Genomic DNA, 72089 nt, shown 5'->3' with positions numbered 1-72089 from the left:
ACCTAAGAACAGTGCTTGGGATATTTTGCAGACCTTGAGCTTGATGGATCAGCTGGCACCACTGAGATGGATAAATTGGCTCATCTGATCTTGTGGCCCCCACCCAGGAACGGACTCAGGGCAAGGTGACAGCTTCTCTGACCTAACCAATCAGCACTGCCAACTCACTGCCTCCCTCCCACCCGTGCCCCACCAAATTATACCTAAAAACCCTGATCCCCGAATGCTCAAATGCTCAGGGAGACTAATTTGAGTAATAATAAAACTCCAGTCTCCCACGAAGTTGGTTCTGTGTGAATAACTCTTTCTTTATTGCAATTCCTCTGTCTTGATAAATTGGCTCTGTCTAGGTAGTGGGCAAGGAGAACCTGTCAGGCAGTTACATTACGGCATACTACATTAGCAATTCTAAGATTGTCCGCGAGCAATTTCAGTCATACTCAGGAAGACCTAAAAACAAGGAAAATAGATTTGGTGTCATTCATCCTACATGGTTTCTTTCTTTCTTTCTTTTTTTTTTTTTTGTGATGGAGTCTCACTCTGTCACCCAGACTGGAGTGCAGTGGCATGATCTCCGCTCACTTCAACCTCCGCTTCCCGGGTTCAAGGGATTCTCCTGCCTTAGCCTCCTGAGTAGCTGGAATTACAGGCGTGCACCACCACATTCAGCTAATTTTTGTATTTTTAGCAGAGACAAGATTTCACCATGTTGGCCAGGCTGGTCTTAAACTCCTGACCTCAGGTGATCCACCCACTTCAGCTTCTCAAAGTGTTGGGATTACAGGCATGAGCCACCATGCCCAGCCCTCCATGGTTTCTAAGGATAATCATATTGTATTCTGCAAATCCTGACTCAGGAAATACATCTCCAGATAAGCTTTGAACCATTTCTAGCCTGTGCAAAGAGGTGGCCCAGGTCTACACAGGGCCAATGTATAATCCTAAAGCTCTTGAAGATATGAATCTGCATGCCTGTTTGGAGGTAGGTGGAGGAAAGGGTATCCAAATCAACTTCAAGGATCAAGGGTAGGTGACATTGGTCATTGTCCGAGTTTCTGTTCTCACTGCTCAAGTTTGTGTCCTCAACAGTCAAAGTACTTGCAAATGTATCTCACGAATTGCTGTGATATTTTTCCTGTCAGTCTTTTTCATTGCCCTCACATTTATCTACGTCACTGGCTCTAGATATGTTGGTTTTTCAGTGTCAATATATTTGGATTAAGGAGGATGATTTAAAGAACAAAGTAATATGGGATTTTTAAAGAAAAATATTTGGAACTAAATTTGGGGGAACATTTCTGGTTTCACTGTTTATAACATAGAAAAAATGTCTTATATTAGCAAGTCATTTAAAACTATTTGGTTGAAAATGTTTTTAAAATGTTCTAATATTAGCTTGAATATTCTGTATAACTATGCTGTCTTTTTTTTTTTTTTTTTTTTTTTGAGATGGAGTTTCACTCTGTCGCCCAGGCTGGAGTGCAGTGGCGTGATCTCGGCTCACTGCAACCTCTGCCTCCCGGGTTCAAGTGATCCTCTTGCCTCAGCCTTCTGAGTAGCTGGGATTACAGGTGCGTGCCTCCAAGCCCAGCTAATTTTTGTATTTTTAGTAGAGACGGGGTTTCACCATGTTGGTCCGGCTGGTCTCGAACTCCTCACCTCGTGATCTGCCCGCCTCGGCCTCCCAAAGTGCTGGGATTACAGGCATGAGCCATTGCACCCAGCCTACACTGTCTTAAATTATAATCTATTTGGAACTCTTACTTTGAAATACAGTCATTTTCTCTCGCAAATCATCTGAAGGGGACTAAATCAAGCCAGCTTTCCACTGAGTTACAGTCTCAGACTCTAATTATACAGTCTGCATCTCAAGTTGTGTTGTAATTCATTAAAATTCTTTTTGCCCTTTTTCAGTTGGATGCATTTCAGCATTCTAAATTTTAGTCTCTTCCGGGTTCAGAAAAAATGTAGACAGTTAATAGAGTATATTTGTTTCTCATTTGTTTGTTAATTTGATTTTGTAATGATCTCTTTGTCCCTTCATTTCTGTAACCCATGGTGGCACCTATCATAACCAGTCAATATGCAAATTTTCCTAGAGGCTGGCCCATCCAGTCCCATAGCAAAAGAATTCTGATCCTGCAAAATGATTTGCATTTGGATGAAGGATTCCCACCACATGTATGAATTTGCACCTGGATGCAAATCCAGGAAGAGTGGGCTTAGAGGTGGGCGCTGGGGAGAGGGAGTTGGAGTCTTTGGGGTGAAGGAAGGAGGTGTTACACTATGTGAAGACTGCAACTTTGTGCTCAGAACAGGAGTGAGAGTGAAGCATTGATTTTTGCCCTTCTGGAAGGTCTGCATAGGTGCGTAGCCATTAGATGTCGGCAGGTCAACTGCATATTGTCAGGGCAGTCGAATTTATGTCAGTAGTCTGGCCTTTGGCTTTCACAGATCTCTCTGGGCGGCCTGACTAGGAGAGGTTATCAGGTCCCCTGCCTGCTTGGTGGGGGTCAGTATTTAACTTCTTTAAACTCTGCTTGGGAATGTGTATCTTTCTTGCTTGTGGACCACATCGTTTTTGTTACTAGGCACCTGGGGAAGCCTTGGAGTATTCCTACTAGGGATGTGTATCCTTGGAGTTGCCCATGTGACGTTTATCTTTGCTTTCCTGGTGTTTGCTATCTGGAGAGGATTATCCAGGGAGTAGTTTGGCTTAGGTGTGAGGCTGATCCTCTCATTTCTTCTCACCCAGTGAAAACATTACAAACCAAATATAATCCCATGGGGAAGAGTAGACTCCAATGAGAAAATACAAGCAGTCAAGGACCAACAGTTGAGGATTAGTGGAAATGAGATACAGTATATTTTTCCCCCCAATTTTTTTGGAGAAGAAAGGACTGTAATTTAGACTGTAATTTACCCTAGAATTTTACATTGTGTTTTAAGATGTGAACTGGAGACTCTTTTAGGAACTATTGCTTGCCCAAATTCAAAAGGGGAAATAAAGCTAGAAATAACTTTGAATATACATCCAATTATAAGAATATGATTTTACAGGTCTAGATAGAGAAAACATGATTTTAAAATTATAGATGATAGTGCAATATGTGTTAATAATCTCATATAGAAATTAAATTAGATTGCTTATCATATTTTTTGCATTTTACTTAATGTAGTTTTACTAAATAGGGATTTTCAAATGTAGTTCACTATTGCTAATGCAGTGATTATACTAAGGGTTACTCACTTAAAATAAAAATTTTGAGCTGATTAGGAATTTTATCCAATTACGTTGGTCCATTAAAAAATACAATATCCATAGGTTGGCTAAACAGCAGATGCCTAAGTGCTGAAATTATTGCTAGAAATTTAAAAGCTATCTCCCTAGATTTCTCATTTGTCCTTTGGAACATGGTGTATCAAAGGATCTTATTCTGCAAGTTTTTGTAAGATTTTAACAGCTCTCCCTTTAAATCCTTTCTAAAAGAGTCATTTTTTCTTTCAAAGGGTGACTGATTTGGGCCTTGAATCCCTGGGAACCCTCTGGGTTACATTAAGGGGTCCTGGAATCTACATATCAAGTATTATGAAGGACAGAATAACGTATTGCAATATGTGTACTGCTCTTTTTCATGTGTAAGTAGCTTTGTAATGACGACTAAATACAAAATGTGCGGCTTTCGTGGTAACTTTTGGTGTTCTTAATCAACAGAGATGAAAACAAAACTACTATTTTTGGGTAAAAAACAGGCTCTCCTACTTGAAAAGCTTGGAAACTCCTAGAAACTATGAGTAGAAAGTGCCACCAGTATGACAAGCTTCCGTTTCAACTACAGTGCCTTGTGTGCCTCTGAACTCCAAGTGGTCAAAGGAGTCATTCAGTTCTAAGAGTGAATCATGCTTATGTAACATACTGGTAGCAAAAGTGTACAGCATTAGGGTTTGTGAAAAAAGGGAGCACATTCAAGTCATCTACTAACATGGAGTCTTTGAGTTTTTGCATTTTTTTCTGTTTTGCTCTCAAATTACCACATTGGAGCTAAGCAGATGACAGCTGACTATAGAGGTCTATAAACTCATTTTCGTCTTGTGTTGAGCCAGCCAGGACCGACTGAATCATGATTAAGGAGAGAACTCAATGAAATGCCCCCAACTCCGCCCCATTTCCCAAGCTGAGCTGCATTTCTCCCACTTGAGATCATTGCTGGGTCAGAAAAACAGGAGCAAGGGGAAGAGAGGCCAGCTAGTGGCAGACGTACCACAAAGTACCAAGGCAAAGTTACTAAGAGAAGGAGTCTTAGTTTGCAAAGGTTAGAATCACTAAGTAGCAGACAGCATACAATAGATATGAAGAGTCTGCCCCCATCACTCTGATACAAACAAGACCTAGAGTCTCACATTCAAATACAAGGGGTAGAGGAGGCATTTCTAATCATAGCCCCAAAGATGTCGACAACCAGGAAAATGTCTACTTGCATTCTGAGTAGGGAAATAAACCCATTCATTTTATATGCTCCATAGGAGTTTTTATTGTTTATAAATAATTACAGCTCTCTTTCATGTTGCAGCATTCTGGGTGGAAGAAGAGAAGGGAATTGGGCCTGTTAACCTTCGCATGTAACCAAGGAGCCGTTTATGACTGGCCAGGTGCAAATGCCATATCTAATCTTTCCCTGCGTCTGCTGTGCAGCAGCTGCAGCAGTTGGAGGGAGTTGGGGAGTTATTAAATATCAAGGAAATGTTTATGCCAGGACTGTCCTACTTCTGGGTGGTAAGAGAAATGTACAAACTGTTTTCCATTTAGAAAGAGTGACAAATGTTAACAGGGAAAAAGTTATTCTTAGTGAGATCCCAACAATGGGGTTGAGGGCAAAGTGACCCATCTGAGTCCAGAGGAAAATTTGGGCCCCTTTACCAGTCTGTTGCCCCTATAGTTGCAAAAGCTTTTAAGTGTATTTTCTTTACTCCCTCTGGATCTCTGATTATGAGCAGGGCACTCAGATACTCAAAGCCAAAGTATATTCCCCTGAGAAACAAAAAACTTTCTTTAATTCCTATTAATGCCCAAGGACATTTGAAAGGTTAATAATATAATTTGGGTAAAGTAAAATGAGATCTTGAAGAGAAGGTATAATATAAAAGGGAGGTTTGTATGAGTTATTCTAATGATATGGTGTACTACAATTAACACTGGCTGTGAGAATATGAGTGTGAGCCTCAGCTCTAGGACTTTTTTTTTTTTTTTTTTTTTTCTGAGACAGAGTCTCCCTCTGTCACTGTCACCCAGGCTGGAGCACAGTGGCACAATCTCACCTCACTGCAAACTCCACCTCCCAGGTTCAAGTGATTCTTCTGCCTCAGCCTCCTGAGTATCTGGGACTACAGGCGTGCGCCACCACGCCTGGCTAATTTTTGTATTTTTAGTACAGATGGCTTTTCGCCATGTTGGCCAGGCTGGCCTTGAACTCCTGACCTCAGGTGATCCACCCACCTCGGCCTCTCAAAGTGCTGGGATTATAGGCATGAGCCCATGGATATATTATGTAGTGGCGAAGACTAGGCTTTCAGTGTATCTGTCATCTGAATAGTGTGCACTGTACCTAGTAGGTAGTATTTCATCCCTCACCCCCACCCCGCCATATATTTTGATAAGACTGTAGATGGCATCTGCAACAGGTGGTAATTGGATTAGCTAAATGTGACAGAAACCTAGTGACAGAGGCTTCATCAAATAGGAGTTGTTGTTGTCACATCTCCAGGAGTTATATGACTGGAGGTGCACAACACAGGGCTGACGCTACAGCCCCACAGTGGCATCGTGCCCTGGACTACTTGTTTTTCCCTCTCCATCATTCTTTGAATTTGGTTTTCATTCTCATGGGTCTGGCCTCTTCAATAAACTGATCTGGAAGCCTACTCAGTGACTCTGCTTTCATCTCATTGGCCAGAACTGTATCACATGACCACCACTAGTTGCAAGGGATGCTGGGAGTTAAAGCACCTAAATTGGGTCCATTGCTACAATCCAACTAAGTCAGGGATGTGTAAGGAAGAAAGTGAAAATGGATATCAGATATGTGATTAGCAGTGTCTGTCACAGGGCTCTTAAGAGATTCACAGATTACACAGGCTGGAGAGGACAACAAGTACGTGGAATGATAGAGTCAGCACTATAAATGATCTTAGGAGAGTGAAATAATAAAATGAATTTAACATGCAGAATTCAATAGGGTTAAATTAAAGTCTTATCCCAAGTCTAAAATGGTAACTGGACACACACAGAATGGGGGAAATGTTTCTCAACAGCACCCTATAAAAATACTTATTCATTTTAATTTGCCACAAGAGTAATATCAACAAAGTAATATTTAACATTTCTTGCCTGGTGTGGTGGCTCATGCCTGTAATCCCAGCACTCTGGGAGGCCAAGGAGTGTGGATCACTTGAGGTTAGGAGTTCAAGACCAGCCTGGCCAACATAGTGAAATCCCATCTTTACTAAAAATACAAAAATTAGCTGGGCGCAGTGGCGTTCGCCTGTAGTCCCAGTTACTTGGGAGGCTGAGGTGGGAGAATTGCTTGAACCCAGGAGGCGGAGGTTGCAGTGAGCCGAGATTGTGCCACTGCACTTTAGCCTGGGCAACACAGCGAGACTGTCTAAAAAAAAAATTTCCTGAATGTTTACTGTTAGTTATTTCATGTAATTCTCCCAGTAATTCTCTGAGGTAGATATATTATTATTATCCCCATTTTTTTAGAAAACTGAAAATTATAAGTAGCTTGATCAAAGTCCTCCAGCTAGAAAGCGGTTTGAACCTAATGGCAGAGTCCTTGCTATTTACCTCTATATTATGTTGTTTCCCAAGGAAAGGTGATCTATTGTCTAAAAAAGCTGAGTTAATCTTGGACTGCACTAATAGTATTATGACATCAATGTCCAGAAAGATGGTAGTCTCTCTTTTCTGGTCAGAATATCTGTGCAACATTGCTCTTTACTCTGGAGCCCATACTCAGACAGGAACCACTGTCTTCTTCCTACATCCACACGTCCCTTGCCTTAGTCTCAGAGGATAAGAAGGACGCTCAAAGCCAACTCTCTCAACCTGCTCTTGGCCCCATCTCATGTTTCCTCAGGAACTCCATCAACTGACCCTTCAAGCTCCCATATCTTCAACTTATCACATTCTGCCTATTCTTTTTTCCTCAGCAATTAAATTTTTTTTTCTTTTTCTTTTCTTTTTTTTTTTTTTTTTGAGACAGACTTTCGCTCTGTCGCCCAGGCTGGAGTGCAGTGGTGCGATCTCGGCTCACTGCAAGCTCTGCCTCCCAGGTTCACGCCATTCTTCTGCCTCAGCCTCCTGAGTAGCTGGGACTACAGGCGCCCGCCACTACGCCTGGCTAAGTTTTTGTATTTTTAGTAGAGATGGGGTTTCACCGTGTTAGCCAGGATGGTCTCGATCTCCTGACCTCGTGATCCAGGAGGCCGCCTTGGCCTCCCAAAGTGCTAGGATTACAGGCGTGAGCCACCGCACCCAGCCAGCAATTAAATTTATTCAGAAAGTTTCCACCCCAATAAATAACCCCCACAAAACTTCATTTGTGGAAATGTGCACTTTGTAAACTACTGCTTCTAATGAGTCCTTGTTAATCACACTTCTTGAAAGACTATTTAACCTAGGCTGTCTCCACCTCCTTACTTCCCATCCACACCTTCAGCTTCCAGGACAGGTGGCCTTGGGCTCTCTCCTGCCCCTTTACTTACGTGATGCTGTAGCATGACTCAACCATTTTGAGCTTCAATTTCCTTCCTCAACTGCAAAACAAGAAAGTTGAAAGAATCAATTGTTTTCATTTACTTTTTTTTTCAAGGCACCTGAGGAACGGTTTATGTTATGTGAATTAATCAGGGAAAGCTTACATAGTATTTTTTTTTTTTTTTTTTTTTTTGAGACAGAGACTCGCTCTGTCGCCCAGGCTGGAGTACAGTGGCGCAATCTCGCTCGCTGCAACCTCTGCCTCCCAGGTTCAAGCGATTCTCTTGCCTCAGCTTCCCGAGTAGCTGGGATATAGATGTGCGCCACCACGCCCGGCTAATTTTTGTATTTTTAGTAGAGATGGGGTGTCACTATGTTGGCCAGCTGTTCACGAACTCCTGACCTCCTGTATTTCCCAGCATCTGCAAAATACAAGCCCCTCCTCAGTGGCAGCTATCTTTAAAAGTCAAAGAAGTTTACAGATTGTATTATTGTATTTTAAGGGCTGCTCATTTATCTGACATGGATCTAGAAAGCATTCATAAATCTGTTAAGTCTAGTTTTCACAAATGTGCTCTCCTACTACTAAATCAAGATAATTTTTAATTCCCAATGACACTGCGAACCTAAACTCTGTATAGTTTTATTGGCTTTCTACTGGTTTTCTCATTACGTTAGTCTTAACACAAGAAGGCTGACTGCTTCTGCTTTTTGATACTTAGGAAACAGTTTTGGTGGCTATAACAGTATTTAACTTATCATGGAAACAGTGGTGTGTTGAGTGATAAAATGAATGAAAAGTGGCTGGTTCCATTTTGAATTATCAGCATATTCAAGTCCAACAGAACTTAAAGGAAAAAAAAATTATCAGCATAGTAAGCACTACTGACAGGAAGGATCCAAGGAAAGAAAATCCACTGTCAGTCTGCATCTACCCTGGGATTGTCATTCTCCAGCACCACATCCGCTGAGAACGGGAAAAAAATCTGACTCACTTTGGCAAAACACTTTAGAAGCAAATAATTTCACAAAGGCATGGAAAGCCTTAAGCATCTATTGCAAATGTAATATAATTATATTTCTAAACTTCATCATCTAGAAGATATTAAGAACACTAGTGGTGTTGGAAAGTTCTGATACTTGGTAATTTTAACTCTTAGGCCACTTCTGTATGCAGTCATTGAAGCAAGCAATATTCTTCAAGGAAAAATCCTCAAATTTCTTAAAGGTAGAAGCGAAACAGTAATTAACTTAGTATCATGTTATGGCACAAAGGATAATTTCTTCACCAGATACTTATTTGACTTTTTGCAGCTTTTGGCTCCTGACCATTTACAGAACATGATTAGAATAAAAAATCACTAAAGAGAGGAGAGGAATGGAATGAGAGGTGGGGTCCAGGAGCCGTGGGGATGGAGAGTGAGTAGCACTATGCAACTACATCGTTTTAGATCAATAGAATTACTCCAAATGTTAGAGAATTCAATTACATTTGTGGGTGTATTTTTAAATAGCACTTCAAACTTTTAAAAAGCACATTCACATGCATTATGCCTTTGTGTGCAGTACTCACAAAATGTTTACATTCCCAGCTTAAAACTATAAGATAGGAAAGGTAACTGCTTTGCCCAATGTCTACTAATTCCTAGCGCAAAGATCTCTTCCCCATGCCACATACACACACTTACTTAGTTTTATCTCTGACCTACATTAGTTTCTATTCCTGAAGTGAGGAGAGAGAGAGCGCAAGAATGGGAGAGAGAAAAAGAAAGACATGCAATTGAACTTGCTATTAAAATTAAATGGAATAGGCCAGATGCGGTGACTCACACCTGTAATCCCAGCACTTTGGGAGGCCGAGGAGGGTGAATCACTTGAGGTCAGGAGTTCGAGACCAGCCTGGCCAACATGGCGAAACCCTGTTTTTACTAAAAATACAAAAATTAGCTGGATGCGGTGGTGCGTGCTTGTAATCCCAGCTGCTTGGGAGGCTGAGGCAGGAGAATCGCTTGAACCTGGGAGGCAGAGGTTGCAGTGAGCCAAGATCATGCCACTGTACTCCAGCCTGGGCAACAGAGTGAGGCTCTGTCTCAAAAATAAAAATAAAAATAAATAAATAAAATAACATGGAATAAGAAGTTAGCAACACTTGGACTTGGAAAACACTTTGGAAGCACATCCAGATGCTAGAAAGAGCCCTAAGTTAAGCAAATAAAAACTCTGCATCACTGTGTTTTTCCAAAAATAGACTGCATTTGATATCAACTTCGAAAAGCTTATAGTGTTTACATAATGTAGAAAAAAACCCAAGCTTCATACTTAGCTTTTTAATGTACACTTAGAGCCTACACTTTTTGTATTTTACCAAATATTCTTCAAAGGAGTTATAGCTTAGGATTAAACAGAATTTTTTTTTTTTTTTTTTTTTTTTTTTTTTTGGAAGAACAACCTTAAAGTGTGCCATAGGTAAAAGAACCACTTTAGGGGAATATTCTATTAAACATGTTTTCATGGAGGGATCATATAGCATGCAATTATTTTGCAGTTACCTTTCAGCCCCTTGCTATGTAATTATTCATTTAGTTATATGTGCTTTACAAATTCGCAGCCCCAAAGAGCTAAAAAAAAAAAAAATTACACAGAAAATGGTGATTATCCTTAGAGTTACATGGTTTCTCAAAGTATTTAATTTGCCATTTAATTTGTTAGGTCTGAATTCATATCATGACCTCATGGTAATCATGTGCTTACAGAGGGACTTCCATGGATGTTGGGGCCTCAAAATATTGTGGGAAAGCACTTAGGAACAGGTGCAAATCCAAAATGGTGAGTGCTATGTGTTCATACACACTCCTGGCTTATACAGGGATAGCAGTAAATATTGTTGGATGCATGCATGTGTATTCACATGCACACATAAACATACACCTGCAGGTGCCTTAGGTCTCCTAAAGACTGGTCCACTTCCCAAGGGTGAGGAAACCTTTTACCCAGTCAATCAAAGGCCACTCCACTTACAAAGCCACCCACATGTGTTAGATTTATTTGATGGTCAAGGGAAGAGAAACATAAACATCTCAACTTCCTTTTAAAATCAAGAACAACAAACTAAAAATATTGCCATTAAATACAAGAAGTAAAAGCACCCAGTTTGGGAGGGACAGCAGGAAGCACACAGAGGACTACCTCAGATCTTTAAACACCAGAGGACTCTGCCTTTAATCTGCCTTGAATGTATAGGTATTATAAAAGGATACGGACGGCTTCTAGAGCAGGGCAGAATAATCTGCTACTCGAGTCCAAATTGTGGTGTCTTGAAGCCAGCTCCTACTGGCTTATGAGAGCTAATTGTTAAATACCCAGCAATTTTGCAGACAGGTTGTTAAGCTGTTGCAATCTTGAAATCAGCCATGATGGGAGTGTTTACACCACAGATATTGGCAAACACTGCAAGTCAGGTCTCCCTCCAACCCCCACCCCAGAGACCCAATTTACCAGCACACCAATGAATTCAAATATTATTAAGGAACACTTTAATGAAAAAGCCCAATTTTCTGATAATTCTTATGGGACAGAGTCTCTCTACTCACCAACTCTTAGACTTTAAACCTTCCTCTGAGTGACTCCAAGTCTAATTTCTATTTTTTCCTTCTTTCTTTAGGCTCTTCCAATCCCCTTGGAGCCTATCACAACTAAACACTAATTTGAAAGATGCCCATATTTGAATATTAATGGTTAAGAGGGCAAGATTTGAATTTGAATCTAGATTAGACACGTCCGGGTTTGAATCCAGCAGCCTGCATTCACCAGATGTGTAATTTAAACAGCATGCACTCCACGTGCTTTTTTTTTTTTTTTTTTTTTTTTTCTGAAAAGGGCATCATAATACTACCTACTGGAGTTCTTGTGGGAATAATAGTAATATTTCCTTTACAGGGTTGTTGTAGGGATTAGACGAGTTATTACATGTAATGCACTTGGAACTCTGGCTACAGAAAGCTATATGAATGGTAACTATGTGATGTGATAGACATGTTAATTAGCTTGATTGTGGCAATCATTTTACAAGTATATGTATATAAAAACATCATGGACTGGGTGCGGTGGCTCATGCCTGTAATCCTAGCACTTTGGGAGGCTGAGGCCGGTGGATCACCTGAGATAAGGAGTTCAAGACCAGCCTAGCCAACATGGTGAAACCCCATCTCTACTAAAAATACAAAACTTAGCTGGGAGTGGTGGCGGGCACCCGTAATCCCAGCTACTTGGGAAGCTGAGGCAGGAGAATCGCTTGAACCCAGGAAGCGGAAGTTGCGGTGATCCAAGATCGCACCATTGCACTCCAGCCTGAACGACAAGAGTGAAACTCCATCTCAAAAAGCCAAAACAAAACAAAACATCATGTCATATACCTTAAATATACAAAAGTTTTATTTGTCAATCGTATCTTAATAACTTTGGGAAAAAGGAGAAAATCCAATCCATGTACTTACAATTGAATGTATTAATATGATTGGCAAGATTAAGATACCATGTGTACCTAGGACATTGTAGACACTCAGCAAATGGTAATTGTTTCTATTCCTCTTCTTGCAGTTCTCTGTTATACAGAATTAATATTTGGGCTCAAACACATTTTCTGCAGGAGCTGGAAGGCTGATGTCTCCTGGGCCATAGCCCGGCCATTTGTCACACCTGATGCCATTTTTGGAAGTAGACCTTTTGCTCTGAAAATGAACAAGCCCAAAGTGGCTGGGCCAGGAGACCCACACTGCAGAAGGAGATAGGGCAAGGAGAGCAGCATGCTCTTCCCTTTCTTTGAACTTACAGAACTTATTGCCTGGAACTCTGGGTCTGTAATAACTGTTTCTGACTTTACTCTGTATTCTCTTTTACAGGGGATTGTATTTGAACCTTGGGTACCACGGTGATAACGTTATTCTCTTTTTGTGCTTTTGTGGCTGGGCTGGGATGGGTGGAAGTTAGAGGGCTTCTGCACCACCTCTCCTCAGCTGCTTCACTTCCCTCTCCCTGGGGTAGTGGTCTTGCTTTCCATAACACTCTGGCGGCAGAGAATCTGTGGGACCCATTCCGTGGGCAAGCCAAGGCCAACAGCAAAAGCAAAGGGGAGATGTCTCCCTGGCTCGTGGCCCACTGACAGGGCCGATATGACATTCCAACTCCTTGGCCTTTGTGGACTGAGTCCTCTGGGGACTTTAGGCAAAGCCTCTTCCCCCAAAGCTTAATCTCATTAACAGAGGAGCTCTTAGCTCTGAAAAAGACAGTATGTCTCAGCAGGTGTACAGATTGACGTTAGGTTCTGCAAGTAAAAACATAGTCAAGAATAAAGCTATGTTACCTGTAAGGGTAAGAGGCTTGATTGTACATTTTGGATACAGCGACCCTTAATACAGTACATGGTTTTAATCTGGTTTCTCTAAAATCTCTAAAATCATGCTGAAACTATGCCTATCGATAATAACCCTGTTGAATTGTGATGCTATGATTACAGAATTTATACAGAAATAGCACTAGCCCTTTAAATATCCATGCACCATAAGAGGCAGGAACAACAGGATAAATCTCCATTCTCTAGAATCCCACGTTGGTCGTATATGGTGTTTTTGTGTGTTTGTTTGTTTGTTGTTCATAATCTCTTTAAAATGCCTTTTTTCAATATCAGTCCAAATAATGTCAACCTACCGTGATGAACAATTGAAAAGGAGAAAGAAGAAGGAGGAGAAACAAGAGGAAAATAACCATAGCTAACAGCCAGGAGAGGCGTGCCTGTGTGAGGATCCATGCTATTAAGTGGTTTAAATGCGCCACTTCGTGTAGTGTACATAACTATCTAAGAAGCACACATTATCAGCCCTGTGTGACACAAGAGGAAGATGAGTCCCAGAGAAGGGGATCAACTTGTCCAAGGTCACGCAGATAATCAGTGGTATAGGCAGGACTCAAACATAGGCCAACTGACCCAAGAGCTTTAGGCTTAACCATTGGGATTTTTATTTTTAAGCATTTTGGATTTGGGGATTGAAATAAATGAACACATGAAACAAACTGGCATAATTAAATATATTAGAACATATAAACCAATGTTCTTTTCTTTCTGCTTTTTGTTTTTTTGTTTTGTTTTAGAGACAAGGTCTTGCTCTGTCATCCAGGATGAAGTGCAGTAGGTGCCATCATGGCTCATTGCAGCCTGCAGCTTCAAACTGCTGGATCGAGAGATACAGCTTCAGCCTCCCAAGTAGCTGTGACTACAGGCATATGCCACCATACTTTGCTAATTAAAAAAAAATTTTAATATCTTTGTATATTTTTCTGTTCACTTTTTTTTTTTTTTTTTGAGACTGAGTCTCACTCTATTGCCCAGGCTGCAGTGCAGTGGCGGAATCTCAGCTCGTTGCCACCTCGGCCCCCCGGGTTTAAGTGATTCTCCTGCCTCAGCCTCCCAAGTAGCTGGGACTACAGGCGTACACCACCATGCCTGGCTAATTTTTGTATTTTTAGTAGAGACGGGGTCTCACCATGTTGGCCAGGCTACTCTTGAACTCCTGACCTCGGGTGATCCACTTGCCTTGGCCTCCCAAAGTGCTGGGATTACAGGCATGAACCCCTGCACCCAGCCTACTTTGGATATCTTTCTATACAGTCTCACTAGGTTGCCCAGGCTGGTCTTGAATCCCTGGACTCAAGTGATCCTCCTGCCTTGGCCACTCAAAAGTGCTAGAATTACAGGCATGAACCACTGCTCCTGGCCCAGCTGTTTTAAAAAGCAACAATCTTGAATTGTAATGTTTGCCAATTTTTGTGGTGCAAATACTCCCTCTATGGTTGATTTCAAGCTGCCAATGGTTTAGTACCCAGCTTGCAAAATTCCTGAATATTTAAAAATTGTCTCTCTCACCACCTGGCTCCAGCACACCCCTGTCTGTTAATATGTAATGGAGAGAGTCTAATGTAGGTTTAGGACACAGGGCCTTGGGCTTTTCTGCCTCTTATATGACGCTGTAGCATGACTCAACTATTTTGAGCTTCAGTTTCCTTCCTCAACTGCAAAACAAGAAAGTTGAAAGAATCAATTGCTTTTACTTAATTTTTTTTTCAAGGCACCTGAGGAAGGGTTTATGTCATGTGAATTAATCAGGGAAAGCCAACATAGTATTTTTTTTTCTTCTTTTTGAGATGGAGACTCTCTCTGTCGCCCATGCTGCAGTGCAGTGGCACGATCTTGGCTCACTGCAACCTCCACCTCCTGGGTTCAAGCGATTCTCCAGCCTCTGCCTCCCAAGTAGCTGGGATTATAGGCGTGAGCCACCATGCCTGGTTAATTTTCATATTTTTAGTAGTGACAGCGTTTCACCATGTTGGCCAGGCTGGTCATGAACTCCTGATCTCAAATGATCCACCCACCTTGGCCTCCCAAAGTGCTGGGATTACAGGTGTGAGCCACCATGGTGGGCCCATAGTATTTCTTTTTAAATGTGAAGTTGGGGAATCTGCTAGTAACTAAAAAGGTTACTTTTAAGAAGAAACATTCAATCTTAAGTTTAATGAAATTCATTACATACAGTTATCTATTCCCCTTCCCACCCCCTAATCTTGTCTAGGCTTTTCTTTAACTTGCTTCCTTATTGGGTAATAGTTGGAACAGAGACAATCAAAGTCACTTTGTGATTTCACTTTGGAAGTATTTTGATTTTCTAAGGCAAAGGTGAGGGTATTTAATATAATTAGTTTCCTGTGTAATCCTATTTATTGTATTGCATATGCATATAAAAGTATTATTGAAAAGTAATCCACAGACTTCTCAAGAGTGCTAGAGAGTGTATGGCAAAAAAAAAAAAAAAAAAAATCTTTAGGAAGAGAATGTTTTCCTTCCTCGGTACTGAAGAGGGGAGATTTCTAGCAAAGCAATTAAGAGCCACTCTCCTCATTGGACTCTCTCTCAAAGTGCAAAAGGAAAAGAAAATGTTTACCTTTTTCTTCTGAATAAATATCTAAAATTAACGGAAATTTATTAGGGATATAGAGTTTTGATTGACTTTCTTTCACAAAGCATGTTATCCATTTTTCCACCTCCCTCCTTTTTTTAAAAAATTATTTGCTATATAGTCTTTAGGTCAATGTTTATAGTTGAAAAATAACATTCTCTCCCTTATGGGGAAGCATGTGATTTCAAGATAATCTACAATGAAAGAAAAACTTTTATGTTCTCATGTTGGAGAGTTGGATGTCTCTAAACTTTCTTGTCTAACAGGAAGATGACTTTAGTAGAGACGGGTTTTCTCCATGTTGGTCAGGCTGGTTTCCAACTCCTGACCTCAGGTGATCTGCCTGCCTCGGCCTCCCAAAGTGCTGGGATTATAGGCATGAGCCACTGCGTCCGCAGGAAGGTGACTTTACATTGCCTCATTCCTGTAATGAATACTGTGGAGACCTGCCACTTGCCAGGCCGGCTGAAGGCACTGGGGCCAGTGAGATAAATGTCATACCCCATCTTCAAAGAACTCCCAAATTCACAGAGGAGGACACGAGGTGAACAAAACATTATGACACAGGCAGGCAGTGAGTGCTGTAAGACAAGAAGAAGCTGTGGGAGAGTGTACCTACTACATGTGGCTAGACTGTCCCCACATATGGGTCAATCACAGCTATATAGGTTTTCTCTATTAAAATTATTTTCTTTTTATTGATTAGTACAGAATTTTATTTTATTTTATTTTATTTTATTTTATTTCTTTTGAGATGGAGTTTTACTCTTGTCGCCCAGGCTGAAGCGCAATGGCATGATCTTGGCTCATGGCAACTTTTACCTCCCTGGATCAAGCGATTCTCCTGCCTCAGCCTCCCAAGTAGCTGGGATTACAGGAGCCCACCACCACGCCTGGCTAATTTTTGTATTTTTAGTAAAGAAGGGGTTTCGCCATGTTAGCCAGGCTGGTCTTGAACTCCTGACCTCAGGTGATCCACCCGTCTCGGCCTCCCAAAGTGCTGGGATTACAGGCGTGAGCCACTGTGCCAGATCATTGATTAGTAAAGAATTTTAACAGTAAAGAATAGATAAATTTAAGGGCTCATTTTCATTTCTTCATCCTCATGCTATAACATACAAGTGTATTTGAATTTCCAAGCACAAATTCACAGGTGCAAAAAAATAACACATGACATTATTTCATCAGTGGTTCTTAATCTTGGGTATATGGTAGAATATGGCACCTGGGAGAGTTTTCAAAAAATACCAAAGCTTGAGCTACTTCTTGGTGAGCAAGGACCTTAGAAAACTCTCGAGCAAAAATGGGATGCCCTCGAGGAGGGTGAGACGCTGTTGGAGTCTCTCCTGCCCCAAGGACCCAGACTGATCACCAACGTTCATGGCACAAATTGGCTATAGGGGCTTCCCAGCTGAATACTCCCTATGAGCATTGGGAGATGGGCACCGAGCCTGCCATATGATGAAGCAGAAGTGGCCTCCCTAGAAAAGCTCCTCACCCCTCAGAAATGATTTTCTACCTTGAGAATTGATACTTGAAATTTCACAGTTAGATGGCCACACCTTTTCCAGAAGCTTTATTTTCTTCAAAAATAGAAGTGCCTCTAAGGAGTTACAGTAAAACTTACTGGTGATTTGTATCATTTGGGGCTCATCTCCTCATAGCAGGTTTTGAAAGGGGTTAGAAAGGTAAGTTTATGAGACTATTGGATTCTACTATTGAGTGTAGGAAAAGGTGCAAGAAGAGAAGCCTGTATTTGGCACTTCTGAGCATGGGTCTGCAGCTCACCCTAAAAGTGGAGTTGGTCCCTTATTTGAATATCACTTAATACTCTTTGTAATGCTGTCATTATAGGGATGATGCTCTTTCTTCTAGTTTTAACCTCTCTGCTGTCTAGAAACTTTTTCATGTCAAAGTTCACATTGTCATTCATATCAAAAGAACCAAATGAGATACAATCAGAAAAATACAATCTATATGGCAGAAGTGGGAAAAATCATGGAAATCCCTTACAAAGTGAGTAGCACAGGTCAGGGTGGCGTTCCTCGTACGCTTTCATACAAGATGGTGTATATCATTCTTGCTTAGAAACATAAGCACCTGTCCTCAGAGAGGCTGGTCACGGATGGTTCTGTAGAGCACTTAGCACATTCTGAGTTCTCCGTAAATGTTGAGGCTATGAGGTAATCTTCTGAGGGTGTCTCCTCAGAGGAAGGTGCTATGCAAATACTGGTATTGTTATTCTTTTTAGCACAAATTTATAATTGACTTTCTGTTAAACATCGCAGCAAGTTAAATTAATTCAGTATGATTACAGTCATTAAACAAATGTCTGGTAATGACTGCCTTCTTATTTTAGCAATTCCTCAAACCACTGGGGTAATACCATATAAGGCTTTTGCTCCATTGTCAGAGTAATTGGGTTGTACAACCTGCGTTTCACGATAGAGCATGCACACTGCCTTACAGCAACTGGACCATGATTTAAGGCTAGTGCTGAACTAATTTACCTTCAAGTTTTCCTTCTTGCTCTTGCCATTCCGTTAGGTACAATTGACTAGTTCATTACAGCATACAAGTAGCTTAAGGCCATTTCTACCTGTTAAAAAAGAAGTGTGTTTTTCAAACCAAAATGTGGGCAGGAATTCTCCCGCAATCATTCTCACAACGCTGAAACCAGCCAAAGTGAGAGGGGCAGCGATGGCTTTAACTTATGCTCACATTGGGGTGATCACCCTAAGAATTACCTGCCATCTTAGCAAGCAGGACAGAAATAGTTAAGTCCTAAAGGCTATGAGTTAAAAACTCTGCTTGAGAGAAAAGCAATGTAAGATGTCCCTGCCAGGTGTGGATGGAGAAAAACTGCACTCCTTAAGCCTCTCTTTCTATTGAAGGTCATCTGTCTGGTGCCACCTTAGAAACTGGTCTGATTCTGCAGAGGACATTGAATGATAACACCCCACAAGTCAGCTGACTGCTGTGTCAGAGCTGCTGCTTTCTGCATTATCGCAACTGCCAGCTCCAGCTCCTGCAGTTTCCCAGTCGCAATGCAGCAAAGCAGAAGCAGACAACTAGGCACAAAGCAACAGAGTTTTAAAGTTTTCTTCTCCTGCTACTACTTAGCATGTCTTACATGAGGAGTATTTACCTTTGTTTAGCCAGGAGCAGAGATGCATTCTGAATGTACACGATGGCTTCTAACTTGGCAGCGTGAATTTTCAGCTGAGCAGGTACTGCTCGGAGACTTGTAACCAAACCGCCTCTGATGGAGCACGGCTGGTCTCCCACCATGTGTGTGAATAGTTTGGAGGCTTCTTATGCCACGCTGCTCTACCTGCAGGAATAAAGGCTAGGACAAAGGAGAGGATGCTTGCCATGGTTTGTCTGGCTGGGGCCTGTGCGAGCGACTCACCGCACTGATGCTGTGTGACTCCCCAGCTCACATTTAAGGCTGGTCACGGGGCTGGCGCAGATCCCCACTCCTCAGTTAGAGCACGGTGTAAAGGAGAAACCAGACTCCCTGACCTAAATCACTCCCAGTCCTCTCTGGATGCGGGACAGCTGTCGACTAGCAGTGACACAACCAGCCATCAAGTGGAGAATCGTTGCGACTGCAGTCTGTGTGCAGGTGGAGCCCGGGAGAATGACAGTCTAATTTCGGTCATCCAACGGCTTTTTCTTATTTTCCTAAATAATCGTGCTCGCTAAGTATACAGTTGTCTGGATTAGCCTGCCTGCCATGCAGTCCTCATCAACTCTGGCTGGAAATCAGGGTGCCAGGCAAGCCGCCTTTAGCCCTGGCTCCTTTCTGCGTGATGCTATGCAGCTAGGATGGGTCATGCTGACAACAAAGAAGGAAGCAGAAAGCATCACTTTCTCTTCTCTTGTGATGTTAGCGGAACATAACTCTTCTTCGCAGTGATGCCCTTGTGTGTGTGTGTGTGTGTGTGTGTGTGTGTGTGTGTGTGTGTATGTGTGTGTTTTAATTCATCTAATCGAAGAGCCTAACAAATATCATCATGGATGTGATTTTTAATGATTTGGAAAAAACAAAAAAAGACAGCCTGTGGAGACAGCGATTCGAAACAGCGGCACATTTAGGTTATTGCCAATTTGAAATACTTGGTTTGTGAAGCTGAGCCCTAAGGGACAAGCTCGGTAACTGAGGAAGAGATCGTAGATAAAGAAATAAAAATGACAAGCGTAATGGAGGCTCTGCGAAGGGACTGTCAGAGCATCAGTTCATGGATGGCAATTTCACCAGGCTGAGATTGAATAATTCATAGATTGAAATTACCCTGCTTTCACCTTTCCATTTAAGCCGGCATGATCTGAATCTCTAATAAATTTTCAAGATAAAGTAAAATGCCAATTTGAATCTGAAGAGCTTTTAAAACCAGATGCTGCATCCCTGAATCTTTCGGTATCTTTCACAATTATCCTATGAGAACAGCACTTCATCACGAAGCACCATTACCAGGGAAAATTACTGTGATTACAATAGCAACAATAGAATACCATCAAATGATCTCTAATTTACCTAATTTGCTAAGACTGACTGTGTGGTTTTGATATCCATTGTATGTCACCATGCCCGGCACCCGTGAAGCTATCTCGCACTGGAACAAAAGTGGCATCGTGTGTGTGTGTGTGTGTATGTGTGTATGTGCACGCACACCCTGCTACCTTAACTGTGAATGCCTAGCAAAGAACATTCTCCTAGGTTACAACATTTCTTTCCTTTGGTTCACATTTTTGCTTTTTTCCAATGCCTCTACCCCAAATGTGTTTGGGGAAATGGAGAGCCTGTCATGGGTTGGGAGACTGTTTTTTGATACAGAAGAGCATTGACTTGTTAATTTATATACCCTCTTTATTTTAATGTATACAAGCCTGTGTTTACTAAAAGGGAGGGAGGATGCTGTTCTGGGAGAGTCATTTTAAAATGCAGCCGAGATGTAGCATATGTGTTTGTTTCTTCTTTGAAACCCCTGTCTGTCTCTTTCAGGTTAGAAATCCTTTCAGGGAAGTTTAGTCCTGGTGTGATGTGTCAAAAACCTCTCAGATTGCAAAGAAGCTCAGGAGATACAATCAGTAATAACTCTGTACAGCTTTTATTAAAAGCATGCATGTTCAATTCAGTGATTAAATGAAGCTTCGGTACAACTTCGGCTATGTTTGTGTCTGGTCACTCTGGAGTAGAAGTCCGTACTAAAGAGAACTTTTTGGGACAGGCTGCACGGTTCATCTCAGGGTAATTGTGCCATCCTGAGAAGGTGGCATGGATCATCAATCCTCCCTGGAGAACAGACTGTAATCATTAATAGGCACAATGGCTTCTGGAATTTTACTTTCAATAGTGTGAAGGTAGTATGTGGGTTTCTGCTAGTCAAGTGATTTAAGTGTGATTATCGAAGGTAGGGCTTCAGAGGTATGACCACCATCTGGGAGGAAGGTAGGTTTTGAAACACACCTTTCTAACGTTCTGGGGTTTTTGCTTGAGATTCTTAGCTCTGATATGTTCCTCAATCCATTATCACAGCTTTACCCCTTCCCTTATCCTGTGACCCAACAAATACCTTTGTCAGAGCAGGTAAGTTGTGTTTCTCATCATTTGTATAATTGAATATGTTTTTCATTGTGTGCTTTCAGCAAGAACGTGCTATTTTATGTTATCTTTTCTTTCTGCTTATTGTTACTTTCTGCTTATTGTTATTCTCACTACCCTTGAGATAACTCCCAACTTTTTTCCTTTGTGTTTTTCTAAGTACAAATGAAAACGTGGTATTTTTAAAAGTGATTTAAATATAGTTTTTGTTCCCTTTATCTAACTAAATACACTCAAGGTTTTAATGCTTTTCAAAAAGAAGGGAAAAACAGTTTTACTTAGTGAATAATTTGTTTAAAAATAGTAAGCAATTCAGTATATATCAATTATGTTACTATATTGTTTTCTTTAGATAGCTCAGCTTTCTAATACTGAACCCATTATTTTTATCTTTCAGGAAAGAGGCTTGACTTAGTGACAAAGGACTTTTCAAAAGCCCACACTGCCTATGTGCTAGCGTGTTATTATTATTATTATTATTAAAACATAGTCTGGATATTCTGCAAAGGGTTTTTAATTTCTAGCATTTTAAAGCTGTTTAGTAGTTGAAGTTTGAACAGAGTAATCATTGTTTAAGCAGATCGGTTTACATGTCTGATGTTTAAGTAATACAGGAATCCTAAGATCATCTAAGAATACTTTCAAATCAGACTTTTGTCACTTTCTTGGGTCTCATTAGAAACTAATTATATTCACTTGATAAAAATGGGTAATTTGAAGCTTATCGTTTGATCATTCAGGTATTTATACTTTACAGTCTTGGAAAATGTCTTGTTTCTTTAGGATGCAAGTGCCAGACTATTAGTCTTTTATATAAAATATGAGCAAGAGTTTACTATTGCATGTTATACTTTATATTGAAATTCACTTGTTTTGCCATAAAAAAGATAAGATCCATTATATAGAGCTGCTAACTTTAAAAATCCTAACTCCATTGTTTCTTTGCAATCAGTTTTTCTTTTCAACTTTATTGAGTAATTGAACATAAATAAACATAACACTTTAAAATACATTCATCAGATAAGTTTTAATGCATTACTGGCAATGTTTTTGCTATTTATAGATATATCTTACTTATAATGCTCTGGATAAGCATGACATAGGTGAAAAAGACATAGAGTCACTTTACATTTGTAGGTAATTTGAAAATAAAGAATCAACTATGAAAGTATGAGTTAATTTAGGTGAAATCTTAGACAATCATGGGTTAACAGTATTTTGCAAGGTTTTTTATTTTATTTTATTTTTTGGTGGGAATGAGAAAAATAGGTTAAAAATTATCTCCTCCTCTTTACTTCTGAAAACTCTCAATCACTCCAGAACATCAGCTGCAGTTACAAAGAGTGATTTAAAATTTAAACACACAGGAACATATGCATAGGGTCCACACAAATGTGTTATGCTTTAAGATAGAATGAGTAACAGTGCCACCTAACAAGTGCAGTCACTTCTGGATATTAGTGTATTTTCTATTTTACCTCATTGCTAGCAGGGAACGAAAATCTAAACTAAACTAAAATTCTTCATAGACAATATATTAATATTTCATGGCTATTTATTAACTAGTTAACAAATGCTGTAGTGAAAAAATGCATTTTTACATATAACCAAACAGGATATTCCTAGTTGACAATCACAGTTGGATTTCTCTAGTTAACATATTCCACAAGAACAACAGCATAGTATATTTTCCCCTAAGTTTTAAGCGTAGTAATAAAACACGCCTTTACCAAGTACCAATATTTGTGTTATGCTAGTCTGCCAAGAGAAAAAGGCAGGCAAGACAAAAGAAATAGGTAAAGATAAAAGAAAGCACTCTGTATTCAGTGAAGCTTTTTATTTTTAATGGCATAATCAAAAAAGGTCGGTTATGTTGTGTCTGGGTGCCGTCTTTTTAAATAACCTCTTATCTCTAGTAAGATTTTTTCCCAACATTTTATTATACATTTTTGTGAACATACAAAAAAGCTAAAAAATTGTGAGCACCCATACACAAACCACCTCGACTCTATGAATAACAGTGTACTGTGCTTGTTTTGTCACGTATCTATCCAACTATCCACCCCTCTATTCACCCATCACTCCATCTTATTGTTTTGATGCACTTATAAGTAAGTTGCAGGCATCAGCACACTTCACCCCTAAGGATGTGCCTGCTGAAGTGTTTCACTAGAATTCAACATTTGTTTACAGTGCTTATCTTTACGTAAGATTTGTATGTGTATGATGATGACCTGATTTTGGAAAAATGCACTGTTGTATTTTATATGACATAAACTATCTCTTTAACATGATGAATAGCTGGATGCAAACTCTCATGATTCTATATTTTAACTTGAAATCCTCATTTGTGACAAAGGGAAACCGCTATGGTAGGGATAAATGGGCCTTCCCCATCTTCAGTTGCTATGTGTCCCCCACTTCAGCCTTCACCCACCATGCCCAGGGACCACTGGTAAGTCACCATCAGTTTTGGGATGGAGGAGGTGTCCAGGCATACAAAAGTAATTCCCAGCGTCTATTTTTGTTCTTGGACCACCTTTTCTTTCTCTCTCCTGCAGGTGCATGAGAAGTAACCCATTGGCCTCTTGACCAATCACCAGCTTTCCTTCTACTTGGATTATTCTCTGCCTCTTGTCTTTCCTCCCCAACTCTTCCCGTTTAGCTTTCTCTTTTCCACTTTCTCCCTACTCCTACCTTTTCTTTTCAGAAACAAAGGAACAAATCTCTTTATTTTTCAAGTCATTCTCCTGCACTCAATTTCATGGATGCAAAGATGAGGGATTTAAATAATCACAAGAACTCTTAAAGGGATTAGTTTCTCTTGGTCTTAATTAAAACATAAATGAGTTGAGAATTGTCCTCTCAAGACCGCTTCAGTAATTCATCTCTTGGATCCAGTCATGTGAATGAGATTTACTCATTCATCTTTTTTTTTTTGAGACTGAGTCGCGCTCTGTCACCAGGCTGGAGTGCAATGGCATGATCTCGGCCCACTGCAGCCTCTGCCTCCTGGGTTCAGGCGATCCTCCTGCCTCAGCCTCCTGAGTACCTGAGAGTACAGGCGTGCGCCACCACGCCCAGCTAATTTTTGTATTTTTAGTAGAACTAGGGTTTCACCATGTTGGCCAGGATTGTCCCAATCTCTTAACCTTGTGATCTGCCTGCCTCGGCCTCTCAAAGTGTTGGGATTATAGGCGTAAGCCACCGCGCCTGGCCGTACTCATTGATCTTTTAACTGAACCCTACACCAAACTTCTCTAAGATTTGAGTTTGTTTAGCTCCGAAGAATGGGGGCATTTGCTATGCTTCCAAAATCTACTAAGTTTCATAGACTGCAGCTTCCTGTCATTAGCCATGTTCCGTGGTGCTTCCATTCAGGAGCATCACAAGGCCTTCTGCCCTTGGTCCTCGGCCCCCAGGGTGCAGAAATTTCCAAAGCCTTCTTCCCTAGGTTTTGGTCCACTTACACAAGGCAGTCGCCTTCCAGGTGGCTCCTCTCTCAGGCCATTTTTCTTTATTCGGTTCACCACGCCTAAAGTTTTCACTGGATAGATAACAGTGAGTCTAACCTTAGCTGGAATTCTACCAGTTTGCCTATTTTTATAAAGTAGTAATTGGATATGACAGACTGGTTAAGAGTTTAAGCTCTGTAGTAAGACAAACCTGAATTGTAGTCTCAGTTTTGCAACTTAACTAGTAGCATTACTCCAGGCAAGTCACGGAATCAAATTTTAAGCTTCACTTCTTCAGAAGGTTGTTATGAGTATTAGATGACACACACACACACACACACACACACATATATATGAATATATGACCAAGTTTTGGAAAAATGCACTATTCTGTGTGTTTGTATGTGTGTGTGTATATATATGTATATATACAGTATACTAATATGTAACAAGTATATATATATATATATATATATATATATATATATATATATATATATATATCACAGTATCTAGCACCTGATTGGTACTTGTTATGTATTAGTGTCATTAAAAATAATAATAATCATCATCATCTCAACAGAAGGTGCCATCATCCCAGAGCTCAGTTGGCTCTCCATCAATTAGGGTCATCTCATAGATCCTGGCAGACTACGCTCTCTTTCTATGTCCAAATTTGCTTATCCTAACGGACCTCCCATTAAAGTTCACATTTTTCAAGGTCTGAAAATATCCCCAGCTTTCAGCTAATTGTGGGGTCCAGTGAGTGACTACATTTGATAATTTTCTCAATTAGATTTCCAAATGAAAATTCAGGAGACAAAAAGATAAAGAGATTTTAGAAGTACAGGGAAGTAGTATGGCTGGGACTGTCCAGGTGTTTTACACACAATAAATTATTGACGTGTAAATGTCATTTAGTCCAGCATAACATAATATGGAGGTCAATATAATGGAATCTGAAGCCAGACAGTCGGTATTCTAATCCTGATTTTGTTACTTACTATCTGTGTGACCTTGGATGAATTTTTGACCCTTCTTTGTTTCTCAGTTTTCTTATACATATACAGTAAGGATAATGAATGATACCTTTCCCATAGGATAGTACTGAGGATTAACTAGTTAATATCTGCAAAACACCTAGAAGAGTGTCTGGCACATAGTGGTGCAATGGAAGCATTTGTTAAATAACAAAGTAAAAATGAAAGATGGACAAAGTAATCTTTGAGTAAAGATTACTTGAGTAAAGTCATCCAGAGAGGTTATCAACTTGTTCTTAATCACACAGCAAATTAGTAAAAGATCCATCATTCAGGCCGGGCACGGTGGCTCATGCCTGCAATCCCAGAAGTTTAGTAGGCCAAGGTGGGCGAATCACCTGAGGTCAGGAGTTCAAGACCAGCCTGGCCAACATGGTGAAACTCCGTCTCTATGAAAAAATATTTAAAAATTAGCCAGGTGTGGTGGTGGGCGCCTGTAATCCCAGCTACTCAGGAGGCTGAGCAGGGAGGATTGCTTGAACCCGGGAGGTGGAAGTTGCAGTGAGCCGAGATCACGCCACTGCACTCCAGGCTGGGCGACACAGCGAGACTCTGTCTCGGAAAAGAAAAAGATCCACCATTCAACACAGATATCCAAACATTAGGCCTATTACTGAAAATTACACATTGCTCAAAAGCTAATTTTGGCCAAAACAAAATATATATTTGTATCATTGATTATATCACTAAAGGAGAAACAAAAAGTATTTTAAAAATACTACAGTACTGTTATCCTGATAAATATTTAAGTTTTTGTCTTATACTTTCTGTATGTTGTATTTTTCTTTCCACGTTGTTATTTTATTCTCTTTTCAAGTTAATTTCTTATTCCCAACCAAAGTCTGTTGGGACAGGTCGGTACTTCATTTACATGAGGTAAGCACTCCAAGAAAAGGACCAATGCCACACACACACACACACGCACACACGCACACACAAGCATCATTGTACTTACTGTGCCAGGGAGTATTATTACAAAAGTAATTCAAGTATACGAAGAAATCGGGAAAGTTGGAAAAGTGCACAGAGGCATAATAAGGAAAATAAACCTCAATCATAATCCCTCTACTCTTGAGACAAGCACTGATTGTCTGTGACAGAGTATTGTGTGTGTGTGTGTAAATAAATTCTGAGATTGGTCTTAAATTGCATACCCTGCTTTGCAACCTACTTTTAAAACATGAGAATATCAAGATCCGGTTTTCAAATCACTAAAATTGTTGTTTTTTAAAAAAATTGAGCCCTTTAGTCGCTGTATATTATTCCAGTGTATAATCTCCTCAATAGGACATTTAAGGTTTTTCTAGATTTATCATGAATGTAATCAAACGATTTATTAAAAATTGAATGCAGCAGAATACATTGAGAATAAACTGTGCCTGCTTTCTAGGCTGTAGCTGCATTATAAAAACAAGAGAACTCTTTCTTTCCTTCCCTAGAGCCCAGTGGTGGGGCTTTGGGTTACAGCCATCTGGGTTTCTCTTAGTCCTACGGGCAAGTTAACGGTTCCTTGTTTTCAAAATTGTGCTCAAGAAGGTGAGTCCACTGGAAGTCCAATATACTGGGGAGTCCTACCTAGACAGGAAAGGCCTGGGGGCTGTGAACTTCTAGAAGTAAAGGGCACAGTATTTCAAGACCGGGAAAGAAGGCTGGATTCCTAAGAGGCTGGCGGTGGCATCCTGAAGCTGGCAGAACCCTGGAAGAGCAACTGTGGAGATGGTGGGAACTACCCTGTGTCTCTGTGGCTGATTTATTTTCTTTCTTTCTTCTTTCTTTCTCTCTTTCCTTTCTCTCTTTCCTCTCTATCTTTCTTTCTCTCTTTATTTCTTTCTTTCCTTCCTTCCTTCTTTCTTTTTCCTTCTTTCCTTCCTTCCTTCCTCTCTCTCTCTCTCTTTCTTTTTTTTTTTTAATAGACAAGGTCTCTCTCTCGCCCAGGCTGGAGTGCGGTGGTGCCATCATAGCCCACTACAGTCTCGAACTCCTGGGCACAAGTCAGCCTCTTCCCTGAGCTTCTTGAGTAGCTGGAACTACAGGCATGCACCACCATACCTGGCTAATTTTTAAAACTTTTTTTGCCCAGGCTGGTCTCAAACGTCTGGCCTCAAGCTATCCTCCTATGTCAGTCTCCCAAATATCTGGGATTATAGGCATGAGCTGTAGCACCCAGCCTTTGTGGTTGACTTCTACCTAAGGGTCGTGACGTCATCAGCAGCGGTGCTGGCCATCACCATATGCATGGAAGCCTCATTAGGGAAACTAGGAACCACCTTTTCTAAATTCCAGTACTGTACATGCTCAAGGATTCTCCACAATTCCAAAGGATGGATAAAAGAGGAAAACTAGAACTAAAAAAAAAAGAAAAAAGAAAAAAAAAAGATTGAGCTTCCCACCAATGCTGGCTGATGGTCACAAACCAGAATTGATTTGTTTAGAAAGGTTATATGGTATCAAAGCATCAGGAGGAATTCATGCCTGTTACCTAAATAACACTCTTCTTGAATGTGTAACTTAGTGTACCTGATTATGTAGTTAAGATGAGTTTATTTTAATTCCTGGAACTAAAGTGAACTAAAAAAGAGTCTGAATAGTTTAAGGCTTTTTGGTATATATTGCTATATATTGTGTCTTATTTATAAGCTTTTGTATTTTTCAAGTCCACTGATTGTTCTATTTATCCCTGACAAAAGGTTATTACAGAAAAGAGGAAAGCAAAATTAGCTAAGCTAATTGATCATTAAATATAATCAACCATTAAGTATAAATTTCCGTTTATAATCTAACCCATTCCAGAAGACTTCAATTACTGGATTGCTTCATTGATAAGCCCAAGAGATAATCATTAAGTATTTCAACAAACAATATAAATTTCCACATGAGAAAGTGACATACACCTTATTAGTTACGCAGGCTGCCAAGAAATTATCTAAAAGCCTAGAAACAGAGAGGCACCAGAATAAGAAAAAGTCAATCTGATCAGGCTTCTCTAAACCTGCTTAACATCTCTTAGTTGCTTCTCAATAGTTTTAGGGCAAAACCCAACTCCTTGGCAAACTTCCCAGCTGTGTGACCTTGGGTAAGTTACTGGACTTCTCTGCGCTTCCATTTCCTCTTCTGTAAGCAGCAATAATAGGACATACTTCATGGGGTTGCTGGGAGAATTAAGGGAGTTAATACATGGAATGTACTAGAACAACACCTGGTACCCCTTGCAGTATATACAAATCACAAGCACGCAGCATGGCATCCAACATGAGCCTCCCGCCTGACTCTCCAGAGTCACACCTCCCTGGCCTCCTTACCTTAGGCCCCATTAGAATGAAATAAATACTTGCCATACTTTAAACTTCCCATACTCTCATTTTTTCCTGCCTTTGTACATGCTGCTTTTCTTTTTTAATTTTTCTTTCCTTTTCTTTTTTTTTTTTTTTTTGAGACAGAGTCTCTCTGTGTCACCTAGGCTGGAGTGAAGTGGTGGAATCTAGGCTCACTGCAACCTCCATCTCCTGGGTTCAAGTGATTCTTGTGCCTCAGTCTCCCAAGTAGCTGGGATTACAGGCGGCTGCCACCATGCCTGGCTAATTTTTTTTTTTTTTTTTTCAATGGAGATGAGGTTTCACCATGTTGGCCAGGCTGGTCTCAAACTCCTGACTTCAGGTGATCCGCCTGCCTCAGCTTCCCAAAGTGCTGGGATTACAAGCGTGAGCCACCATGCCCGACCAGTACATGCTGCTTTTCTGATTGGAATGACCTTTACCGCCTTCTCTTCTTGGCGAATTCTCCTATTCTCTGACCAGAGAATGCTGTGTTGTTAGCCCTCTCCCTGCAAAACGCTTCAGTCCAAGTTGGGCACCCCTCCTGGGTTCACTTATGAGATTGAGCTGAGTTTATTTTTAATTGCTCATTACACTGCTGTCCCCCCACCCCCAGGTGAGCTCCGTAAGGTCAGGGAACATGCCATATTTATTGCTGTATCTCCAGGGCCCAGCCCAGTGTGGCCCATCAGAGGCACTCAATAATCATTTACTGAATGACAGTATTTGTCATAGGATAAGTGAGGGGAAAACAGGACCTTTTAGATTTGTAGAGTGTTTCCAAGCATTTCTATCCACATCTCACTTGATTTATATGGAACGAACAAGCAGGGATTGTTACCAGTTTTCCAGATGTGGAAACTGTGGCTCAGGGAGGTGAAAGGCTTTGCCCAAGATGCTGTAACATGCAAAAGGCAGAGGTAAGACAGAAGCCTTGACATCCCTCCTGGCAGGGAGTGCTTTTTTTTTTTTTTTTTGCATTACCCAGCTCCGTCTTTGTAAACCAGTCTTTGGAAGACACTATGCATGCTTTTGACAAAGGGCTCATCACTCCCAGTAGGAGTTACAAAGTTAGAGATGGCAGTGTAAAACCTGGAAACAAAGGAGCTGGTTGGAAACGGGCAGTAGGCTGGTGAGGGAAAGGAGGAAAGGAGACCAGGGCTTTGGAGAAGTTATTTGAGGAGGTAGAAAATGGGCTTCAGGTGATGCGCCTTCCCCCTGGGGTTCAGTACATCAGAGACGCACCACCCTTTTTTACAGAGGGCTTTAGACCAGCACAAGTGTTCCTCGTTTTCTTTCCTTTGTACCTGTGTCTTTATTTATTTATTTATTTATTTATTTATTTATTTATTTATTTATTTTTGAGACAAGATCTTGCTCCCAGGCTGGAGTGCAGTGGTGTGATCTCAGCTCACTGCAGCCTTGACCTCTCGCGCTCAAGAAATCCTCCTGCCTCAGCCTCCAAAGTAGCTGGGACTATAGGTACATGCCCCCACACCTGGTTAATTGTACATTTTTGTGTGTAGAGGTGGGGCTTCACCACGTTGGCCAGGCTGGTCTTGAACTCCTGAGCTCAAGTGATCTGCCTGCCTTGGCCTCCCAAGGTGCTGGGACTATAGGCTTGAGCTACTGTGCCCAGCCATGACTGCCTCTTTAGACACATCAAAATCCGCCTCTGTGATTTTTGCTTATGGCCATATAGAGGCAATGTGAGGTTCACCAACCACAAGGGAAGTAGCTCCCTGCCTTCATGAGGCTCTGATACACTATAAACCTTCCATTCAGAACCTGTGATGGAGTCGAGTGTGTAGCCCCAGCTACTTGGGAGGTCAAGGGAGGAGGATCACTTGAGCCCAGGAGTTTGAGACCAGCTTGAGCAATGCGGTGAGACCCCATCTCTAAAAAAGAAGAAGCTGTGATGGATATTCCACTAGATATCTTTCTTTGCTAAATCATCATATTTGGCTTTTAGAAGATTGATGGAACAGAGACGGCCCACTTTTGACCACAGTTGTGTTTATGCTCAAGAAGAATGAACGCTCTTTAGAATTTCATGCCCCAGATACCAGTGAGAGAGGGGCTGTGACAGAAGATGCTTCATTTCATTATCCTTCCTTGGAGTCTCATAATTGAATAATCTTTTATTAAAAGTTTTGTAAGGCCAGGCGTGGTGGCTCATGCCTGTAATGCCAGCACTTTGGGAGGCCGAGGCAGGAGGATCACCTAAGGTCAGGAGTTTGAGACCAGCCTGGTCAACATGGTGAAACCCCATCTCTACTAAAAATACAAAAATTAGCCTGGGGTGCTGGTGAGCTCCTGTAATCCCAGCTACTCGGGAGGCTGAGGCAGGAGAATTGCTCAAACTTGGGAGGCAGAGGTTGCAGTGAGCTGAGATTGCACCAATGTACTCCAGCCTGGGTGACAGAGCAAGACGCTGTCTCAAAAAAAAAAAAAAAAGTTTTGTAAAGTTGAGCTGAAGGGTTCTCCAACTCCACCTTTAACGTTCAGTCCCTTCTGTATTGCAAACTAGGATCATCATCTTTTTAAAATATATTACCTTCCAATTGTCAAGCTGCTGTTACATGTGTTATCTCATTTGTTTCTCACAACCCTGAACTTGGACCATACAGAGCTAAACCACTACGAGCTGTCCTGATGGTGAGCAAGTAGATCAGACACGCAGGGCCTCCTGACTGCAGATGGGTGTTTTTCCTCACCTCTCTGAGGATATTCCTGCCAGGATGTGTTGAATTCCCAATCTGAGGCTAGTCCGCCAAGGTGATTAACAGAAGCATGGATTAGCTATCCCTAGAACTAAAGTCTTCTGAAATCATATTCTGAAGATGAGCTGTTGAGGAAGGAGAGGGACTGAGTGAATGAAATTTTATACCAGCCTCACTGAAAGGCAAGGTCCTGCTTTGAATTTTTGTACCAGGAGTGTCACCTGTTTTGGCAGAGTAACCTTAAATGTTCATGAATTGGGCCTGGTGCAGTGGCTTTTGCCTATAATCCCAGCACTTTGGGAGGCCGAGGTGGGCGGATCACCTGAGATCAGGAGTTTGAGACCAGCCTGGCCAACATGGTGAAACCCCATCTCTACTAAAAATACAAAAAAAAAAAAAAAAAAAAAAAAAATTAGCCAGGCATGGTGGTGCATGCCTGTAATCCCAGCTACTTGGGAGGCTGAGACAAGAGAATCGCTTGAACCTGGGAGGCAGAGGTTGCAGTAAGCCGAGATTGAGGCACTGCACTCCAGCCTGGGCGATAGAGTGACTGTGTCTCAAAAAAAAAAAAAAAAAGTTCATGAATTGTAGTCTCAAAATGCTGGGCCTTTGTGATAAAGTCGGTTGACAGGAAGAAGGCAGCAGTGAGACACTGGGTAAGGCGCATGGAATATGGAGTGGAACAGAGCCGACAGTCAGCTCCTAGCTTTGCCGCAGACTTGCTGTGTGACCTGGAGAGTTGTTTATTCTCCCTGGAGCTTAGTTTTTTACATTTTTAAAATGTAGCTAATCACAACTCCCTTGTAATGTTGTGAGGGTTAGCAATAGCATGTATTTCCAACACAGAACACCAGCTCATAAGTAGATGCTCAATAAAAATCTGTTGAATGGAGCTGGGTGTGGTGTCTCACACCTGTCTTCCTCCTTGGGAGGCCAAGGAGGAAGACTCACTTGAGGCCAGGTGTTAGAGACCAGCCTAGGGAACATAGTAAGAGCCCATCTCTAAAAAATTTAAAAGAAAAATAGCCGGGCTTGGTGGCAGGTACCTGTAGTTTTAGCTACTCAGGAGGCTGAGATGGGAGGATCGATTCAACCCAAGAGTTTACGGTTACAGTGAGCTGTGATTACACCACTACACTCCGGCCTGGGTGACACAGGGAGACCCTGCCTCAAAAAAAAAAAAAAAAAAATTCTGTTGAATGGATGAAATGAATTAGGGATAACTTATGGTGCACTTCACATAGAGCCTGGTGCAAGGTGAAAACAAGAGCTTTTACTTACCAAAACTCTACAGAGGCAATAGACGCTAATAGGATTCCCTAAACGATTGTGGGAATGTAATAAAAATAAGTATAAGTGAGGGCCGGGCGCGGTGGCTCGCACCTGTAATCCCAGCACTTTGGGAGGCCAAGGCGGGCGGATCACGAGGTCAGGAGTTCGAGACCAGCCTGGCCAACATGGTGAAACCCTGAGACTCCGTCTCAAAAAAAAAAAAAAAAAAAAAAAAAAAAAAAGTATGTGTGAAAGAGATCATTTGTTTGGCTATTGTGAAACCAATCCCAGTGCTCATTCTAGTGGTTAAAAGGTCTAGAAGGTAAGAAAGTCTTTTAGATCTTCTTTAAACGTGGTGAAGAAAAGGGATTTTTACCAGTCTTTCTCATGCTTTCTGGCTACCAAGTCCAGGCTGGCTGGACTCTTTGGTGGGTTTGTAAAGTTCAGGCCACTAGTACACCAAAATTGCACCACATTTGCAAACCTTGTGTGAGTTCACAATGCGGTATTGTCTTTCCTCCCCTGGGGCATGAAGGATTATCTGGAAAAGGTTAGCTGTTGCCATTAGGGAACCTGGTGTAGCCAAAACCGAGGTGAAGCAGAAAGAAACCATGGGCTCTCAACAGGTTTGCCAAGTGATTTGCAAGTGTATTTACTTAAAAATAAGCAGAACACACAACCTTTTATAATATTATGGCTAGAGAAGTTTTGTGACTCTCCTGTAAAATGCTCCCATCATATTCAAGTCATTGATCAATGTTTGGCTTTATCCAAATGCATTTCAGTAAACTAAACAAATCTTGATTTCCTGATGTTTTACTTAAACTTCATTTTTCGAGTACTTTATTTTTTCATGACATACTTGAAACCAATTTTGAATAAGAGAAACAGCATTATGCTTAGAACCACTAAACCAAAGTGCCTTTGGAAGTTTTCCAATGAAGCGGATAGAGGGGGAGAGGGGCTGAAGGATGGAGGCGCGGCCATCTTGTATTTTTTGGTATTTCACAGTGCTTTGAGAGGTCGGGAACATATTGCTTTGAAGTAGTGAATCAAATGATTATAGATCTAATGAAATCATCTGGTCAGTCTTCAGGATTCAGGAAACCGAATGTCTAAATCTTCTAAAATCTATTCTTTCACAACTGGAAGCTCTTCAAAGATAGAGGCATCACTGTCTACACTGTCTGCCACAGTAGGCTGACCTCAGGGTAAATACTTTTTTTCTTGTGTCCAACTGAAACTTCTCTTGTCTTCCAAATGAGATATGAAAAATAAATGATCCGTCTTCTTGTGGCAGACAAATAGACTGATGGACCCAAAATCCATTCCTAATTGCTTTTTTCTTTCATGCCTCTACTATAGAAACTGGGAAAGTTAAGTCCTCACTTTCCCAGGCTTCACTGTAGCAGGAAGTGATCATGTGAGACCTTAGACTGACGTTCAGTGGATGACTACCTACTGGGAGGGGTAGTGAGGAAGGGCCTGAATAAGCCTTTTGTTTTCCTGATGAAACAGGACCAATATGTCTGGCAATGCTGCTCTTCCTTTCCTCCTGTCTCAAATGCAGACATGGTACCTGAAGCTACAGCAACATCTTGGAATCATGAGAGAAAGGCCAAGGGAATCAGAGACATTGGCCTTTATCTTTCAGCTACTGAACCACTGCCAGCAACCAGTGACCTCCAACCTTCTAAGACAAATCTACCCTTATTCCTTTAGGCCACTATCTTCTGATTTTCTATTATTTGCAGTTGACCTCAATCACATCTGAAGTACATCACCTAAAGATTTCACGTGACTGGAGAGACATAAATCCATTCAACTTCCCAAGGCAGGCTGTGTTCTCTCACTGTACATTTATAAATTCCTCTTAGCCCCAATCAAATCAGGCTCATGAAGGGATTGGTTGCTTTGTTGCTTTTCTCCATTTATCCCTGGTCAGCTTCCCCTCAGCCTCCCATTCCTAAGTCTGCTCCATTCTTTTTTTTTGAGACAGAGTCTCTGACTCCAGAAGCTCCTTTATAACCACATCTTCATTTATACAGAAGTTTTATGGGTTGTGTGTGTGTGTGTGTGTGTGTGTGTGTGTGTGTTTGAGACAGGGTCTCACTCTGTCACCCAGGCTGGAGTGCAATGGCATGATCGCGGCTCACTGCAGCCTCGACCTGGTAAAAATGCCCAGCTAATTTCTTAAATTTTTTGTAGAGATGGGGTCCCACTGTGTTGCCCAGGCTGGTCTCAAACTCCTGGACTCAAGCAATCTTCCCACCTCAGCCTCCCAAGGTGTTGGGATTACAGGTGTGAGCCACTGTGCCTGGCCAACAAATTTTTTTTTTAAAATGAGACTCAATTTATCTTCAATCAGAATAAGCAAAATTATCCCTAGAAATTAAGTAGTTCCTAAATAAAATGATTGAATTAAATTATCTTTAAGGTACCTTCTAGCTTCAAATGTATTATAATGAACGTTTCAGACTTCTGCTTGATGAAAGCACATCTCTCCAAATGATCAAGTGGGCTGCGTGTGGTGGCTCACACCTGTAATCCTAGCACTTTGGGAAGCTGAGGCGGGCAGATTGTTTGAGTCCAGGAGTTTGAGACCAGCCTGAGCAACATGGCAAAACCCTATCTCTTTGAAAAATTTAAAAATTAGCCTAGTGTGGTGGTGCACATATGTAGTCCCAGTTACGTGGGAGACTTAGGTGGGAGGACCACTTGAGCCCAAGAGTTCAAGGCTGCAGTGAGCTATGATGGCACCACTGCACCCCAGCCTGGGTGACAGGGCAAGACTCTGTTTCTAAAAAAAAAAAAGAAAAAGAAAAAGAAAAAAGAAAGAAGAAAAGAAAGGGAAAAACAGTACGTTGGCAGTGGGGAAGCCTGGCACACATTATCTTAAGCAGTTGAACTGAACACCACCTGTAACAGGGCACATTGGAGGGGCATTCTATCAAGTCAGCCTCTGGTACACTTGAAAAGTGTGTCGGCTCATGGAAGCCAAGAAAAGGTTGAGGAACAGTTTCTAACAAAAGAAAAGTGAAGAGCTGTGATCGCTAAATGCAATGTGTAATTCTGGACTGCATCCTTTTGCTATAGGGCATGTTATAACCACAACTGGAGAAACTTGAATAGGCTCTGAGGATTCGAGGGTAACACAATCAATGTTAATGTTCTGACTTGGATGGTTGTATTGTGGTCTAGTAGGAGAATGTTCCTTCACAGGAGGAAAAATCTACACTAAAGTATTCTGGGTGATGGGATATCTGGTCGCCAGCATATCCTCAAACGGTTCAAAAAAGTACTTTGTACTGTAGCTCATTACTTTGAAAGTTAAAGATGAAGCATTGTTTATAATGAGTCTGAAACCAAACCCAATAAATCCTAAGAGCAAAACCAACTTTTTCCCATTATCAAAAAGCTGACAGCAAAATATTGGTTGTAGAGTTTGTACAAGTATAATCTCAGCTTTGTTACCGGATACAAGTATATACATAGCCTACTTGACAGACACTTACTAGACATCTAGTTAGTGCAAGACAAGGTACGAAAAGGATTTTTAAAAAATGAGTCACGGCCGGGTACAGTGGCTCATGCCTATAATCCCAGCACTTTGGGAGGCTGAGGCAGTAAGATCGCTTGAGGCCAAGAGTCCAAGGCTGTAGTAAGCTATGATCGTGCCACTGCACACCAGCCTGGCTGACTGCAAAGAGCTCGCAACCTGGTTACCTATGCATGACCTTGACCATAATCCCTCCATGTGATTCTAGTGGACAAAGAATTTGTTTAAACTTTTCCCTAAAACAACCAACTACAGGAAGGAAAGGAAATTCACTCAGGGTCCAGAGTTGCCTTAATAGTTCAAAGGAGAGCAGACACATTCATAGCAAATTGTAGATTCCTAGAACTTGATTTTCGTGGCATACATCCGTATATGCATGATATATCTTACATCTTTATAATATCTACCATATTGGGGTGTGTGTGTGTGTGTGTGTGTGTGCGTGTGTGTGTGGAGAGAGAGAGAGACTTGATAAAATCCCTCTGGTGACTCTTATCTCTTACCTTCACTGTGGAATGATGATACATACATTGGAATTAGACTTTGCTAAATCAGGAACTGTTTATTTTATTTTATTCTATTTTTTTGAAACAGGGTCTCACTCTGTTGCCCCCGCTGGAGTACAGTGGCGTGATCTTGGCTCACTGAAACCTTCACCTCCCGGGTTCAAGCAATTCTTGTGCCTCAACCTCCCAGGTAGCTGGAACCACAGGTGTGCGCCATCATGCCCAGCTAATTTTTGTATTTTTAGTAGAGAGGAAATTTCACCATGTTGACCAGGCTGGTCTCAGACTCCTGGTCTCAAGTGATCCACCTACCTTGGCCTCTAGTACACCAAATAACAGGCGTGAGCCACTGCACCCAGCCAGAACTGTTTATCTTTAATAGCAATGGTCACTTCAAAAACTCCAGCTGTCCAACGGTGCCATTGAGCCAGGTGAATTACACTTCAAAGAAGAATATGGGCTTCCTCAAATAGCGTCTTGCTACTTAGCAACTCGGCAAGGCACGTCCATTGCTCATTCAACTGAGCTTTTGTTTACACTTGTGAAAGCCAAGTCCAGATGCTAGCAGATCCCTAATCAAAAATGTCCAAAAGCCCCATGTACATTTCTTCCCTCACCAAAGTCATATATTAGGCATAGCAATATAATTCTTATTAATATTAAATTAGTGTACATAAAACAGAAACCCCCTAAGGAGGTTTTCAGCTTAAATATGCAGGAAGAAATCATTTTTCATTTTTGAGTTTAGACTTTAATAAGACCTGTATGTAACTTAGTTATGGTTGCATAACCCAGATCTTGAGGGACAATCATTCATGTGATTGGCTAAAGCAAGTCTTCCTTTCATTTTGGTAAAACCACATTCTTATTTGTGTGTTTATTTTGTACTCTATGTCAGTGGTCATGAGTTCTTTAACTTTATTTATTTGTTTAACAAATGTCTCTAAGGGCTTACTGCCTGGCGTTAAATGAGGCACTGAGATCCATCAGTTGATACGATTGCCAGGGTCCCTACCCTGAAAGAGCATCCCTCTGTCCTGCATATAATAACCTTGATGTTGGACTGCAAGACCATATGCAAATATGGGGAAACTTGGGAGTTTCCCCAAAACAAATTATGGTATGAAATAGTGAAAATTTTATTGAAGATCATTGAAGTTAAGACTGATAAACACTTGCCCTGGGTGGGTTACAACCATCTTTTCTTTTCTTTTCTTTTTTTTTGATGAAGTCTTGCTCTGTTGCCAGGCTGGAATGCAGTGGCGTAATCTCGGCTCACTGCAACCTCCGCCTCGCAGGTTCAAGTGATTCTCTTGCCTCAGCCTCCTGAGTAGCTGGGATTACAGGCACGTGCCACCACACCCAGCTAATTTTTTGTATTTTAGCAGAGACAGGGTTTCACCATGTTGGCCAGGCTGGTCTCGATCTCCTGAGCTCATAATCTGCCCGACTCGGCCTCCCAAAGCGTTGGGATTACAGGCGTGAGCCAACGCACCTGGCCCATCTTTTCTAGAAAAACAGAGTGGGTAGCCTTTTGAGAGCTTTTGAAATTCTGTTTTGTTGTTGTTGTTAAATGTACATGCGACATAAAAATTTTGCCTGTGCTTCACGCATAACGATCACCCTTGTTGACCAATTATCTGGTTTGTTTTCTCCAGAAGTTGGGGTGGATTTTCCCCATTCCATCCACATTCTTCCATTTGGTTTCCTTGACACTGAAGGGAAATGTCTATCAGACACTTGATTCAGACAGAATTCAAGTGAGACTGAGGTTAGAGAGCATAGTAAGAAAGGGAAATGAATTACCTGGTCCATGTGGTGGGGTTTGGCTTCATGTGAATATGTACAAACTAATAGAACCAGGAGGGAACCATCTATATCAGTTCTGGGAGGCAGCAAATTTAAGGGAGAGAACCTAGGATTTGCCATCACACTGGCCAATTACACGTGGTCTTGGGCAAGTTAGTGGAACTCTGTGAATCTTACCTGTGAAATGTGGGTAGTGCTACCTATCATATAGTGTTGATATGAGAATTAAAATGAGAGGCTGGGTGTGGTGGCTCATACCTGTAATCTCAGCACTTTGGGAGGCCAAGGCAGGTGGACCACTTGGGGTCAGGGGTTCGAGACCAGCCTGGTCAACATGGTGAAACCCTGTCTCTACTAAAAATACAAAAATTAGCTGGGTGTGATGGTAGGTGCCTGTAATCCCAGCTACTTGAAAGGCTGAGGCAGGAGAATCGCTTGAACCCAGGAGGCGGAGGTTGCAGTGAGCCAAGATCGTGCTACTGTACTCCAGCCTAGGAGATAGAGTGAGACTCCATCTCAAAAAAAAAAAAAAGAGGTAACTTGAATTAGTGCTGCAGGTTTGTGTATAAAGGGCCTTACCAAGCACAGAATAACTTGAGATGACTTCTATGTGTCAGTCTACCCAAGGTGGGAGTGTTCTGAATTACTCCATTTTCTTACATGTTAACATAGTTAATAATGGTTATTCAGTTGTTGCATTAGTAAGGACAACCTAGGTTATACTGCAGTAACAAGCAGCCCCTAAATTTCAGTGGCTTTCCAAGAAACAAACAAAAAAATTCACAGTTATTATTATTTTTTTAGTTAAGCAAAGTCCATAGCAGCCCCACATGATTCTTCAAGGAAGCTCTCCTCCTTAGGATGGTTCAGCAAAGCCCTTCTTTATCAAAAAAGGCTTCCATGATGCTGAGGCAGAAGAGAGGGTTGTGTAACTGAGCACTGCAATTAGGTGTTTGACTCGGATATGAAATGCCATTTCCACTCACATTTCACTGGTAAAAGCAAAACATATGGCTGGGCCTAAACTCAGGGAGCTGACGAAATGTAATCCCTTGTGTTTCCAAAAACAGAACTGGAAATATCGACAAACAGCACTGAAGGCTCCTGGTCTACCACAGTAGGTGATCTCTAGTGAAGAAGGTGAGGCAAGGACTAAAAGTTATTAGAATTCTAAAATTTTCAAGCTGCATAAATACTTTAGTGATCACTCCAGTTATTTCTGAAACTGATACTCTGTTTTAAAATTACAAAGTTCCTCCTTATATATTACAACTAGTATCCTTTCTATGCCATTTTTCATCTTTTCTGCACTTTTGTGACTCAGAAAAGTGGCAATGAATTGCACCAAGCACATAGTAAGTGCTTACAACTCATTTGCTGGTTGATTAACACCATCACAAAGAGCCCACATTTGTAAAGGCAACTGACTGATACATTGTGTTTCATGTCCAAAGTCACAAGGCAGTAAGAGAGCCAGAAAGAGACTTTCATGCTTACTGCCATTAGCCACAAGAGTACTTTTATTACTTCCTTGAGAAAAGTTGGCCCCAGAAGAGTTATTCATGTTTGTTGGCAGTTTCCAAAGGTGATTACCGCTTTTAGCCTTGGACTATACTCATGCACAGAATATGAGAGGCAGTAATGGTGCAAAACACTGTCAGACACCATTAAAGAAAATATCCCAACTGCAGGACACTTCACAGTGTCTGCCCAAAGAGAGAAAGCACAAAGCTGCCACTCATCTTTCAAAACTCAGCTCACATGTTACCTTCTCTGTAAAGTTATTGCTAATCCCCAATGACAATTAATGGTTTCTATAGCTTTATGTTCTTGTGCTTAATAGTCAAATTTATATTAATAACATGTCTATCTTCTTTACTGGATTTTGATTTCCCTGAAGATGCAGATCTGGTATTATGCAGACTTCTTACCCCTAACACCTAACTGAGAGACTTCTTAGGGAAAAGGACAAAATAAATCTTTGCTGAATTGAATAGAAGCCCTGCATTCACTTTAAAAACTCAAACTATAGTATTTGTCTCACCTCTTTGCTGTGTTTTAAAATTACAAACCAATATCTGTATGCAAAGAAGGAAGATGGACAGGCTGTGTTTGTAGTCTCAGTCCAATGCACGTATCCTGCCAAAAGAGAAAATTTGATTCCATTTTGGAGCTGAGGCCTCAGGTCCAATTTAATTTGATCCCCATATGACCAGGCTGATTAATTGTCAGGTCTAGCCTTTCTTCACAGTAAACCTCAATCCCTCGTAATTTGCCATGAAACTGGTGGGAGTTGGCTGTTTCAGGCATGAATAGCGTAGGTCTTGTTCAAACCTCCCCAGGCCTTATTTAGGCAAGGTGGGAACCGGCTGGCTGCCCTGCAGAGGAGCAGGTGTAATGAGGATTAGGTCACATGGTGGGAAGGGGGCTCAGTGGGCAGGCAGCTGGTGAAATCCCAGGTGTGTGTGAGTTGGCAGGGGCACAAAGAGAGGAGAGCTGCAAACAGCTCAAAGTCCCTGGGCTGTGCAGCTGCTTGTTTGGCACTTGCCTAGGACCCACCTGTAGTGTTGATGGGCACAACCCACTCCTAGGAGCAAGGAAACATGAAAGATCTTCTGTAAGCTGCAGGGGCCCCACCCCTTCCAGGGAAGGCTGGAGGGCCCAAGCATGCCCACGGGCTACTGGGCAACCAGCTCCCTGCACTTTGCAATGCTTAAGACAGGGCAGGGCTGGTTATTCTTTTTCACAAGACAGTCCTTGGAGGACTAAGACAAAAATACATATTATCTTTCTATTCAGAGGCCTATTCCCAAGTATACCTAGAAAATAAGTGAAAAAACAAAAACAAAACCCTGAGCTGGAGAGTATGTCAACAGGCAGAGATACTCAGGGAAAAAACAAAAAACAGGCTCAAGGCCAAGAGGCAAAAATAAATGATGATCCCTTCTCCTGGGCGGTGGGTGGGGAGCTCGTGTAAACAAACTCAGCATAACAAGCCCTTCTTAATCTGTTTCTGTCCCTCTGCTAATCACTTCTGTGGTTTTTGCAAGACAGAATCTAGTCTCAGTGCTGGGGCTAGTGTTACAGATTTAGTGGCTGTGAATTATGGAACTTCTCCTGATCTCCAAGGACAAAAGGAAACTGCTGGCCACAAATCCAAACAACTGTTGTTCATGCAGGTGAAACAGCAATCTCCTTCAAGTGTACAGGCTGGAAAAGAGTCCAGATCTCTTATCTTCACACTAAGGCCAACCTCCAGAAAAATTATGAAGCAGGTTAAAGCCACTCCTGACTATTTACTGCTCTAATGTGGCTTCTCCCATCTCTGCTTTTAAGTACAAATAGAACCTGCTGATTTGCTTACACGTGGCATCAATCCCCCTGTTCTTCCTACTAACAGAGTCCCAGTCTGGGGGCAAGAGAACAATGACAATGTGCACAGTTAACACATCCTCACCTATCCAGACTCTGTGCATCTGGGCATGGCTATGTGACTTTTACTCTCAGGGAGACATAAGCAGAGGATTCTGGGAAAGATTTCTTGATATAGGCACCACCCTGGATTTTCCCTTTTTTTTCTAGCTGGAATGCAGATGAGGTATCTAAAATACATCTTCCAGCCGACCATGGTGGCTCACGCCTGTACTCCCAGCACTTTGGGAGGCCGAGGTGGGCGGATCACCTGAGGTCAGGAGTTTGAGACCAGCCTGGCCAACATGGTGAAACCCTGTCTCTACTAAAAATACAAAAATTAGCCGGGCGTGGTGGCACGCTTCTGCAATCCCAGCTACTCGGGAGGCTGAGGCAGGAGAATCGCTTGAACCCGGGAGACAGAGGTTGCAGTGAGCTGAGATCAGGCCACTGCATGCCAGCCTGGGTGGCACAGCAAGACTCCTTCTTAAAAAACAAACAAATAAAATAAAATAAAATAAAATAAAATACATCTTGCTTCCAGAGATGAAAGCCGTATGCTCAAGATGGCAAAGCAGGGGAGCATAAAGAGCCTGGATGCTCATTGGCATTGCTGGTACTATGGTGCCAGCCCTGACTGCCTAACCCTGGATCTTTTGCTATGGAGGATAACCCTGTAGCTCTCAAACCCGAGTAGGCACATGGATCACCTGGGGGTCTCATAAAAACACAGATTCATGGGCCCTTCCTGAGAGTGTCTGATTCCGAAGGTCTGGGGTGGGGTCCTGAGCCTTGTATTCCTAACAAATTTCCAGAGGACGCTGCTGCCACTGGTTGGAGACCACGCTTTGGGAACCACTTGCATAACTGAATAGCCATTTGTTGAAGCCACTGTTACTTGGGTTTTCATACACTCACAGTGGAATTCTGTTCCAAAGGATACACTGCCCTCTAAACCCTCAAGAGCTATACACCCCCAGAAAGGGGCTGAAAACTCATTTAACCACAAGGCATAAATACGCAATGAGGCTTACAATCTATTTGGATTCTGATCAGAAAGGAATCATTAAGTCAAAGAAAAGAATTTCTGCTTTTAACTTGGAGGCATCGTTGGAGCCGAATGGAGAAGACACGCAGAGCAGGGAAGCTTAGCTGGAACATCTTTTTTTTTTTTTTTTGAGACGGAGTCTTGCTCTGTCGCCCAGGCTGGAGTGCAGTGGCGTGATCTTGGCTCACTGCAAGTTTCGCCTCCCGGGTTCACGCCATTCTCCTGCCTCAGCCTCCCGAGTAGCTGGGACCACAGGCGCCTGTCACCACGGCCGGCTAATTTTTTGTATTTTTAGTAGAGACAGGGTTTCGCCGTGTTAGCCAGGATAGGATGGTTTCAACCTCCTAACCTCGTGATCCGCCCGCCTCGGCCTCCCAAAGTGCTGGGATTACAGGTGTGAGCCACCGCACCCGGCCACTTTAGCCGGAACTTCTGATCTCATACCAGAGACGCATCACCTCTTCAACAACTAACGAGGGGATTTCTCCTGGCTCTCTTTCCCTCTTCCTAACAATGGAACCTGGGGCAAATACTTTAACCCCTCTGAACCTCAGTTTTCTCATTTGTAAAATTGGAATGATAAGACTTATCACACGGGCTTGCTGTAAGGCATAAGGGATGTCAGGGAGTGAGGCAACTTAAGCATCCATCACTGGGAGAGTAAAATGCGTGGGTGAATGTCACAGAGTGTTACTTAGTGATCAGCTGCAAAAGTGTAGATGCACAAATAGCAACACGGATGGAAGCTAAAAACACAGTGCTTATTGAAAAAAGATGTAGAATCGATCATTTTATGAAATAATTAAAAAATGGATGCATACCAAAAAAAGTACAGTACGCACAATATTCACAAAGATATATTAAAATACAGTAGAATGGTTATCTATGAGGCAAAGAGAATGAAAGCAGGGTATGGATATATACCTTTTTTTAAAAAAAAAAATGAATGAGTGTCCATCAGATTGACAAAAATCAAAGTGTCTGACAACATCAAATTTAAATGAAAACATGGAGGAGAAGGAGCTGCCGTATTCTGTTGATAAGAGAGTAATTTGGTACAAGCCTGTGTTACAGACCACCAATGTTCCCACTACCCAATTCCCTTCTTCTAGAAAGTGAAGCCCTGATTCTTTAACTGGCCACATGGCTGCTTGATATGAGCACCATTCTGGATTGGAATAACTCCAATTCCCAGCCTCCTCTGAAGCTAGGTGTGGGCATGTGAATATGCCACTTGTGGCCATTCACAAGTGAATATGCCACATGTGAATATGCCAACTTGTGGCCAATGGTCTATGATTAGAAGTGTCATTTGAAATTTCCAGGGAGTATCCTTAAATGGAGGGATCTCAGTAAATGGCTGGGAGCAAAGGTGGATGTCAGAGAGAAATGGAAATGATCCACAATGTCTAAAATCTCCCCTTTAGCTGACCCATCCCAAAATAGGGCAGCAAGTGACCCAAAATGTTTACACTTTCCTTAAAGAAAGAAAAATGACAGCCCTGGAATACATAAAATGATCACACAGTATATAACTTGGCATTAGAATCAATACACCCTAAGAGGAGAAAACTGTCCAAAGGGGACAGCCATAAACAAATTTAAAGTGGAGAGATCTGAAGCTTAAGCATGGTGGTAAAAGAGGTTGTTATAATTACTTCCTAAACCTCAGCTTTAGCCTGGAGATATGTTATAGCCTGGAGTGGGTGATCACTTAAAAAGATTATGGGCCGTGCATGGTGGCTTATGCTTGTAATCCCAGTACTTTGGAAGGCCGAGGCAGGTGGATCACCTGAGGTCAGGAGTTCGAGACCAGCCTGGCCAACGTGGTGAAACTGTCTCTACTAAAAACAGAAAAATTTGCCAGGCATGGTGGCAGGTGCCTGTAATCCCAGCTACTCAGGAGGCTGAGGCAGGGGAATCACTTGAACCCGGGAGGCGGAGGTTGTGGTGAGCCGAGATTGCGCCATTGCCCTCCAACCTGGGCAACAAGAGCAAAACTCCCTCTCAAACAAACAAACAAACAAACAAACAAAAAAGAAAAAGATTATGAATTCAATCTGTTAATATTTTTCTTTCCTAAAAAAGAAGATATTATGGTTTTTAGTCAGCTGACTTGTTTCAATAACAGTCTGTCTACCACTAAAAACCAGAGCCCCACATCTGTTCCTAATAAAAATCTATAATCAGCAATGCCCATTGCCTTTCAAAACTTATTTTCTTCATCCCTAAACTATGCACAGACCTGGCCAAAGCTTGTTTCTGTTGTCACCAAGATATAATGGCATTGCATTTATTCCAGGATAAATAAATCAGCAGCGATTCCAAGTAGAATCTGTGTCAGCCACTGAAGCTATTGAAAATTTGAGCCTTAACTACAGATTGACATTTTCATGTGTTAAAATGCTGAAGTATGCCCGTTTTCTGTTTTTCAGTTTATAACATTCAAACCTTTGTGATACTTTGTTTCAGGTCACAAGGCTTTAAAGACATTTGATAATAAAAACAGTTCACATTTTCAGTAAAAACAGATTCTGGAAGCAGCAACCTTAAGACACCAACCCTTTCCACAAGAAACATTTATTTCTAAAAGTTATGGACTTTGAATTGAGCCTGGAAGCAGCAGACCAGGCCACTACCTAGTAAAGGGCTTTAACTGGAACTGGCCTGCAGCCTGCAGGTTCCTGGAGAAGGGGTTTAGAAGTGGTCTGCCGTCTCAATGACAGGCTGTCTTGTTGCTGTGTGAGAACCAGCCGGAGCTGTTTAGGAACAGCCTTTATGAAAGCACAGTATATAATTCTGGGTGAAAGTTTAGGAACACTTTTCCTGGCAGTGACAAACCCTGCATATTTTTCTTTTTCTTCCTCTGAGAACAGTTGATCCTTAATGTTTTTTCAGCTTTGAGCCATTTTCAAAGAGAAGTACACGTTGGAAGCTTCAGCAAACTTGTTTGTCCTAAAGCTACGGCAAAGCAGGATAAGTGTGCAAAGCAATGTGCAAAGGACCAGGAGACTCAGTATGCACGGTGCACAGTGAGGCAGGTTGTAGGGAGGAGCGGCGTCAAGACCTCTTACCCTTAGAAACAGCTATGTGTAGCTCACTGCTCAGGAATTAGAACAGGAACTACTCTCTTTCATGATTCTAAGGTGGGCACCAAACATTGGTCACTTCCCACAACATTATCTCCTACTTCTATTGCTTACATCTAATAGGCATCTTCAAGCTACAACCAGATCATTAAAGGATGCTGAACACAACACATTCCCTTTTGAAGGCAGGACATTATTTTGTTAACATTCATATTTTTCCAATCAGAGAGTGTCACAAATGGAAGGTTTATGATGAGGGTGTGGGGAGGGGACTAAAATGGATGGAAGGAATATGGAAAGGTCATAATTTGAGATCTTAAGAGTAAAGCAGGGTGGGGCATGGTGGCTCATGCCTGTAATCCCAGCACTTTGGGAGGCCAAGGTGAGCAGATTACCGAAGGTCAGGAGTTCGAGACCAGCCTGGCCAACACATAGTGAAACCCTGTCTCTGCTAAAAAGATACAAAAATTAGCTGGGTGTGGTGGTGCACGCCTGTAGTCCCAGCTACTTGGGAAGCTGAGGCAGGAGAATTGCTTGAACCCAGGAGGCAGAGGTTGTAGTGAGCCAAGATCGCTCCACTGCACTCCAGCCTGGGCAACAGAGTGAGCAGAGTGAGACTCCATCTCAAAAAAAAAAAAAAAAAAAAGTAAAGCAGGATGACTTTAGGCTTTAGGATAATTTTTTTCTCTACGAGGAAACTCTTAATTTGTGATATACAAGAAAAATATTGATTTTCCAAGAAGGAAGTGACCTTAACTCCAGTAGGGGTGGGCTGGTTTATGCTCCATCAGTGAGCTTATGAGTAAAGAAAGAAAGAAGTGGGTTTATATACAGAAATCTATAGCAGATTTTCCTAGAAAGCCTTGAGAGAATTGGTGTTGTGTTTCCAGAAGGCAATTCTTACTCTCCCAAGGAGTAAGTAAGGGGTGAATAAGAATTGCCCCCTGATAAACAATGAGTGAACTTAGGAGCCAGAAACCAAGAATGGACTAGCATATGAAGGGATCCTCTAAATAGAATGAGAATGAATTGCAAGGTGTCCTATAAGGTCAGAGACTAGGAACTTCTGGCACATGGACGACAACTCCAGAAACATCTGTGTCGGGTGCAGGAGTCAAAGGGTATTATTTTGCATGAACGCCTAGAAGGAGAAGGGGAAGAGGGGAGCAAGAAGAGAATGCAAGTTCTCTACTCTCCCACCAGCTGGAGGGTTTGCCTATAAACTGTGTAATTGGAAAGTGCAGGCCCAGGACCAAAAGTAGTTGTGGTCACCTAAAGACTTTGTGAGTCCAAGTGAAACGAGAAAAGTTCCCTTGTTCCCATCTCCGGGCGTGTGATGGGGCTGCGGCTCAGGTGCTCCGCTGCTCAAAACCCCTAGGGGAGCAGGCAGACAGGCAGGTCGTGGGGAGCATGGGCTCTGACCCCATGGCAGTGTCTAGGGGTGAATGTTTACAGCTCTTGAAGCCCCAGTGGTCGTGTGTTACCGGGTGCTGTTTTAGATTTGCCATCTGTAGGCGGCTTGTGTTAATCAGCTTAATTACACCCTCTGCCTTACAGCAAGGAAAGAGGGTTTGCTGTATCCCGGGGTTCTTGCCTTGGTGTACCAGAAAAATCGGATCACACGTGAGCTTGGAGAACGAGTGCAAGGTTTTTGTTTGTTTGTTTGTTTTTGAGACGGAGTGTCTCGCTTTGTGGCCAGGCTGGAGTGCAGTGGTGCGATCTCGGCTCACTGCAACCTCCGCCTCCCGTGTTCAAGCGATTCTCCTGCCTCAGCCTCCTGAGTAGCTGGGTCTACAGGCGCCCGCCACCACGCCCAGCTAATTTATGTATTTTTAGGAGAGACGGGGTTTCACTATGTTGGCCAGGAAGGTCTCGATTTCTTGACCTCGTGATCCGCCCACCTCGGCCTCCCAAAGTGCTGGGATTATAGGCGTGAGTCACCGCGCCCGGCTGAGAGCAAGGTTTTGTTGAGTGGTGGAAGTAGCTCTCTGCAGATGGATGGGGAGCCAGAAGGGGTGTGGAGTGAGAAGGTGGTTTTCCCTTGGAGTCGGGCGGCACAGCTCTCCCCTGACTGCCCTCGGCTGAACTTTGCGTCGTCCCGCGGTAGATGACCTGCGGGCGTCTGCTGGTGTCTGTCAGTGTGTTCTTCTGCCGGTGTCTTCTGCTGGTGTGTTCCTCTCAACGTCCAGCTGCTTGTGTTTGTCCCCTCTAGGGTTTCGGGGTTTTTACAGGCATAGGATAGGGGGTATGGCGGGCCAGGGTGGTGTTGGAAAATGCAACATTTAGGCGGGAAAACAGAAATGCCTGTTCTCACATAGGTCCGTGAGTATAGGCCCGAGGGTGGAGCCCTAGCCAGGGACCCCGCCTTTCTCTACCCAGCATTTCCCTGCCCTGCTCCGGTATCACTAGCAGAAACAGCTGGCTGCTTTCCTCCCCTCGCGCCTTTAGAGCCCATGAAGGAGCTCTGGTGCTGGGCAGAGACTCCCAGTGGTTCAGGGGCTAGGCATAGTGGGGACCTTTCTCAGGGGCACTGACAAGGGCCTTAGCGAGTTTGGCATGGAAGAACGTGAACAGAAAGCTGGGGCGGGGGGGATGCGTAGAGTTCCTGCAATTATGCGGGGTGGAGGGGGGCTGAGAGTTATTATGATTTATATTTCATTAAATATGATTTCATCTGTATCCAAAGGAAGGTGAGGCTTCAAACATTCAGTTTATGCATACAAAAAAGCAAGGAACACAGTTTGCATCTCCAGCCAGATCAATGGCCAATGATAAGAGGATGCAGAAGACTCAGTTTCTCAGGAGCACAACCAGAGTCTGGGCAGCACCTCTGATCTTCTGCGGGGTGCTGCGAGAACCATGTGGCCCTTGGGAAAGCATGAGCTGGGTGCCCTTGGCTGAGGATAGTCAAGAATGGCCATAGGCTAGGCGTGGTGGCTCATGCCTAGAATCCCAGCACTTTGGGAGGCCAAGGTGGGAAGATCACTCGAGGTCAAAAGTTTGAGACCAGACGGGGCAACATGGTGAAAACCTGTCTGTACTAAAAATACAAAGTTAGCTGGGCGTGGTGGTGGCACCTGTAGTCCCAGCTACTCGGGAGGCTTAAGTGGAAGAATTACTTGAACCTGGGAGGCAGAGGTTGCAGTGAGCTGAGATTGTGCCACTGCACTCCAGCGTGGGTGACAGAGCGAGACTCCATCTCAAAAATAAAAATAAAAAAATAAAGCCACAAATGGTCCTCACTTTATTCTTTGTTCAGCCATTCATTGTTCACCCCACGTTCATTGAACACCTGCTATGTGCCGGCCACACACCATTCTAAGTGCTGCAGATACAGGAATGAACAAATAGGATGTCAATCCCTTCCCTTGTGGTACTTTCATTTTTAAAGGCCAACAGGTAGGCTGGGTGTGATGGCTTATACCTGTAATCCAAGCACTTTGAGAGGCCGAGGCGGGTGGATCACTTGAGGTCAGGAGTTCGAGACCAGCCTGGCCAACATGGTGAAACCTTGTCTCTACTAAAAATACAAAAATTAGCTAGGCGTGGTGGCAGGCACCTGTAATCTCAGCTCCTCGGGAGGCTGAGGCAGGAAAATTGCTTGATCCCTGGAGGCAGAGGTTGTAGTGAGCCAATATCGCGCCACTGCACTCCAGCTGGGCAACAGAGTGAGACTCCATCTCAAAAAAAAAAAACCCAACAGATAATGATATACACTTTCAAACTACATAGTGTTAAAAAAAACTTTTAGACAGAGTTTGTCTCTCAAATAAATTTAAGAGTTTACTTGAGCAAAGAAGGATTCCTAAGTTAGGGAGCCCTCAGAGCCAGAAGTTCAGACAGCTCAGCCCAGCAGCAGGAGCTGAACTCAGAAGCAGAGCAGAGCAATCACCTGGTTGGCTACAGCTAGGTGTTTGCCTTATTTGGACATGGTGTGATGAGTTGGCTGCTTGTGATTGGCTGAAACTTGGCTATTTGTTACTATATATATATATATATATATATATATATATATATATACTATTCACTTATGTTTCAGCTGGTTTACATACTAAGTTAGTTGGCGGGGGCGGTTGTTACATAGGAACACAAAGTACGAAGACAGGCTCCGGTAAATGGCCTCCTGTTTATCTTGCTTGAACAATAGTACGTTAGACAGTTATGGGTGCTAAGAATAAATCTAAAGCACAGAAGAGGATGGAAAGAGTGCTAGGGGAGGATGGGAGTTATATGTGTAATTTTAGATGGGATGGTCAGGGAAGGTGTCACTTGGGAGGGTGGCAGTTGAGTGAAGACTGGAAGATGCCATGGAAAGAGCTCTGCAGAGATGTGCAGAACAGCATTTCAGGCAGGGGGCACAGCATGTGCAAAGACCAGAGGCAGGGGCGTGCTGGCCATGCTGGAGGGACCGTGAGGAGGCCACTGAGGCTGGAATGGGGTCAGAAAGAAGGAGGAGGCATGAGGCCTGAGAGGTGCCAAAAGACCCTATCATGCAGAGACAGCACCATTTTAATCACTGGTTTTTACTAAGATGTGAAAGGATGAGAAGGTGTCTAGCAGAGAAGTAAAATGATCTGATTTGAGGAGGCTTCCTTCTTGGAAGGGAGAGATTTTGCCTTTCAATCAGAACTACTCTTTCCCCTGCAAAGAGAGGCTCATTAGGAAAAAGTCATGATGTGGCAAGATCCTTTGCTTTTGGGGAACTTGAATTTTTAGAGCATCTGAACACTTCTCCTACCTTCTCCCTCAGTAGAAAACCACCTGCAATAAAAGTTCCCTGAAGACAGAACAGGTTTTGAATGGTGCTCTATATGGAGTCTTGAATGCTGGGAGGAACCACGTTGACCAAGTCAACCAAAACACGAGGAGAAGCCAGTGGAAACAAAGTCAACAAGCTGCTCTGGGGTTTTGCCTCAGTATCACCCTTCCAACTTCAGACCCAAGCAGCACAGAGGGTACCACTAAGAGGATACAGACAATCACTCTTGCTAAGTATTGGACCAAATAGCTGGAGGCCCACACCTGGCATCTTAGGAGACCATGATGAGAAGGAACAAGAGGGCACTTGAATAAGTGCAGTCCAGCCTGAGACTCAAGCTACAAGACTCAAGTTGCGTTTTTTCTTTAAATGTGAATGACATCTCTGGGCCCCCTCTAAATCACCCTATGAGGTCAGGGAAAGCCTCTTGTAAACCAGTGGATTTATTCTTTAGGCCTCTAATCAGGGTTTTCTGTAGAATTTTGCGGGACCCACAGTTTGACCTAGGATTGTCGGCTCCACTGGGCAGGAAAGAGGGGCCGGTGGGGATACCCTGAGTCCTCCCACCCTATTCTTCCTCCATAGTGACTGCCTGCGGTCCAGCAAACTGCAGGAGACCCTCTGTAAAGACCTTTGGACTCTTGCCTTCAAATAGAAGCCCATGACAGTAGGGAATATTTGCATTTTAAAAATTTCTTTTTTAAGGCTGGGCATGGTGGCTCATGCCTGTAATACCAGCACTTTGGAAAGCAGGGGAATCACTTGAGGCCAGGAGTTCATGACCAGCCTGAGCAACATAGAAAAGAGAGAGAGAGAGAGAAAAAAAAAACCCAGCCAAGAAAAAAAATTCATTTTTATTAGAAAAGCAAACCATTTGGGGATGTTGTATGGCTGATACAAAAACAAACAACAAAAAAATTAGACTGTTAGAATTTAACTAATGTCTGTTACCAGAAAGGTTGAAAATTGTCTTTATTGAAGGGGGAGTTGAAGGTTAAAAGGTAACTTTCACCTACAGGTTGAGATTTGCATGCAGAATTTCCAGAATGCTGAATATCAGCACGGATCACTGCAAAGAAGTTGGAACTCATCTCACATGAACTTCTCAGGTGAAAAGGGACTTGACAACTGAGACTTTTCTAATAAGTGACAAAAATTATGTGGGTAATAATTTGACCTTTTTTTGTGTTAAAGTCTCTATTGAAATAGAATGCGCAAATTAATGCTCTTAGGAGACCTGCTTAGAGGAAAAACAGAATGGGGATCATGAACCCTATTAACTCACATGCCTCAAGCCTCTAATGAAAAATTCCTGAGCGAAGGGGGATGAGTAGGATTCTCTGACTGTAGGGAAACTTTGTGAAGCTCTCAAGCATGTGGTTTATAAAGTTGCATAACACAGTCCTCAAATGATTTTTTTTTTTTTTTTTTTTGAGACGGAGTCTCACTCTGTCGCCCAGGCTAGAGTGCAATGGTGCAATCTTGGCTCACTGCAAGCTCCGCCTCCTGGGTTCAAGTGATTCTCCTGCCTCAGCCTCCTGAGTAGCTGGGACTACAGGCACCCGCCACCATGCCCAGCTAAGTTTTGTATTTTTAGTAGAGACGGGGGTTTCACCATGTTGGACAGGATGGTCTTGATCTCTTGACCTAGTGATCCGCCTGCCTTGGCCTCCCAAAGTGCTGGGATTACAGATGTGAGCCACCGTGCCCGGCCTCAACTGATTTTATAACTGAGATTTATGTCTCTAACAAAATAAGATACATAGCAAAAGAATGACTCTGCCAGCCCTTTCTGGAGAGGGAATGATAAGTCCTCGAAAGATATTGTTTATTTTGCCGAGTTATCTATTTTTTTCTGTAAATTCTGCACTCCGCCCCAGATTGGAACTCAAAATCTATTGTTCCATCAAATCAGTTACCCCACAGAATGAAGAATGCGGTACCCACTGTACTTAAAATTCATTGTTATCTGTTAAGAACCCAATTCAATGAGAATCACGGAGATTAAGAGGGTCTAGGTAGTTAAGGTGGAAACAGTGTGTAGAAAAGAGATCCACACACTGATTATTTTCTAATAAAACTGTTCATTCTATCAGAAAGTGGAGGGAATTAAATATAAACAGACACATTTGTTTAAACCCAGCTTCATTACTATTCTATAGGTTGCTTGAAACCTATTCTGACATCAGTTATTAAATAAATTGTGATATTTTCACAGATAGGAAACAGCTGAGCTGAAGTTATCCATATCTGCAGGATTATTCTGTATTTAATTTTAATGTTCAAAGCTTGAGGAAATTATATGGCTATAGAACATAGTCACAGGTTTCATGAGCTAGAAAGGCTAGCCAACAAAATGACTATCTGTCTGAAGTGTAACAGAGTTTTAAAAAATTAAAATAGAAAATAACAATGATGACCACAATTTATTGTGTACCTACTACGTGACTTTGTATGTAGCATACCTGTGCATCTTTACATATCTTTATACATACGGACTTTATGTGGAGTTTATTTCTAATACTTCCAATGATCCTGCAAAGGGGTGTTACTATTCCCATGTTACAGATGAGGAAATGGAAACTTAGGGAAGTTATCCAAGGTTAAATCAAGATTTATCCAAGGTTTAAACAAGTGTAGAGTCAAGATCCAAACCTGAATATTTCTGGGCCTGGTGGCTCACTTTGGAAGTCCAAGGCAGACAGATCACTTGAGGTCAGGAGTTTGAGACCAGCCTGGCCAACATAGTGAAACCTCATCTCTACTAAAAATACAAAAATTAGCCATGTGTGGTGGTGCACTCTTGTAATCCCAGCTACTTGGGAGACTGAGGTAGGAGAATCGCTTGAACTCGGGAGATGGAGGTTGCAGTGAGCCGAGATCGTGCCACTGCTTACTAACCTGGGAAACAGAGCGAGACTCTGTCTCAAAAAAAAAAAAAAAAAAGATTCAAACCTAAATCTAGCTCCTAACCCTGGGTACTTTCCACCAATGGACTCTCTCAATAATACAAAAATTAGGTAGATATCAAGTGGAAATTCAAAGACCCTAGTTTTCATAAATAAAATCTCAAATCCACAATTAACAGACATAAATTCATTTCAAATGTATTTGTGTGCATGCATCTTCTAATCAACTTCTAATCAACTTTCTTGATTGAATTCAAATTTAATTGACTTTAAAATAAAAATGGAATCGGTTTTATTTCCTTTGCATTCATGGAGCACCTGCTATGGTTCGGGTACTGCTTCAGACACCAGGCACATGAAGGCCACGCTGGTTTCAGTGTCTGTCATTAACTCTTTAACAGCTGCAATTGTGGGCACTATAGCAGATTTTCAAATATATTAATTTAAAAGGACTGATAATACAGCTATAAAGTCTTATTAGTTGGTTCAGCTTACCTCTTCTAAATGCACATGACAATTAACCAATAATGCACAAAAGCATTTTATATTGCATCTTTGTTTTTATACTTCTGTTATAAATTAAAAGTGGAAAGAATGTTGGATTTGAGGCCAGCTCTGCGGTATACCTGCATTGTGACTTTGAGCTTCTCTGAGCCTCAGTTTTTTCATGTGTAGACATGGGGATGCTAGGCAGGCATGGTGGCATTCACCTCTAGTCCCAGCTACTCGGGAGGCTGAGGCAGGAGGATGCCTTGAGCCCAGGAGTTTGAGGCTACAGGAAGCCATGATTGCACCACTGCACTCCCGCCTAGGCAAGAGAGTGCAACCCCATCTAAAAAAAATTTTTTTTTTTTTTAATGAGGATGATGCTAACCATCTTACAGAGCTACTATTTGGACTCTTTAGCACAATGTTCAAGAACCTCCATAATCTCCTTTCCAGTCCCATCTATGGCTCTTTCTGTTACTCTAAATAGCCTGGGATCCCACCTGTTTGAACAATTTGCTTTTTCCAACAGACTAAATACTTCCCACACCTCCATAGCTCTATTTGGTTCCTTATCCAGGGCTGCCAGCTCTCCAGATTGCCCACGGAAATCTCCCGTTTGGAAACCTCCCTGACAGTTCCAGTGTGAACTAAGTGCTCCCTCCTCAGCACTTCCCCAGCACCCAGCCCATATTTCCAGTATAGAGTTTCACTTTTCCTTCAATTATTGATTATCACTGGAACCATGTCTTAGTCATCTCTGTTTCCCTCACAGTACTCAATGGTGCTCATGTAGAATGGCCTTGATCAATGCTGAACTAGTGAAGGAATCTGTTCTCACTTGGCCTGGAGAAAGGGCGGGGGCCACAGGCCCCCTTCCTCTACCGACTCCATTCAATAATTAGTTCAGTTGTCAAAAAGACACATATAAAAAGCAATTTCAGAGCATTTTCCAGTGAGGATGTGATTCTCCGCCATGTAATAAAATCCCTTGCAAGACTCCAATAAAGAAATGATTTTGAGGGAAGATAAGCGGCGATGTGTTTGGATGGTGCACTCCTCTCCTGAAAAGGCTTTTGAGTATACATATCCCCAAATATACACGAATATGAGTTCAGTTAGCTCCCCATATACATATACCTGTTAGTTTATAAAATATGTATAATGCCCTACTATATTAACATATATTGTAAAGTATATAGAACTGTACATATATAGAAGCTATAATTTTTTTAATGAAGAGTTTTAATATTTTCTTTCTGCACCCCAGGAAACGGCCTTGCACAAAGAAAACCTAATCTTGGCTGATCAGCTATACTTTCTGGTAGAAGAAAGGAAATCATATTTTCCTTTCCCTAGATTATTCCCTAATGTTGACTATTTCCTCCCTCTCTTTAGGTTCTCTTACGAGACCACCAACATTCTTCAAACGTCAGTGAAATAAAACAGGAGGAGGGTTTCCAGCTCTGGATCCTCAGCCTGGAAATGTCACAATTTAATCCCAAAGGTTTGCTGTGAAGTTGTAAGCATGACCGTGTGAAACTCGACAGATTATTCTTGAATTCTTTGTTTGTTTTCGTTGTGACCCGACTCTCATAAAATTTATGTTTTCTTCCAAACCCCCAGGGTGTGTGGTCATATGACTTAAATAGAGAAAAACATTGTCAAAACAGTATTGAGGAGTTATCACTTTTACATTGTTTTAATTAAAGAAAAAGCCTTTCTATCCAGGTCTAATACCATCATTTTTATGGGCATGTTAAAGTATCTAACCTAATACTGTAGTTATTAGTAGTAGTATTTAGTATTTTTAGTATTATTATAGTTTTATCTGTATCTTAAAGAAAAAGTCAATAAATATGAAAACAGTTTGTTTTGAGAATGTATGCAAGTGCCCTCCATGTTAAAATCATTTCAATTTTGTGTGCATGCACACGTGCACACACACACACACACACGGAGAAGATCAGTGAATATCCTATTCACAAAACTTACAAGGATTATCTCAGGGTGGTGGGATGAAGATTATTTTTGTTTTCTTCTTTGTGTATGTTTGTAATTTCTCGAGCATTCTATAATGGCCAGATTTTTGTTGTTGTTGTTTAACAACAGTATGCGTACCAACAATTATAAATCATTTACCTAGATTATTATATTGTAAGCTTCCAAATAGAAATTTTTAAAATACCTTTTGGAGTCATTGGCATCTAGAAGAAAACTATATATTATTTCTAAGTTCTATGCTGCATTTTAATTGTAACACAATTTTTTTTTAGACGGAATCTCACTTTGTCCCCCAGGCTGGAGTACAGTGGCGCGATCTTGTCTCACAGCAACCTCTGCCTCCCTGGTTCAAGCAATTCTCCCTGCCTCAGCCTCCCCAGTAGCTGGGATTACAGGGGTTTGACCATGTTGGCCAGGCTGGTCTCGAACACCTGACCTTAGGTGATCCACCCACTTCAGTCTCCCAAAGTGCTGGGATTACAGGTGTGAGCCACCGCGCCTGGCATAACACAGTTTTTAATGTATTTTGGTTTCATGTAAGAAAATTGCATTTTAGGCTGGACGCGATGGCTCACACCTGTAATCCCAGCACTTTGGGAGGCTGAAGCGGACGGATCACCTGAGGTCAGGAGTTCGAGACCAGCCTGGCCAACATGGCGAAACCCTGTCTCTACTAAAAATAGAAAAAATGAGCAGGGCATGATGGTGGGTGCCTGTAATCTCAGCTACTCGGTAGGCTGAGGCAGAATTGTTTGACTCCAGGAGACAGAGGTTGCAGTGAGCAGAGGTGGCGCCACTGCACTCCAGCCTGGGCAAGAGAGTGAGACTCAGTCTCAAGAAAAAAAAAGAAAAAGAAAAATTGCATATTGCATTTTAAATCAAATGCTTTATAAAAGACCTCCACTTACCTAGATTTTAGACACATTTTGTCTTTTAGACACAAAGAGTGACAGAGGGTGGTTGCAGAGGAGCTTGCAAAATAAAGGAACCAAGGTAGAGCTGATGAGAGGCAGAAAGGAAGATCCTAAATTGGGAGGTGTGTCTGTCTGGACAAGATTAAGATTCGAGTAAACCCCAATTGAAACATATGATATTCCCTGTAAGGAAAACCGTGGCTGAGTGCCTCTGTGGACAGCATAAGCCTGCCTAAAATGTCTTCTATTGGGCCGGGCTTGGTGGCTCACGCCTATAATCCCAGCACTTTGGGAGGCCGAAGTGGGCGGATCATGAGGTCAGGGGTTTGAGACCAGCCTGGCCAACGTGGTGAAAACCCGTCTCTACCAAAAATATAAAAATTGGCTGGGAGTGGTGGCAGGTGCCTATAATCCCAGCTACTTGGGAAGCTGAGGCAGGAGCATCATTTGAACCTAGGAGGCGGAGGTTGCAGTGAGCCGAGATTGCACCACTGCACTCCAGCCTGGGTGACAGAGCGAGACTCCATCTCACAAAAAAAAAAAAAAAAAAAGTCTTCTATTGAATGCAAGCAATGAAAACAGGGTTCTTTTTAATCAAGTGAAAAAGACTTACTTTCAAGAAGTGAGTTTGCTAGGCCTGGAAACTTAACGATTGAATTAAAGAAAATACTTCTCCACACAGATCTGGCTGTAAGACCTGTGAGAACACTTGGTTAATGCGGTCAACCTTCCTTGGCATTGTGGTATGTGTAACACAGGATAATAAACTGAGGCCCTCGGGAGGTCTGTGAACACCCTGAAATTCTATATAAGTTTTACATCTATGTGCACGTTTGCATTTTTATGATAACATGCATTTTTTTCCAATGGCTTTTATCAAGCTCTCAAAGGGGCCAATGACCCAAAAAGGTTGAAAATTAATATAATAGAAAAAGCATGAGCTTTGGATTCAGAGAGAATTGAGTTCAAATTTGTAATTTACTAACGCGGGAACTTGAATGACTTGCATTTTTAGAATTACAATACATCCTTATATATAATTGTATATTTTAAAATAATATTTAAGTACCTAGTACAGTGTCTACCACATACTAGGTACTTTGTGAGTGTAACTTTTATATATATATCTCATCCTATAAATAGTCTGGAATCCCAGATCTCCCAATTTTTTTCTGGCAGAGCCTGAACTTTGTTCAAGTGACTGCTACCTTCTCATGTGCCTTGGTGGGTCTAAACTACGTAAATATTCTCTTTCCCTTTGTTACTGACCCTTAGGCAATCTCTACTATTGGGACCACGTTATGGACTTCCCCTGTATTTGCCATATATTAACAATGATTCACATACACATTTCATGGTATCTTGCTTAACACATTGCAAAGCCCTCTTACCACTGTAAAACAGTACATGTCCTTGAGAAGTATGGTAGCAGAGCCATAAAACACATCTCCCTAGCCCAACACTTCTCATCTCTGGAATGCATGCCAGCTGCTTTAGGAGTTGCTCTCAGTTGCTGTCTATGATCTTGACTAATATGAGGGGACTTCCTGATGTTCCCCCTGTGACAGAGCATTCTGTTGGCTTGCAAAGACAAATAGTTGAGGACTCACAACAATCATTTTACACATCAAATCCTCAACTGGGGCTGTCAACTCTGAGAGCAGACTCCACTTCTCATTTACTTGGCATCTGCTCATCAAGCTTCCTTGAGAGCAGGAGCAGCCTTTCCAGGGGCATGACAGCCAACTCTGTCCACTAGTTACAGGTAGATGACTCATGGAAGCAAGGTCTGCATGCCTTTTATAAAAACAAAAATACAGATTTTTAAAAAGTAAATACATCAGCCATACAGAAGTCGAATTCAGGCACGCACCAGAAAAACAACATACTGACTTAGCTTTTGAAATATCAGTTCTAGGGTTTATGGGATGGCTGGTTAACATTTTCCTTATTTTTTTTTTTTTTAGACGCAGTCTCGCTCTGTCACCCAGGCTGAAGTGCAGTGACGCAATCTCAGCTCACTGCAACCTCTGCCTCCTGGGTTTAAGCTATTCTCTGCCTCAGCCTCCTGAGTAGCTGGTATTACAGGTGCGTGCCACCATGCCCAGCTAATTTTTTTTTTTTTTTAGTAGAGGCAGGGTTTTACCATCTTGGCCAGGCTGGTCTTGAACTCCTGACCTCGTGATCCACCCACCTCAGCCTCCCAAAGTGCTGGGATTACAGGCGTGAGCCACTGCTCTCAGCCCTCACATTTTACTTTCAATCCAAGAGTCTAATTTGTGGGTTCAGGACATCTAGGCCTTAGCTAATCATGTAATTTTAACTATGGAGTCTTCTTTCTGGGGATCGAGGTGAACTGACCTGTTGAGTTCTTATTTCATTCAACATCCATATAAATCTGAGCCCCCCTACCACATACTGTAATGGGGTAGGTTTAGCATTTCCCCAGTATCTGTAAGAATTCTCAGGAACCTCCTGGTGTTCTTTGTCTCTCACCCTGACTTCTGTGTCCAGTAAACTCTGCCTCTTCCTTCCTGCAGCTGCTCTATTCTCCATCCCCCATGTCCAAGGACCAGTCTCTAGGCTTTATTCCTGAGGTTGCACTAACACAAGCTCTTATGAATAGTTACCTTTCCCTAAAGTCTTGGGACCAAAGCGGTCACATCATGGTATAGAATAGGCAGCAACTTGAAAACAAATGAAGACATCTCTATGCAAAAGTGCCTAGCCTATCTGTAACCCTCCAGGCATTTCTTCCTGGTTTCCCTCTCTTTGGCAAGTTGACAAGCCTCCTCTTTCTTTGAACCCAGAGAATCCTCTTCCTACCTACCTCTCTTCTTTCCATTCCAAGGCTCCTTGACTTCCTCACCCACTGGAGAAGACTAAAATGTGTTCTGCTAATTTGTTATATGAAATAATTTAGTTATTTTTGTTGCAACTTCTTTGTTCCATAGGGATCAGAGAAGCCAGATGTTTCCCTAACAAAATAGTATCTCAGGCCTTGCCCAATGGTCCCCTCTCCCCTGCTTGTTAATTCAGAGCAGTATTTTTTGTGTGTGTTTAAAATAACCACTTTGTTTCCTTCCCACTAAACAAGAAATACACTTATGGACCATAAGTGTATCCATATCCATCCAGAATTTTCCTTTTTTAAGACTTGGTTCTAAATTATTACAGTCTTTTTCTATGTGAATCCTCCTGGGGAACTCCTAAAGAAATAATCCCAAGACAATCAAACAAATAAAAGCTATGTTCAGGAAGATATTCATTGCAGAGTTATTATAATAGTAAAAATTTGAAAACAACCTGGAAGTCCAGTAATGGTTAAGTAAATGATTATATAGCTACTCAGTGGAGTATTCTATAGTCATTAGAAGGATAGTCAAAAAGACATAAAGCAATAAGGAGAATAACTATGATATAGCACATTTCAAAAACAGGATGTAAACTTATATAGATGATGGTAGCAAACTATGTTTCCAAATGCATGTTTAGGAAGCATTTGGAAAGAAGTGTCGGAAAGTGCAAAGGGAGGTAGTGTCAGAGTAATAAGGACTACGATTTTTTGTTTGTTTTTCTCTATATAGCAAATTCTCCATAATAAAATCATACTCATTCTATTAGGTGTAAATGTAGAAATTAAGTTAATTATTATTATTATTTTTTGAGATGGAGTCTCGCTCTGTCTCCCAGGCTGGAGTGCAATGGTGCGATCTTGGCTCACTGCAACCTCCGCCTCCTGGGTTCAAACAATTCTCATACCTCAGCCTCCCGAGTAGCTGAGATTACAGGCATGCGCCATACCTAATTTTTTTTGTATTTTTAGTAAAGATGTGGTTTTGCCACGTTGCCCAGGCTGGTCTTGAACTCCTGGCCTCAAGTGATCTGCCCACCTTAGCCTCCCAGAGTACTGGGATTACAGGTGTGAGCCACCACACCTGGCCTAATTTTTAAAATAAATATAATTTTAGCATTTGGGATCATCCTGAAAAATATAAAATTTTAAGTCAAAGAATAGAGATAAACAGTTACGTGTAAGCCTAGCATTTCATATAAATCTCTATGAGATGTCTAAATTCTGTGTGATAAATTCACCTTCTGTTTTTTTAACTTTTAATTTTAGTGGGTACATAATAGGTATATACATTTATGGGTTACATGAGATATTTTGATTCAGGTATGCAATTCATAATAATCATGTCAGGGTAAATGGGGTATCCAACACCTCAAGTATTTATCCTTTGTGTTACAAACAATCCAATCGTACTCTTTCAGTTATTTTAAAATATACATTAAATTATTTTTTACTATAGTCACTCTGTTGTGCTAGCAAATACTAGGTCTTATTCATTCTTTCTATTTTTTATAGCATAAAATTCACCTTTTATTAATTTCAGTGGTACCCTTCTTATTGGTCAGCAGATCTCTCTGGAATGTGGTCAAGAAACTGGTAAAAGTAAAAAGAAAAGGATACTAGCAAGCAAAATAAACGTGAAAGCCTACACACTTTACTCACAGCCTCTTACTAAAAGCCAGTGAGGCTCATTCTTGCCACAATTCTAAGCTAGAATTTCTAGGCCACAGTATGTGAGAAGCAGGAAATTGAAAACTGGATGGGGTTGCAAAAAGTGACATTTGCAGCCGAGTGCGGTGGCTCACTCCTGTAATCCCAGCACTTTGGGAGGCCGAGGAAGGTGGATCATGAGGTCAAGAGATCGAGACCATCCTGGCCAACATGGTGAAACCCCGTCTCTACTAAAAATACAAAAATTAGCTGGGCATGGTGGTGCACACCTGTAGTCCCTGTTATTTGGGAGCCTGAGGCAGGAGAATTGCTTGAACCCGGGAGGCGGAAGTTGCAGTGAGCCAAGATCACGCCACTGCACTCCAGAAAAGAGAAAAAAAAAGTGACATTTGCCAGCCTCACAGTGAAGTCCAGAGGTAGGGAAAACCACCCCAAGTGGACCAAAACATTTTGAATATGAGTTAATATTGGATGCCAGGCATAATTATATTCCAGCATTTTCCATGGCAGTTGGCTCTCATAATGACATCAGATGCCTCAATGGCAAGACTTAACCTAGTTGGGTCACTGTCTAGTCAGAGAAACATGTGGAATACACATTTTAGAAATAATTTCACTTAATCTGGTTTCTTTTCAAAATGTAATTTTGGTGCTTGTTTTGCCTTAAAACACACACACACAAGCAAACAAACAAAAAGAAACTACAAACTACAAGGGATTGCTCACTCCTGCATTACAGGCAATGCAAGAGTTATACTTGAGCTTTTCTGGAAAAAAGTGGCAATTTATACAAGCAATCTTCTCCCATATTCCTCATTTTGCTCTGTTGCTAATAAAGCACTCTGAGAACAATATTTCAACCTCAAAGCTTGCAGCATGTCCTTTGGCCTCATTTTGCAGACCCTCCTCCACCCACGCTGGTTTTCCTTTTACACCCGGTGTCCCCACTCGCTTATCGCACGCTTGAGCTATACCAGTCTCCGGGGAATTAAAATGGAGATATGTAAATGTCAGTTGCTATTATAGCTAACGAGAAACTCTTCCGCCTGAATCTCTGAGCGCTGCAAGCCCTGAGAGATGCCAGCGTATCACAACAGTCCCGGCTGTTTGGAAAGTTTTCAGGTTGTTTGCTTTAATGGATTTGCTCCAAGTGAGGCGCATGTTTTTCAAAAACGAATGCCAAAGATAACAAAAAATGCAAAGGAGAGGAGACAGGGAGACTTATCCTGAGTATAGGAGTGAACTAGGATAAGACTTACTAAACAGCAGAATGTTCAAGGGCACTTGAATCTCTCCCACATTTAGAATGACCCAGAAAGACTGAGGTTAAAAACAGTGTACATAGTCACTTTAGAAAACAGTGATTTGGGACCCAGAATATGTTTTACATCTTCTTCTTGTCACTTGGGGCATAGGTCACTGTGTTATTCTGTTACTTAAGCTGTTTACAGCTATATTTGAGTGGTCTTTGTTGACAAAGTTGTTTCCAAGTAATTTTCTAAAAACATTCTGATTACTGTTCCCTGTCATTAGCTACCGTAATTTGTTTTCTGGGCTGATGGTCAGCACGATAATTGCATTTAGAACACTGAATGGGTTTCCATGATCGTTTGGTGCATTTGTGTTAAACTTATTGCCGTTTCTTGAACCCACTTTAGATTTAAAAGAGTATGCCATTTACATATCTAAAGAAAATAATGGAAAATGATTATTTTTGTGTTATTATAATTTAGCATTTATGTAGCACTTATATTTCTAAAGGCATTTCAATGATTTGTGAATTACCCAACACTGTACCCTTGAGCTCTAAGCCATTTGGATTCACTCTGATTTCTAGATAAGCCACGAGGCTGGGGAAGGGTAGTTGGCTGATGAGAGGTTCCTCCTTTCCTGTTAGGATTCCCACCCTTTTTCCAGGACACCCCACCCAACTGGGATCTGCACAGGCTGGCTTCATTACTTTGTTTGAAGTTTTGTGTTTGATGTTCTTTGAAAGTGTGTATAAAATACATTCCAAAGTCACATATAGATTATTTTTGGATTATCTGATGTTTTGGATATTTCCTATCGTTATTCACTTCCATTCATTCATTTACCCCTTCATTAAACCCTGAATTGAGCACTCCCTTCTATTTCAGGCCATGAGTTAGGCTCTGGGGAGTGGAGAACTACAGTCTTACCATGCAGATAATTAAGAACACAATGGAAAATACGGTCAGATGAGATGTGTCATGCCTTCCGAAGAAACCAGTGGAATTGTTTCTTTTTGGAAGGTCAGGGGCAGTGTGTTTTGAGCTGGAACTTGAAACTCCAGTTTTGTGTTTATGCATTGGGTGGGAGATGGGGAGGGGAGGCTGAAGAAGAGATGGAGATAAACAGCGTTATTCCAGGGAGACAAAACAACCTGGAAAATGGAAACTTGGAAAACAGTCACTTATTTGCCCTGGTTGGAGGTTTTTTTTGTAAGGAATGATGGTAAATGAGGCTGGAAAACTGTTTTGGAGGAAGGTTCTAGATGACCTGGAGCTGTCTGCTTAACAGAGTGAACTTCTCTGTTAAGCAATGACTCCACAATTGGACTACAAGTGATTGGAAGCAGCCAGAAGTATTGAGAAAGCAACAGATATCACTGCATACACTGTATGGGATAAAGTTTGAGAGATTAATTATGTGGATGTGAAACCCAGTGACCAGATAACCAGGAGAACCAAAGCAAGGCCTAATACGTGTATTAGGAAGGAAAATTGAGAATTAGGCAGTGATAAATTATATTAAAGAATGGTGAAACCAACAAGAGTGACTGGGGAGAGTCTTCTGATTTTCTACCAATAGATAAATCATTTCTTAAAGATCATGGTCTTCACTCACTCATGTATTCATTTACTTGTGGGCGATTAAAAGGTTCAATACTCTGTGACTGTCCAATCTTACTCATAGATTCCTCTGCCTCCATACCCTTCTGACTAGTGTCAGAACCTAATCTGACTGTTTCTAGAAGGCTTGTTTTTGAGACACTGGAAGTATTTGTTATTGTGCTGAGTATATCAGCAAGGCCACCACAGGTCAGTGTGTGGCTTTTACATGGATTTTTGCTAAATGGCACCCCCTCCCACCATTAAAGGATGATTTCCACACACTCCCTCCCCGACCACATTCACATGTTGAAGTCCTACTGCCCAGTATCTTAGAATATGACCTTATTTGGAGATAGGTTCCTTACAGAGGTAATCAAGTTAAAATGAGGTCATTAGGGGGGACCCTAATGCAGTCTGACTGGTGTCCTTACAAAGGGAGAAATCTGGACACAGAGACATGCACAGAAGAAAGGCAATGTGAAGAGACCCAGTAAGACGATGGGCATGTACAGCCAAGGAGAGGGGACTGAGCAAATCCTCCCTTCTCAGCCCTCAGAAGGAACCAGCCCTTCGAAAGGCCAAGGCGGGTGGATCACTTGAGGTCAGGAGCTCGAGACCCAGCTGTCCAACATGGTGAAACCCCGTCTCTACTAAAAATACAAAAATTAGCTGAGCATAGTGGAGGACGCCTGTAATCCCAACAATTTGGGAGATGGAGGCAGCAGAATCGCCTGAACCTGGGAGGTGGAGGTTGCAGTGAGCCGAGATTGTGCCGCTGCACTCCAGGCTCAGCAACAGAGCAAGACTTCGTCTCAAAAAAAAAAAAAAAAAAAAAAAAAAAAAAGAACCAGCCCTGCTCATGCCTTGATTTTGATTTTGAACATCCAGCCTCCAGAAGTGCGGGACAGTATCTTTCTGTTTTTTAAGCCACCCAGTTTGTAGTACTTTGTTAGGGCAGCCTTAGCAAACTAATACCCACCTCCAATACTTTGATCGTTGGAATTCCCTCTCCCTTCCTGTGTTCATTAGCATGAATAAGAACCCCCAGAACAGACAGCGCTTTGATGAGCTGCCGCCTTTTGAACAAAGTACTAGACAGTGAGCCTGCCCTGAAAGTTTCCTTCGAGTTGTCCTGCTCAAATGATTGTGGGTATAAGAACAAGTATTTGAATATTACTTTTTCTGGATCAAAAATATAAAAAGAAAGAGTTGCTTTAGAGGTTGTCACAACTTTGGAGCCCGTGCCACACTGCAGCAGGTGCAGATTCTCACATAGACGGAACTCTTCTGTAAGAAGAGAGCACCAGTAGAATTCTAAGCAGGTCTGAAACACACATATGCTGCCTCTTGCTGAAGATGTGTGAATAAACTGGCACCCAAGTCAGCAGCCTCCTTGTCCTTCCTTTCTTAAAGTAATTTTCAAGACAAGCTCAAACAGTACTCTCACAGTCAGTTACTACAGGAGTTAATGACTCCAAGCTCAAAAGGAATGACTTTTTTTTTTTTTAATTTTCCATTTGACAAACATCTCCCTAAGGCGACAGCTTTTACCCCCTGCCTACTCCCCTAGCTGAAGTTAGTGACCATGTATTAATTAGTTGAAGCCGAATCTCAGGAAGCACTAACACTTGGCCTTTCTTTTTAAGCATTCTAAGTGTGTGTTAGAAGGCAAGTTAAGTCTAAATTACCTGGAAGTCTCTTGTTAGGCACGCTGAAAGTTTCCTGCTAAATATTTTTTTACAAGGTACCCAAATTAAGGACCTTTCATCTCAGTAGGACGGACTCTCTATGAAGGCAGTTATTTGCCTACATGAAATGCAGAGGTAACAAGAATGTGTCCCTCTCCAGAGCATTGCCTTCACTGGCTTATTGCAAATGTCTAGATTTCATAACAAAGACATCAATTTTAGAATTAAGTATTGCTTTCACTTCTGCATCAAAATGTAACACTGTTGAAGAACTAATCTGTGAGTCTTACTGAATAATATATAAGAGCCAGTGGAAAATCAAAATGTGGTACCCTTTGTTCAAAAAGCTAGAAAAAAGTGTCATTAAAGGTACTAAAATGTAATAAAGCCTTTCCTTTTCTTCTGTGGTCTTGAATTGTCATGATATTTTTTATAATTTTTAATTTAATGTCAAGTAAAGGAAACTTATTTTATAAGACTAGCATGAATTTTACCATTCATCTTTATATGAGGCAATGACTGTGTGTGTGTGTGTTTGTTTGTTTGTTTGTTTGCTTTTGAGACAGGGTCTCACTCTGTCACCCAGGCTGGAGTGCAGTGGTGCTATCACAGCTCACTGCAGCCTCCAACTACTGGGCTCAGGTGATCCTTCCACTTCAGCCTCCTGAGTAGCTGAGACTACAAGCATTCCCCACCACACCAGGCTAATTTTTTGTATTTTTTTGTAGAGTCAGGTTTCACCATGTTGCCCAGGCTGGTCTTGACCTCCTGGGCTCAAGTGGTCCTCCCACCTCAGCCTCCCAAAGTGCTGGGATTACAGGTGTGAGCCACTGCGCCTGGCCGCAATGACCATTTTAAGTGGCATTTAACTTGTGTGTGAAATCACCAAAATTACACAATTAGTATTTGATAGCTTGTACATGCATAAGTATTTTATTCTTGCCAGAACAGTAGAAACACTGCCCCAAATGATCACACCTGTTTACATTTCACTTCTTGACACTCACACTCTCTGTCTTTATCTCACGGAGGAGTAAGGAAGGTCTGAGAGGGAAGGGAACTATGGGTGGCCTATCTTTCTCTTTCCTTTAATGTTGTCATTTTCAGCTTATGTGGTTGGCTAATACAGGGGAGAAACATGAGTAAAAAGGGTAGGATAGAATGGGATTTCATGGTCATCCATGCCTCTTTGAACACCATAGACTTCTTTCTGTGTTTGAAGCAGGTTCTGGTTTGAAAGGAAAAGATGGTCCCTAGGGGCTTTCAGAGCCCCCCCGATCACTGAGTCATAGCCTTAACACGCTTACCTTGTACTCACACTGAGTCTCGCCAAATTCCCATGCACGTGGGTCCACTGTAATTCTGTGCTCATGGGGTATGGTAAGCAGTTTATGTGAATGGTAAGGAATGGCTAAAGACATCCATATTGCTCATATCTTCTCTACTCACACGATGCTCTACCATCCCATCAGACTTCACTTACAAAACATAAGTTCAAAGACAACATTATTAAGACTCTCAAAAGTCCCTGTGTCACTGCACAGGTTACACACCCATGAAGCTGGCCCTGGTACCACAATGTGCCATGTGAATGACAGTCATTTTCCTATATAGATGGAAAACTCCCATCTTCCACCTAAACATGTTACAATATTTTATTTAGTAAATAACATGTCACTTTCCCCATTAAATCGCTGATTCCTCCCATCCCTCACTTCTTGGTCCTTACTAACTTCCACTTGCTCCCTTTCACTCTCAATGCCTGTGTTACTCTCTCAGCATCTCTCAAGGGTGCTATGCACATTTGGCTTGTTTTGTTAGCTATTATGTGTTGAATTGCCCCCTTCCTCCCGAAAAAAGATATAATGACGTCCTATGTCCTATCCCTCAGTATCTCAGGACATGACCTTATTTGGAGACAGAATCTTTACAGAGGTAATCAGGTTGTAATGAGGTCATTAGGGTGAGCCTAATCCAATCTGACTGGTGTCCTTATAAAAAGGGGGAAATTTGGACACAGAAACAGATACACATAAAGGGATGATAATGTTGTATTAGTCAGATTGGACCGCTGTAACAAGACCACAGACTGGGCGGCTTAAACAACAGAAGCTATTTTTCCCACAGTTTTGGAGGCTGGGAAAGCCACTATCAAGGTGCCTAAAGATTCTGCTACTGATGAGGGCTCTCTTCCTGGCTTGCAGGCAGCTGCCTTCTTGCTGTGTCTTCAGTGGCATAGACAGAGAGTAAGCTCTGAGGTGTCTTAATCCCATCACAAGGGTCTTAATCCCATCATGAGGGTCCCACCTTCATGACCTCATGTAAACCTAATTATCTCCCAAAGGCCTTATCTCCAAATACCATCACATTGAGGGTTAGGGCTTCCACATATGAATTTTGGGGAGAAACAATTCAGTTCATTGCAGATGTAAAGAGACACAGGGAGAAGACGGCCATCTACAAACCAAGAAGAGAGGACTAAACCAGAGCCCCTCACAGCCCTCAGAAGGAATCAGTCCTGCTGACACCTTGATCTCAGACTTCAAACCTCTAGAATTGTAAGAAAATAAATTTCTATTAATTAAACCACTTCGTTTGTGGTACTTAGTCACGACAGCCCTGGCAAACCAATACATTTGCCTTCCTTTAATCTCTTTACTTGTGTGAAGTTCTATGAAAGATTGGAAATGCCTTTCTCCAGATACTTTGCTGCTTTTTGTGGTAAGCTACAACCATAAACTCAGCCCATATCCAACCCTCCTGGAACATTTAGGGTATATTAAAATCTGTTAAGTCCTATTCTTGATAACACATGGGGGTAAGTAACTCAGCCCACCACTGAAAACATATACTTGGACAAGAAAATGAGACAATCCTAAATGTGAAGGGAGTTCATGGAGCCAGAGATAATGCCAAATAATAACCAGTGCTTACTATGTATCAGCATGTTGTATACACAGACTCAGTTCTTATGACAATTCCATGATTTGAATTTTAATGCACTACTAATGAGGTAGGTACTACTATATCCCCTTTTACAGATGAGAAAGGTGAGTCATAGGGAAATCAAGGCACTTCCTTAATATCACACAACTAGTAACTGAATAGGAGGGATTTAAACTCCAGCAGTGAGGATCTAGACCTTGATCTTGTAATCACTATACTCTTCTACCAAGATATTTAATTCTAGCAATAGAAAAAACAAAATGAATTTGGAACTTTACCTCACACCATATACAAAAATTAACTCAAAATGGATTGAAGACCTAAACATAGAAACAAACTATAAAACTTGGAGAAGAAAACAAATATGTGAATCTTTTTGGCTTAGGATTAGGCAATCGTCCCTTAGATATGGTACAAAAAGCACAAAACAAAAACAAAAGAAAATGAGTTGGACTTTATCAAAATCAAAAACTTTTGTGCTTCAAAGGATTCTACCAAGAAAGTAAAAAGACAACCTGCAGAATAGCAGAACACATTTGCAAATCATATATGTGACTAGTCAGGGTCTAGTATCCAGAATATATTAAAAACTCTTAACACTCAACAACAAAAAGGTAAACAACCCAATTTTAACAATTGTCGTAGGACCTGAATAGGCACTTCTCCAAAGAAGATATACAACGGCCAACAAGCACATATAAAGATGGTCAATAGTATGTGATTAGGGAAATGCAAGTCAAAACCACGATGAGATGCCACCTCAAAATAAAAAGGGATAATAACAAATGTTAGAGAGGATGTGGAGAAATTAAAAGCTCATACCTTACTGGTGGGAATGTAAAATGGTGCAGCCACTATAGGAAGCAGTTTGGTAGTTCTTCAAAAAGTTAAACATAGTGTTACCATATGACCCAGTAATTTCACTCCTAGGTATATACTCAAGACACTAGAAACATATTTTTCACATTCAGGAACAAAAACTTACACATAAATGTTCATAGCAGTATTATTCATACTAGCCAGAAAGTAGAAACAAACCAAATGTCCATCAACTGATAACTATATAAACAGAACATGGTATATTCATGTAATGGAATATTATGCAGTCATACAAAGGAGTTAATTACTAATACATGTTATACCATGGATGAACTGTGGAAACATTATGTTACATGAAAAAAGCCAGGCAAAAGGTTATATATTATTTGATTCATCTTAAATGAAATGTCCATAATAGGCAAATTTATAGAGACAGTAAGTAGATTGTGGTTACCGGGGCTGAGGGGAGAGGGAATATGGAGTGATCATTACCGGGTTTGGAATTTCTTTTTGAGATGATGAAAATGTTGTGAAATTAGATAATGGTGATTGCTGTACAGTCTTATGAATATACTAAAAACTACTGAATTGTACACTTTAAGAGAGTGAATTGTATAGTATATGAATTTTATCCTTCTAAAAATATTTAGGTTCCTCAACTAAATTTTAGCCAAGATTAAAACAAAATGGGAAATACTTAATGTACTAGGATGTGCCTTTAGGGGAACAAAAGGTTTGTCCCTTGCCATTAATATATGTGCTCATTAAAAATCATTTTAATGCTCCAAAGATGACTCTCAAAATGACTAAAAATACTTGCCACAATCCAGGCACCGTGGCTCATGCCTGTAATCCCAGCACTTCGGGAGGCCAGGGTGGGTGGATCACCTGAGGTCACGAGTTCAAGACCAGCCTGGCCAGCATGGTGAAATCCCATCTCTACTAAAAAAAATACAAAAAAGTAGCTGGGCGTGGTGACGGGCACCTGCAATCCCAACTACTTGGGAGGCTGAGGCAGGAGAATCGCTTGAACCCTGGAGGCAGTGAGCCAAGATCGCACCACTGCACTCCAGCCTGGACAACAGCTGGAGCATAACTCCATCTCAAAACAAACAAATAAATAAATAAATAAATAAATAAATATAACTTGCCACATACGCTGATAATATGATTATGTCGGAATAGTAGATGGAGAATGTCTCTAAGTTGTTTTATGCAAAAAGGCAATTTCACTTTGCTTTAGAATAAAACTTCCTCAGAATAATTGGGAACTGAAACTCACAAGCTTTAACATACATTTTTTAAGTCAGTAAATTCTAATAAGATGGATAGATATTGACAATGCAGAATGTTTGGTTTTAATTTTGAGAAAGTTGATTGTGTTAACTGTTTGAGCCATGAGGATTGTTTAATTTCTGACCATCCAATTTGAATTTCCTTTAACTGAACAATGTGATACAAATGTAATGTTGAAGGTCTGTCATCTTGGTCTTTATTCCAGCTAGGGAAGACTACTAAGACAAATGGCACAGAAATCCCTGTAATTGCCCTAGAGTTTATCAACCCATGTTTCAGATAAACATATACGCTCAGA

The 72089-nt window shown here is 41.6% G+C and overlaps 1 long non-coding RNA gene across 1 annotated transcript; it reads left to right on the top strand.

The window, feature by feature from the left end:
• Positions 1–30700: 30700 nt before the first annotated feature.
• On the top strand, positions 30701–56613 carry LOC101058664 (uncharacterized). The gene is made up of 4 exons (XR_169651.5): positions 30701–31057; positions 40113–40182; positions 52368–52458; positions 56143–56613. It is a non-coding gene; the product is annotated as an uncharacterized LOC101058664 (long non-coding RNA).
• The last annotated feature ends 15476 nt before the right edge of the window (positions 56614–72089 follow it).

The sequence above is a fragment of the Pan troglodytes genome, chromosome 5, assembly GCF_028858775.2.
Source record: "Pan troglodytes isolate AG18354 chromosome 5, NHGRI_mPanTro3-v2.0_pri, whole genome shotgun sequence".
Lineage (NCBI taxonomy): Eukaryota > Metazoa > Chordata > Mammalia > Primates > Hominidae > Pan > Pan troglodytes.
The sequence above is the reverse complement of the archived record's forward strand: the minus strand, read 5'-3'. Positions and strand labels throughout refer to the sequence as shown.